The sequence below is a fragment of the Clinocottus analis genome, unplaced genomic scaffold (assembly GCF_023055335.1).
Source record: "Clinocottus analis isolate CAN_PGR_092001 unplaced genomic scaffold, fCliAna1.0.p SCAF_15, whole genome shotgun sequence".
Classification (NCBI taxonomy): Eukaryota; Metazoa; Chordata; class Actinopteri; order Perciformes; family Cottidae; genus Clinocottus; species Clinocottus analis.
The window spans coordinates 17809764-17879616 of NW_027175876.1; the positions used below are offsets into that span (position 1 = coordinate 17809764).

The 69853-nt window shown below is 44.1% G+C and overlaps 7 protein-coding genes and 1 non-coding gene across 8 annotated transcripts; 6 read left to right on the plus strand and 2 right to left on the minus strand.

Annotated features, from left to right (window-relative positions):
• The first annotated feature begins 913 nt into the window (after positions 1-913).
• On the plus strand, positions 914-3957 carry si:ch73-91k6.2 (alpha-1,6-mannosyl-glycoprotein 2-beta-N-acetylglucosaminyltransferase). Its single transcript, XM_068577248.1, has one exon. It carries the CDS (start codon positions 1099-1101, stop codon positions 2359-2361), a length of 1263 nt encoding a protein of 420 aa, XP_068433349.1. The 5' UTR covers positions 914-1098; the 3' UTR covers positions 2362-3957.
• Positions 3958-4572: 615 nt separating this feature from the next.
• On the plus strand, positions 4573-11802 carry brox (BRO1 domain and CAAX motif containing). Its single transcript, XM_068577637.1, has 13 exons — positions 4573-4671; positions 5180-5310; positions 5552-5658; positions 6276-6372; positions 6799-6894; positions 7015-7087; positions 7593-7698; positions 8004-8093; positions 8716-8801; positions 8948-9029; positions 9550-9700; positions 9917-10076; positions 10223-11802. The coding sequence occupies exons 2-13, from the start codon at positions 5210-5212 to the stop codon at positions 10304-10306; spliced, it is 1233 nt and encodes a 410-aa protein (XP_068433738.1). The 5' UTR covers positions 4573-4671; positions 5180-5209; the 3' UTR covers positions 10307-11802.
• A 744-nt stretch (positions 11803-12546) lies between these two features.
• Positions 12547-14275, plus strand: LOC137785874 (protein FAM177A1). Its single transcript, XM_068577423.1, has 5 exons — positions 12547-13075; positions 13317-13487; positions 13579-13633; positions 13742-13836; positions 14052-14275. Exons 1-5 carry the CDS (start codon positions 13055-13057, stop codon positions 14256-14258), a joined length of 549 nt encoding a protein of 182 aa, XP_068433524.1. The 5' UTR covers positions 12547-13054; the 3' UTR covers positions 14259-14275.
• Positions 14276-14728: 453 nt separating this feature from the next.
• trnas-gcu (transfer RNA serine (anticodon GCU)) lies at positions 14729-14810 on the minus strand. The gene has a single exon. It is a non-coding gene; the product is annotated as a tRNA-Ser (tRNA).
• A 1305-nt stretch (positions 14811-16115) lies between these two features.
• On the plus strand, positions 16116-20956 carry mep1a.1 (meprin A, alpha (PABA peptide hydrolase), tandem duplicate 1). Its single transcript, XM_068576625.1, has 14 exons — positions 16116-16169; positions 16252-16276; positions 16367-16411; positions 16511-16551; positions 16836-16911; positions 16985-17102; positions 17195-17370; positions 17912-18133; positions 18240-18386; positions 18513-18728; positions 19253-19717; positions 20472-20645; positions 20726-20809; positions 20888-20956. Exons 1-13 carry the CDS (start codon positions 16116-16118, stop codon positions 20773-20775), a joined length of 1809 nt encoding a protein of 602 aa, XP_068432726.1. The 3' UTR covers positions 20776-20809; positions 20888-20956.
• Positions 20957-24035: 3079 nt separating this feature from the next.
• Positions 24036-30892, plus strand: mep1a.2 (meprin A, alpha (PABA peptide hydrolase), tandem duplicate 2). The gene is made up of 14 exons (XM_068577563.1): positions 24036-24098; positions 24200-24224; positions 24313-24366; positions 24452-24489; positions 24566-24641; positions 24729-24846; positions 24967-25142; positions 25839-26060; positions 26363-26509; positions 27032-27247; positions 27321-27767; positions 28394-28567; positions 29887-30091; positions 30742-30892. The coding sequence occupies exons 1-14, from the start codon at positions 24036-24038 to the stop codon at positions 30890-30892; spliced, it is 2112 nt and encodes a 703-aa protein (XP_068433664.1).
• Positions 30893-32144: 1252 nt separating this feature from the next.
• Positions 32145-41553, minus strand: adgrf3b (adhesion G protein-coupled receptor F3b). Its single transcript, XM_068577564.1, has 11 exons — positions 41433-41553; positions 40316-40468; positions 38025-38252; positions 37181-37423; positions 36481-36620; positions 35825-35950; positions 35273-35287; positions 33803-35110; positions 33222-33263; positions 32697-32777; positions 32145-32162 (listed from the first exon to the last, which is right to left on the minus strand). Exons 1-11 carry the CDS (start codon positions 41551-41553, stop codon positions 32145-32147), a joined length of 2475 nt encoding a protein of 824 aa, XP_068433665.1.
• Positions 41554-65456: 23903 nt separating this feature from the next.
• On the plus strand, positions 65457-66452 carry LOC137785988 (trace amine-associated receptor 1-like). The gene has a single exon (XM_068577565.1). It carries the CDS (start codon positions 65457-65459, stop codon positions 66450-66452), a length of 996 nt encoding a protein of 331 aa, XP_068433666.1.
• Positions 66453-69853: the final 3401 nt, after the last annotated feature.

The following is a 69853-nucleotide window of genomic DNA, read 5'->3' on the forward strand; positions in this document are numbered from 1 at the left end:
TTGAAAGTGATATCACCTGACAGCCTGTCTTCCTCTAGAAGTAGAACAGGATCAGTGAGTCCTTTGTGCCGCATGCACGGCCTCTCAGGTCGGTGTTCTGCACCTGTGAGCTGCTGTACAGTACAGATCCAGCTCCTGCTGCCTCCTCTGTCAGGCGTAGAAGAACAAAACGGTTTTACAGTGTTGTCGCATCGTCTCAGCCGGTATGCGCCTCACACATCTCTGTGGTGTGTTGTGTGGGTGAGACAGATTCAACCAGTCAAACCCAAACAGGTAACCTAGAAGGGGTTCTTTAAAACATTTAAACACGTATCTTTTCATACATTTAATTACCGTTTCATGTTAAATTACAATGTGTTTTCATAGCAGCAGTGCAGAGGGGTCCAGGGAGACTATGGGCCTCTACACACACTCTACTACTTCCAGTGTGAGATGTAAAAGAACAAGAGAAGCGTTGTTCCTGTGTTATTTCATTTTAACTTGAGATTAAACATTGTGTTGTATTTCCTCTACTGTTCATCCATTCAAACGGAGCCGGGTTCACTTGTCCTTCTCGTATTACGCGACCGGAGGCGGGACAGTGATTGGTCGAGCCGGCGCTGCGTCCCGCCCCCCCGGTCGGCTGCTCGTACACGTCAGCAGTCAATAAGTTGTAACCGAGATGTGTCGCCGTCCCGTCATCTTCTTCCTGGTACGGAGCGCGTTGACACTTCACGGCTCGTCCGGGTGAGTCAAGTGTCGCGAGCTGCCGGCGACATTGTTGCCTTTTCTTCCCGCCGCCTTCGCGCGTATCTTGTGTTGAGTGCGCACTCCGGTCGCTTTGTTCACTCTTTCTTTTCTCTCTCTCCAACAGGTGGTAAAAACAAGCGGTCCCAGCGGCTGGTTTGGCAAATGGCACGGGGTTCAGGTGGGGAGGAGAAGCCGCCGCCGAGCACCGTGTTGACTGAGGACACGCGTCGCGCGACTGCGACAGGAGTTTGGGTCTTCGGCGCGCGAGGAACACTGTGTTGCGAAACCAGTTCACGATGAGGGCGCGTGCGACGAGGTGAATGAAAGCCGTTTCTGTCGTCTTCCAAAAGTCCGTTTCTCCGCGAGAAAATGAGGTTCCGGCTGCTCAAACGGAACCTGCTCGCGCTGCTCGGTGTTTCCGTTGTCGTCGTGACTCTCCTGTTCACCACGCGCGTGTTGTTGGTTCCCAACAATGACGCGAGCGGACCCAATAAGGACGTCGCTGTGATTGATCGGATCGCTCACTGCGGCGACGCGGCGAAGTTCGACTTCAGTTCGCTCCCGGAGTTGACGAAGTCCGTTTTCAACGCCAATTACAAGCAGTGCGTCCACAACGCGGACGCGTTCCCGGGGGAGCCCCGACTGGTGCTGGTTGTGCAGGTCCACAACAGACCCGCATACCTGCGGCTGCTCATCAGGTCGCTGGAGAAAGCCGCAGAGGTCCACAGCGTCCTCCTTATCTTCAGCCACGACTACTTTTCAGAGGAAATAAACGCCATTGTGCAAGAGATAACTTTCTGCAAAGTGCTGCAGATTTATTTCCCCTTCAGCACCCAGCTGTATCCTGGCACGTTTCCTGGGAAGGACCCGCGGGACTGTCCCCGGGACGCATCCAAGGCCCACGCTTTGAAAACAGGATGCCTCAACGCAGAGCACCCGGACTCCTACGGCCACTACAGGGAGGCCTTCATCACGCAGACCAAACACCACTGGTGGTGGAAGCTGCACTTTGTGTGGGAGCGAGTGCAGGTGATGCAGGGCTACAGCGGCTTCGTGGTCTTCCTGGAGGAGGACAACTACATCTTGCCGGACTTCTTCCATTACTATAAATCAATGATAGAGTTCAGGAAGAGCAGCTGCCCAGATTGCGACATGCTGGCCTTGGGCAACCACAACGGCCTGGCTGATTTCACCTCGCTGTCCAATAAGGTGTCGACCACCGGGTGGATGTCCACGAAACACAACATTGGCATGGCCGTCTCCCGGGAGATGTACTACAAGCTGATGGGCTGCAACATCGAGTACTGCACCTACGACGACTACAACTGGGACTGGACCCTGCAGCACCTCTCGGGAACCTGCATATCGAAGCCCATCAAAGTGCTGGCGGCGAAGGGCACCAGGGTCCTCCACACGGGGGACTGCGGCCTCCACCAGAAGGAAAACTGCAGGCCGGAGTGGGCCTCGCAGAAGGCGGAGGAGGGCCTCGTCGCGGCCAAGGCCGGCCTTTTCCCTCCATCTCTCGTGCTCAGCGGCGCGGAGGCGGCGGAGCACAAGGCGCACATGAAGAACGGAGGATGGGGGGACGTCCGAGACCACAGTCTATGCAATAACTACGCCAAACGTCTTTGAGCTATGGCTTTTCACAAGGTTTCCGTGGAGGTGCCACCCCTATGTAACACTGCATTGGGTGTGCTAATATTCACTTTTTTATTTTAAAGTCTTTTTTTTTTTTAATCACCAAAGCTGCACAGTTGCCAAAGACTGCCTTGTTATTTGTGTTGTGTCAATAATGCAAGCTGTCACGCTGTTGAATGTCATGTCACCTGCTCTGTTTATCTCTGGGTGTCCTACGAGCCAAAATATCAGCTCAGTTATTGCACAGTGATGGGAAAGAAGAGTCAACTACTTCAGAATGTACGCAAACTGGGAACGTTGCACACACAATGTTGTTTGTTTACTAGAATATCAATGTGTTGGTGTGTGGATGATTTGCATTGATTTTATGAACTGAATTTTACGTGTGCTTTTTATGGTACTTTATGGTGTGGTATTTTAAATGCAACAACTAAAGGACACATGCACACAGTGCACTGTACAGACTGCAGAGGTTAACACATGCATGACAATCTTCTACTGAAGGGGGGGACTTGTAGTGCATGCCGTCTCTCTGGGGTTGACCGTTGACTTTTCTTATTTCCTGCACATAATGGGATCGTGTTACTGAATGTAGCCTGCAGTGTAACCAGGGGGCTTTCCTTTTGAGGCGAGATCAGCTGACACCACTTACTTATCCAGTCTGCTCCTCTCCACCTGTATCCACCCCTGAGCTGCCACGAAGAGAGCTGGCTTCATATTGACTTCTTCTTTTGATTGGGACTCTATTTGCTTTCTGATAAGTGAACAGTGACCCTTTGGAGTCTCGTTCGAGGTCTTCCGCGCCGCAAAAATCGAGGGTCATCTGTGATTCTGCAATTCTGTATTTGCACCTTCTTTCTTGTGAATTGATGTTTGGGGATTTAAATTTTTTTTCGTTCAATCTAAAGTTGCTGAAACTGAAGAAAAAAAATCCCACTATGGATAAAGTTGCCTCTTTACAGTGTAAAACTGGGAAATGGACACAAGCATATTGATGCCATTTTTGCCTTAAATCTGACCAAAAGTGCCTTTTTACTTTGTGCCTCCACCTGGTTTAAGATAGATTGTTATAGTGCATAACATATGCATTTATCAGTGCTGTGGACTTAAAGTTCAACAAAAAACTGAACTTTTGGTTGTTTGTTAGCGTCTTCATTGTGAGAAAATGAAATGTGAATGGTAATTTCACAAAAATCTTCATAGTCTAATTTAAATAAATTATTGCATCACGTTGGAAAAGTTCATATAAGTGGTTTAATCTGATATCTGTGCACCCCGGTGTGCTTTATGGAGGTTCCTGGTCAAGAAATATGAAGTGAATGTGACAATAAAATACATAAATCTATTATGTTGAAAAGCACAAATACTTCTTGAATAACGCGGCAAAGATTGGCCCGCTACACCGAGACAAGCTTTGTACGGATGACTTCCTCCAACGGTGTGTGTGTGTGTGTGTGTGTTTTATGATTCTGTAGTTTGTTGAAAATGAGACCAACTTCTTTCTTTTCTTTCTAGCATGTTTCCTTTTTTTCTGATAATCACTTGAAATATCTGTTTGTCGTTCACGTTATGTTTGCCAAATGGGGGGAAAAATAAAAGGAGGAAATTTCATTGTCTCATCGTGGTTAAAAAAAAGTGACAGTTCCCATATTCACATATAATATTGTAGATATTCACTTGTATGAAACTGTAATTTCCAATGGAAGTTTCCTGTGAACTACAACAATAGACACGGTTTTATTTGATTGAAAGTTGGACTGTGTTCAGAGGGAACATTCACACTTCATTCCATTAGCCATCGTGAGGATTTAGACCGTCACTCTGGAGGTTAACTGAGAACACAACAATGAACAAATCTGTCTTCTGACAAGCATATACTCTGGATCTCTGTTGGTGTCTTATTATTATCCCTTTCATTTTAGCAGTTCAAGCAAGGAAAACACTCTAAAAGTCAACATCTAGATATGAACACAACAAAACAAACCTCATAACTCTGGAGAGCATTGCCTATAATTAATGGGCGACACAATTAGTTATTACCAAGGGAATAATGAGGAAATTACAGGACCCGTCAATAGAGCATCATCGAGATAACTTGTTCAGTGAGTGAGCTGTAGAAAGCAGCTGAACAAAAGAGACGCTGACCGGAGGTCTGTGGAGTTTTCCGGACACGCGTCACGTGACTGCACCGAGTGCTTTCATTGGCCAGATCGTTCAGTGTTTATTTCCGGAAGTAAGTTGTTGTCAGTGTCAGACTTTCCATAAGGACTTTACCACCACAACTATACAGCACCGGACCGACAGGTGAACACTCAAACCTATACTGTATTGAAACGAATTACATCATGTTTTGTTTATTATCGTGGAGTCTAACAAGTCAGTTGTCAAGTCGATTAAAATCCTCTTGTTTACGTTTCCACAATGGTGTAGCCACTGTTAGCCGTTAGCCGTTGCTCTCGGGAGCTTACGTAATAGACGTTTGTTTGCCACAGACAGACAAATAATTGGCAAAACACTATTTTTAGCCACTAAAAGCCACACCAGAGGCTAAGTACCATTTATTCCAGCTCGGTACCTCCGGGTAGCGCCTTGTGAGAGCGCTAATGCGGCCGCTAGCGAGTTGTAGCGATACCATAACGTTAGCCATCGCACTAGCTAGCTGGTGAGCTAGCTGATGCTGCCTACTTAATCAATACTGCACGCTAATTTAGGAACTTTCTGGGAGGTTAGCCGCTGCGTCCTGCTCCACACAACGTGTTACTCCCAGAAGTGCAGCACATTTATTAACCGCTTGTCATCCTGTGTGTTTCAGCCTCCTTAAGGTGTGTCCTCGTGCATCACAATGGCACACTGGTTTCACAGAAACCCACTGAAGGCAACGGCGCCCGTGTCCTTTAATTTCTACGGAGTGGCAGGGAGCCCCGCTGCCAATAAGATATGCAAGTATGTCTCCGTTCCATTCAATAAGTCCAGAGCTGTGTCTGTGACCATGACGGAAATGCCATCGCATATTTATTATGTCCCTCTCCACCGATAATGTAATGTCCTATGCCGTGCCACTGTTCCGGCCGTTTGATAGTCACCTGCGTGGCCGCTGCCTTGTTGGACATAATTGCTCTGAATGCAGTAATGATCAGGATATTTTTAGAGCTTCAATTGATGGCTACTGGTTTGACACTTTCAGTGACCTGAGGACAAACAGGGCGAGACTGCTGGAGATGTTCACTGATGTCACCTGCAATCCAGAGATCATGAAAAATGCCACGGACGCATACTTCTCCCTCCTCCAAGGTGTGTTTACACTCATGTACAAGTCCTGTGTGGGAGTTCCCCCCTTAAATTTTTTTTTTCTGTCAATACAAACGTTCTGTTATTTCAACACTGTGTAAGTCAACAGAACTTTGCTTTAATTCTGAGAGAGAGCCTAAAGTTACATCTGGAATCTTGGGAGCCTCAATTGCAAAAGTGTTTCAAATTACATGCAATATATCTGTTTTATAATTATACTCATAACTTTATTCATACACATTTTAAAAACTGAGTTTACAAAGTGCTTAGAGAGAGAAAGCAATCAGTTAAACAACAGAAAGCTCAACAAGGAGTTAAACCTTGATAAAACAGTCCCGTAACATAAATACTATACATACAATAATAATTACCTTAGGAAAAATACATACACACACACACACACACACGCACACACACACACACACACACACGCACAAACATGCACACACGCACACGCATATATACATACATACATACATACATACAAACAAACAAACAAACAAACAAACAATACAATACAGCAGTGACCGTTGCAGACCTTTTTCTGGATTTTTCTTTTAATATTGCTTCATACCAACTGCTTCTCTTTCCCCTCCCGATGCTGGTTCATGATACAATAGGCTTCATCTCGTCCTTGGATGGAACTACTCAGGAGAACAAGATGAGGTTCATCCAGAACTTCAAGTGGACTGACACCTTACAAGGGAACACACCAAGGTAAAAACCTGACTGAACACGTGAGTCTCGTTGAAGCATTTCATACAGCGTTCACAGTTGAACGGCGTTGGTAAGTGAATAGGCCGCAGTTATAGGGAGTGGCAAAGTAAACGGTTTACATGAGGCCTTAACCACTTCTTTGAATGATTCATCATTCATATTTAAATTAGAGTGCTGCAAGGATTAAGGACTCCTGAATGAGGAATTCTGGGCCGAACCGACCAGTTAAAACGTGAAAACACTTCACTGGGTCTAAGACTGTGTGAACGTCCTCACAGCAATGAGCACGACACATCATCCAGCTCTGGTCCAGCTCATTCCATTGTAACCAAAAAGGCTCATAAGACGTACGCACGTGTTAATGTTTAATCTTGACTTGTGTGTTTGGCCTGTGTAACCCTCCGTCTCTCCATGTTCTCCTCCAAGTGCCCAGCAGGATGCCGTCTTTGAACTGGTCTCCATGGCCTTCAACGTAGCCCTTTGGTACACCAAGTTTGCCTCGAGACTAGCAGGGAAAGAAAAGTACGTGCTCTTTGTTGTGTGTATTGTTGTTATCAAATCAGTTGTATATGGATGAATGTTTGATTTTTGCGTTGTTACGATGCTTAATATTTGTCACTGTCATGTTTTCCTGTTCAATAGCGTGACAGAGGCCGAAGCGAAAGATGTTCACCGGAGCCTGAAAGTTGCAGCTGGTATATTCAAAACCCTCAAGGTGAGGCACACGTCTACAGACGAGTCCCCCAACAAACCCCACTGCCATCTGGCTTTTGGCGTATCTTACAGCTCTCTGATCAGCAGTGATGGAAACACGACACCCAGATGGACACGCTCTTTTACTGTGATGGGCGATGAATTTAATATATATCATAATTTCTTAACGTAAAATACATAAAGCCACCAGACTCCATTGACAGTAACAGTCATTGTAAAACACATCTTTCCACTGTTCCTCCATCTCTGGTTTGGTGGAAACAAACCCTTAATCACAGAGTTAGACGTGAAAAAAAAAAGAAAGCTACCAGACCCCCACGGACAGAAACGCCTCGCTGATCACTGCAGAACACACTGCGCTCAAACTGAAGCCAACGAGTCTGATACAGCTGCACCTCCTGTACTTCCACTGAATCACACAAGCTCAAACAGATGCATGCACATTCAAAAATGCATAAATGAAAGAATCATTTTAGGCGACGTGTTCTGTGGGATGTTTGCTTCAGGAGGTCCACATCCCTCGTCTCATCACCCCGGCCGAGAAGGGTCGAGACCTGGAGCCCCGAGCGATGGACGCGTACATCATCCAGTGCCAAGCGGAGGCGCAGGAAGGTAAAGCCGCTCTGCGTAACCGCATGAGGGGGAGTGGGAACACAGAGCTCGCTGCAACACTGTGACGGTGGCAGTGTTAGTGTACTGTATACTCACACACCAGCATCTGAATTCAAGACCAAACATCTCCACAGGGAGTGATCCATTTGCTCTAAAACATTGTTCCAGAACCTGAAACAGTGAGGGAGAAGCCTGTGTCTTGTTTCACTTTCCACCTGGAGTCAGGAGTAATGGAACGATCTTTCAATGACGCTACATACTCCACAGTGATTCCTAATCATTTCCCTTTTGTGGTTTTCTTTCAGTGACGATCGCCAGAGCGATTGAGCTGAAGCACAACGCCACGCTGATCGCGGCGCTGGCCTTTGAGACGGCGAACTTCTATCAAAAAGCTGGTCAGTATTCTGTCACTTGATCAGCCAGCAGTTATTCCTCGTACTCAACGTGTCAGTTCAACACTGACAGGGTTCACACTTTATAACATACCAGCGGTGTGAGGGGCTGGTCACATGTCACATGTCACAAAGGAGCCGCCGGCTGCGCCGCCATTCACCTTTTGATCAAAGGTGCTCGGGGCGTAGCGTCGGCCGCTGCTAAGCAACCCAAACATGCAATGGTGTTGAAGTTGCTGTGATTTAGCAGGAAGCCTAACTGACTGTTCAGCTCCCTAAACCCTCTCATAGAGGATTAAAAAAACCTTTTCAACACATGTTTTGAATGGAAAAGGTGAACCGACAGCATCCTGTTAGAGGAAACCGATGAGGCTGAACCTGCATTCTGTCTCATGGCCATCAGATGCAAACTCCTCTTGACAAGCAGAAGTCTGGTTGTATAGAAGTCTATGAGGAAACGACTCTCCCTCCACTCGATTCATTACCTCAGTAAACATTGCAAACATAATATTTACCAAAGAGATGTGTCCTATTTTTTCACTGTAAAGAAAGTGTACGAGTAAACCCTTCATCTGAGTCCCAGAGACCATTCTACAGATGTTAAAGGTCTCATCTCTGTCCGCAGACCACACGTTGAACACCTTGGAGCCAGAGTGCAGTAGCAAGTGGAGGAAGTACTTTCAGCTGAAGCAGCACTTTTACATGGCTTATGTAAGCATATCCTGACGCAGTTCACTCCTACCTTTTGTTAAAGGAACCGAGCTCATCACACATTGCCTTGGATGAAAAACACTCTTCACAGTAGACCGAAGAAAAGCGTCTCCCGATTGTGCTTCTCACTGGTACCTGTGTTGCAGGCGTACTGCTACCATGGACAGACGCTACTGGCGACTGACAAGTGCGGCGAGGCTATCCGATCTCTCCAGGAGGCAGAAAAGTGTACGTATACGTCGTTGCCTTGCATTGAGCATTTGTTCTGTCTCGATCATCAAGTATTGATGTGTTTGTTCGTGTGTTCAGCGTGTCCGTTCATGACGGGGTGATCTGGTAATTCTGCACAAAGCACATGGTTTTATGTGTTTCATTGTTCATTTATCCATGGAAAGAATGTTTTCTTTTGCTTGATTTTTACTCTCACTGTGTCAGATAAAGTTCATGTGACATATTTATAGTATTGAGTTTCTCTTTGTGAAGTCTGTTCGAGTTGAAAGGACGCTCGAGTGTTACTGTCACTGCTTACAGCAGATCTTACTGTATTATTTACATACAGGTGTTTCCTGTGTGTTGTGTTGCCTGTGTGTTGTGTTGCCCGTGTGTTGTGTTTCCCGTGTGTTGTGTTTCCCGTGTGTTGTGTTGCCTGTGTGTTGTGTTTCCCGTGTGTTGTGTTTCCCGTGTGTTGTGTTTCCCGTGTGTTGAACCTCTTCCCTTGCCTCTGTGTTTACGCGCTGTGTGTCTGCAGGCTACGCTCATGCCGAGGTGCTGTGTAAAGAGTACCGTCAGACCAAAGGGCCCGGCACCACGGCCAAACCATCGGAGCAGCTGTTCTTCCTCAAGCTGGGCGGCGTCATCAAGAACACACTGGAGAAGTGCCAGAGAGAAAATGGCTTCATGTGAGTGATTCAGGGCGACGCAACTGATTCACTTCTACAAGTCTTGTTTTAGTGGAAGCATTTTAGAGCCTTTATTAGCATTTTAGTTGCATATACATATTGTGTGCCTCTCAGTAGTTGCATGTTCGGGGGCCTAACAGATCCAGCTGCAACTTTAAAGCCTCAAAACTACACAAAATCAAGTCCTCTAATTGTAACTTTGGACTCGTTCCTCAGATACTTCCACAAGATCCCGGCTGAGGCGCCGCAGCTGGAGCTGAAGGCGAGTTACGGCCTGGCGGAGCCCATCTCCTTCGACCTGCCGGCGCTCAGCGAGCAGTGCACCGCTGAGGTCTACGCCACCTTTGACCTGACCAAGGGAGCCAAAAGCGACAAGGTGTGTGTTTATATGTTTATAAAGATATTTGTTGTAGCCAAAATGGGGTTTATTCTTTGAGGGAAGCTTTGTGTGTGTGTCTGTGTCTGTGTCTGTATGTGTAAGGCTGTGTTGCTTCACATGTGTGTTGTGTCTCTTAACTCCAGGCCAAGCCCAAGGAGGAGGAGGTGAAGCCGGTGAAGGAGCCGGATCTGAAGCCTCAGAAGGACACGGGCTGCGTCCTCTCCTAAACCCTCCACGGCCACGCCCTCATGCTTCAGTACCATCTATTGTAACGATGGCATCCATACTCCTTTCCACGTAAACACTCTCATTGGAAAAATGTACATATGATTATGATTTCTTTGTTTCATCCGTGGTGTTTTAGGTTTCCTCTGAACCGTCGGGGCCAGTGCTCCTCTCATGAAGTCTTTTAGTGTCACTTGTCAGCTTGAACGCTAACTTCAAGTGAAGGTCTCTACTTGAGGAGGTTTAAAGGACACTTCTGTAGAAGCCTTCCCGGTGAGCTCGTCTTATTAAAGGTGCCTTTGGCTCCTCACTGGGGCCTCTGACAGGAGACGTGTCTGGTTTTCAGCCGGAGCGCTCTGGCCGGGTTATAAGACGACTCTGATGATAAAACCTGGCCTGTTAAACATGCTGGAAGGAAGAAGGCCTCAGGACATGGATCCAAACAACAACAACAACACAATCAGTTCCCACGCTGTGGTCTGGTGTGATATTAAAACACACTCATGATAATCAACAGGGTTGAAATGTAAATTGGTGGACGGGCGAAAAAGAACAAAAAGCCGAAGCGGAGCGCCGTGTCGTCGCTGTCATACGCTGTTTGTTTTAGCTGTTTACAATCCGTACTTTATTTAGATCACATGACGTTCTGTAGTTCTTTTTACATAGCTGGGTTCTTTTTATATTGTATCTTCTACTATCCATACAGGAACACTTTGTATTACTGGATCAATCATTCTTTAACTTCGGGATTCTTTGATTTATCCCCGATAACAGTAGTTTAATTTATTTCTATTATGTGACATTTTCATTGAACACTCGCGAAAGCATATACAATCCTGCGTGGCTCATGTTTTTGGTGTTGATTTTAATATTTTTTTAATATATACATATATATTCCAGCTGGTACACATACAGTGACATGCTTACTCTTTTTGTGAAGTGTTCAGAGGCTGAGGGCATGACGGCGTCACTCGGGCCTTCCTGTCTAAAGGGAACTCGTGTCCTCTCCCCCGTGACTATCGCTCGCTGAAAAACGTTGTAAAAACTGTAACATACTGTTCACATGAACATGTCTGTGCCCCGACAGGTAGAGTAACTCTTATTGGTCGTGAGAAAGTCCAAAACACAGCGCTGTCCCACTCAGCTTCTTCATGGCACATTGTAACACCGTCGCACTTTATTCTTCAGCTGTGCAGGAGGTTCATGGGAAACAGTTCCTCGCGGCTGGAACGGCAGGTTTAGGTTGGTAGAGATGAGAGCGACGCTCGTCCTTTTTGTTCTGCTCTAGCTGTGTGTTTGCGGGCGTGTCGGGTCACCGTGAGCGTGCACACGCGCCGACAGCTCATGATTCCTCCTCAGCGCTGTCTGTCATGTAAAATGTATTTCTAACGGTATTAAATCATCCGTACGAGTCCGTTCTTCCACGTCTTGTGTTCATGTGTGTCACGCTATCGTTTTCTTGCTCACGCATATAATGAAGGAACCAAATCTGCAAACATTCTCAATGGTGGTTGTGTGATTATTTTATTAAAATGATGTATTGTCCGACGGGAATTAATATTAAGCAAAAGATAAATAATATACAAGGATGGAATTTTGAGGGTATACTAACAATATCTCATAAATACATTCATATTATACTATCATAATAATATTTCACATATTTACACTAATTACTCATCCAGGGTCAGGATCGTGTACCTGCAGTAGAAGTTCTTGAGCTGCATTCTCTCTCCTGACCACCAGGGGGCGACTCCTCTGGTTGTTTTGAAGTCTATGCTTCATGTGTTAAAGCTGCATTCTCTCTCCTGACCACCAGGGGGTGACTCCTCTGGTTGTTTTGAAGTCTATGCTTCATGTGTTAAAGCTGCATTCTCTATCCTGACCACCAGGGGGCGACTCCTCTGGTTGTATAGAAGTCTATGCTTCATGTGTTAAAGCTGCATTCTCTCTCCTGACCACCAGGGGGCGACTCCTCTGGTTGTATAGAAGTCTATATAAGTGACTCTACTTCTCTCTTGATGTATTCCCTCAGTAAACATTGTAAACATGAGTTTATGTCTCAATCTCTAGTTTCTAGTCTTCTTCTATACAGCATGATGTTCATTTAGTACATTATGCTCTGTTAGAGTCAAACAGACCATAAAGCAGGGGGCACTATGGGGGGCGGGGCTACAAGGTGATTGACAGGTCTCTGGCACAGCAGCATCCTTGTTTACCGCCCCAGATAAAAGTTACTTAAGTTACTTTCAAACTTTTCTCACTTCAGAAGTATAATACATTTTTAATCAATATCTCACAGCACCAAATTCACCAAGCAGGACACAACTAAAAATAGTTATTTCCTGGATTTTAATAGTTTTACCAGCAGATATTTTTAGATATGAATGAATGTGATGTTTTATCTGACATGTGGCCTCCTGGAGGGACAAATAGAAGCAGTTTAAATGCTAAACTGAGAGAATAAGCCTTTACGTACACGCAGCAAAACAAGCTCAGCCCCTCAAGCCGAGAACACCCTGCTCGCGTCACAGCGGCTCTGTGGCTGCGCTCCTGTCCGTGTGATCAGCTGTGCGCTGCTGGATTTGGGCGTCTCAGGTACCTTTCAGGCGTGATCCGGTATCCTGTAGTCGTACTCTCCCGTAAAGCAGGCTCGACGTGGACGGACGCGCGGCACAGCTGTGGAAAAGCTGTGTGACAAGCAGTGCCGGCGTGTTGCCTCTGGAGCGGCAAAGAAGGGCTTAAGAAGAATGAACGACAGCCACCAGGAAGTAAGTGTTGTAATAATGAGGCAAGACAAACAGACATGGCGCTGTGTCCAGTAACGGGGAAGGTGGAAGTCAACTTTTGACAGTTTGTGGGTCTCTGTGGTGAATCTTCTCTCTGGGAGCCTTCTGCATAGTTAGAAACATTAAAATAATAATAAAGCCTAAACAATGCTGGACACGGCATCATGTGACACAAGATGCCAATACAAACAAAGGCGTCTCTAAAGACTTCTCCATCTGTCAGCTGTCACCAGACACACAGGAAACCGAGTTTGGGAGTCCTGCCCTGTCCACACAGAGGAGGATCATCCACTTCTCCAGCGGTGAAACTCTGGAGGATGAGGAGGAGGATGAGGAGGAGGAGGAGGAGGAGGAGTCATCAAACAGGCCTCCCTTCAGTGAACCTGCACAGAGGGTGGGACATGTTTAGAAGATAAATTCCACGTTGCATCTCGTACACGCGTCATGGCATCTGTTTGTTTTGCTGTCCGTCTCTTGTTTCTCAGACCAGGTTGTCGTTCAGGAATGTGGCCCTGTTGGTGGGGAGGATTTCCCTGCTGAGTACGCAACGTGACAATCAAATACACTCAAGTATACTAAGTCAAGCATAGGCCCTAATTATAGTCATGGACAACGTCTCACTTATTATGTCCCTGTCTCCAAACCCAGCCTGCGACTTCCTAGGAGAGAGGCTAGCCGGGGCTCTAGGACTGAATGCGGCCAAATACCAGTACGCCATAGATCTATACCATCGCGACCACCAGGTAAAGCGCAATATACGAGCAACAAAACACGCAGACCATCACCAAACCCTTAATGTCATGTCTCCTAAAATAACTAGTAGATCAAGGAGGAGCCTATTATGAAAGGATGTTGGTAATGCTACGATTCATAACGGTGAAGATATTGAGGTATTTGGTGGTATGTATTTTCCGCATTACACTTAGCAGACCATTGTTTCCTTGCATCGCGCTCATAGACAACCAGCAGCCAGGCCAAGGACAGCCGGGTGGAGGAGCAGGCCTCGATCCAGCGCTGCCCCGGACCGGCTGGGGGTCATTACGGGGCGACAGGAGCAGCAGGGCGTCCTGCTGACTCCCAGACCGGCTGTGGTGAGACACACATGGACAGAAGGGAAGGACGTCACAACGAAGCCTATCAAGCAGAAGAGGATTCATTTCAATAAAACTGAAAAAGCAAAGATATGAGGGCTGTGATTTCAAGTTGTTTATAGTGCACGCAGCAACGCGACCTTAAAGGATGGTGCTTTAATACTTATACTGCAACACTTTTTACTTTTACACTTTATACACATTTTTTACTATTGATTTTATTCCATTTGTATATTTCTATTTTTGTGTTTTACTGTCTAATCTTTAAATTGTGTTTTTATTACTGTTCTACTGTTTACTTATATTACTTGATCTGTGAATAAGGGCTACTGTGATGCTGTAGTTTACCCACAGAGGGACTAATAAAGGACTATCTAATCTAATTTAATCTAATACTGAAGGGGGGAAATATTATATGCTCAGAGGAAACAAAAACATCAAAAACAATACAAATATTGCACTGAGTTCTCAGTGCGCTGTGGCTTCATCAACAATTATAAGTGTAAAAGTGTTTTTGCTAAAGTTAAGAGAAAGCAAAAGTTACCGACGAGGATGGGATTCGAACCCACGCGTGCAGAGCACAATGGATTAGCAGTCCATCGCCTTAACCACTCGGCCACCTCGTCCACGTAGCACACGACCGGACCAAAGCAGGAAAGAAACATGCACAATGGCCATGTTGCTTTCTCACCTTCGTTTTCACGACTTTTCACGCGTCGATCACAAGAAGCGGATCTTATGTGTGTTGGTCTGCGGCTGCGGCATGAATGTCCCATGCTAACAGTTGAGCTAACTTGCTAGTGAGTCATGCTAATGAGCCGACTTAAAGCTACGACACACATTTGAACGTTAAAAGTTGTGAATACTATGATGGTTACAGAGCTAAATGTGACGTCAGCGTCAGCTCACTTAAGTGTTCTGCAAGGCTGCCAGCACACGTGACGTCACAGATTGATCGTTTAAGAGTGAACGCGACATTGCATCGCTGCCGCGTAGTGAACGTGACGTCAGTAGTTACATATGTAGCGTTGTGACAGCGGACTCTGAATGTTGCTCCTTGTGCACTTTGCAACATGACATCCGGATCATCCAAAGAGAAAAAAAGACCAACAGACACTCAAATGTCCTCTGCACATTGTTTTCGACCCGGGAGAGTTTATCTTGTCTTTAGAGCGCTGCATGTTGTAAAACCACAACAAACTCATAGTAAAACATCCTTTATTACAGTTTAATATGACTCCAATACCAATAAAAAGCAACTGCTAGTCTTCACTTAGAGACTATTTTATCTGCTATTTCGTTTAAAGTCCAGACTCCATCTGTTACGCAACAACACAGTACATTGGCTATGTGTCGCCATCTAGTGGTTGGATTCGCTCATTGTAAAACCAGCTGACTGACCCCTTGCCTTCACTTCACACCATCTCTACAGAACCAGCAGGCTACTTCTGCTGACCTCTGCTGACCTCTACTGACCTCTGCTGACCTCTGCTGACCTGAACTCTAGCTGTCAACTCTGTGAGAGTCTCCAATCTAACAGCTTACATTTACATATTGAGGAAGTTGGGAGAACTTGGTTCTACTTGGCACATTGGTAGAACTCGCCAGCATCTCAAGGAGAGGTCAAACAAAACCTTTGGTGCCGTGCCACATAAACATAATGACACTTCTAAATGTAATAACACAATCTGATCATGAGCCGGATAACAGACAGGTGGTGTAAAAAAAAGAACGATTCCATTGCAGCCTTTTGCACATGTAAATAAACTCTTCATGAATCAGCTCGCCAATCAGTAACACTGGAGAGCCAAAGTCCCTCAGTTACTCTTTGTATCCGGCGTGAACTTCATTCAGGGGCTAAAGGTTAATAGCTAAAGGTTGTTAACGTGCACGTTTAAAGCAAAGTGACGCCGCTGGCTTGCCACAGCGCGATGGAGCGAGCCCTGCTGTGGTGTGGCCTGGTGGCCCTCGCATCTTCATACACTGTAAGTATTGATCCCTTCTGGATGAGCCACGGGCGATTACGACCTTAAACTGTCTGACGGCTCACTGAGGTTTTTTCCCCAGGTACCTGCTTCCCCTGGAGTACACGGTAAGTCACGACTCAAACAACTTCTTCAAAGGAGCAACAGGTGTAGTTGACGGCCGAGAGGAGAACCTGAGCGCCGTGCTTGTGTTGCAGAGGTGTACGAGAACGGAGAGGACGAGAACCCCCTCCTGAACCTGGGTGAGTGCAGCGCTTGTCCTGTGTTGATGCAGTGTGTGTGTGTGTGTGTGTGTGTGTGTGTTCCTGTTTTAAATATATGGTGTTGTTCCTGTGCTGCAGGATCAGACGCCAACCTTCTTGAAGGGGACATTTTAATTCCAGTAAGTTCAGCTTTAACCTATTTTCTTTTTATTGAGAAAAGATTATTGCCAATTTGCCCTTGAGCAATGTATTTTTTTGGCAGCTCTGCTTCCGATATTGCGTGCAATCACATGTCAGGCGGACGGGACTGTTGGTGCTCTTGAGTAATTTTATTGTGATATCTAATCCAGATAACGAGATGGGCTGTATTGTGTGTGTTTATGAGCCTCGATGATGTTTACGTAACGATTATATTTTTTGGTTTATATAATTTGTTTGTTTAAACACCTCTCTCGTGCCACAGGAAGGAAGAAATGCCATGATTGACAAAAGATACAGATGGAAATTTCCAATTCCCTACATCCTGGGTGATGATTTGGGTGAGTTTCTGTTCTCCAGTCTCTCTTTTAACCATCGGAGATGAAAGCGTGTTCGGTCCTCTTCTGTTCTCAGACCTCAACGCCAAGGGCTGCGTCCACCAGGCTTTTGAAATGTACCGGCTGAAGTCTTGCATCGACTTCAAGCCTTACGAGGGAGAGAAGACGTTCATCAAGTTTGAAAAGAGAGGCGGGTGTGTTGACATTAACCCGATTCCTCTGTGCCCGTGTCAACCGGTTTTCATGGTGGGTTTGTGTTTGAGGTAACTGTTCCCATTGCGCTCAGGTGTTTCTCCAGCGTTGGTGACCAGCAGACCGGCCAGATCCTGTCTCTGGGGCCCGGCTGCGACCACAAGGCGGTGATCGAACACGAGCTGCTGCACGCTCTGGGGTTTTACCACGAGCAGTCCCGCACAGACCGCGACGACTACGTCGACATCTGGCTGGATCAGGTGATGCCGGGTAGGTCTGGGACCAACAGCACGCGGCGACCTTCAACTCTTCTTAACCTTCCTCCCGTGTTAGGGTCAGCACCCATTTTAGGTTTTAAAGGCATAAAAGAACCACATAATATGTGTTCATTGCATCAAGGCGTTTTGACTTGTCAGGAACCTCCAGTTCAACAAAATACAAAAAAATGATCTGGTTGAAATTGTGACATTTGTGTTGTTATAAAAATTAGGTTATAAAGCAATAATTAGAGCCACAACTGAACTCATAAGTGAACTCAAAGAGCATCCGCTCCAGCATCCTCCAGCATGTGACCATTTAAAAAGAAGGAAATTGAGGTTTACTGACAAAGAAAAGACCCAGAAGCCCCACCAAAAATATTAAAACCAACATTTTCATGGATCAGGAAGCCTAACAAGGTGACCAAGAGAAACAAGTTGGATGATAGAAAATAGTTGTTAGTGTATTTTACAGCTGATTTAAGACACGTGTCGCCACCGACCCGCTGACACAGGAGATGGCACTAGAAAGCTAACACAACTTGTCCCCGCAGGACTCGCACACAACTTCAATAAGTACAACGACGACTACGTCACCGACCAAAACACGGCGTACGACTACGAGTCCGTCATGCACTACAGGCCCTTCTCCTTCAATAAGAACGAGTCCATCCCCACCATCACCACCAAAATCCCAGAGTTCTACAACATCATTGGCCAGTACCTGGACTTCAGCGAGATGGACACACTCCGGCTCAACCGGATGTACAACTGCTGTACGTGTGTGCTGCTGGCTCACTTTCCTACTTTGATATGTTCACGCGTTTTTCTTCAAAGTGGAAAAAGGGCCAACACTTTTTGAATGACTCTCTTCCTCCTCAGCTGGTCCCCTCACGCTGCTGGACCAGTGTGCCTTTGAGTCCGGCAGCATCTGCGGGATGATCCAGGCCTCTTCCGATGATGCCGACTGGATCCATACCAAGAGCAGTGTGGGCGCAGAGGACCACACCCTCCTGGGGAGATGCAGAGGTCAGAGAGGACCTTTGTCTCCCGATTAAAAAGCCCAATGACTGATTTTTGGCGGGTGAGACAACATGAATAGAAGAACTGAAGATGTTTGATGCAAGATGCTCGTTTTGTTCCTCCCGACTCTAGATGCTGGGTACTTCATGCACTTCAGCACCATGGAGGGGAAGCCTCTGCAGTCCGCGCTGCTGGAATCCCGAACCCTCTACCCGAAGAGGAAACAACAGTGTCTGCAGTTCTTCTACAAGATGACGGGCAGCTCCAAGGACAGGCTGGTGATCTGGGTCAAGATGGACGACGGCACAGGCGCCGTCCGTAGAATGAAGAAAATACACACCTTTTATGGTAAAATAGGAAGCGGGCATGTTTACAGAAGACCTATTTATCAGCAGACGCCTCACGCCACCTCAGTACACAGCTTTGCATCGAGGGAAATATTTATTTGAACTTTTGTTTGGCTGCCCGCTCGTTTTAAAATGATATTCAAATCAAGTTATTTTAGGACATGCGCTTATTTGCTTTCTTGCCAGGAGCTAGATGAGAAGAACGATACCACGGTCATGCCAGCAAGTTAAATGTCGAGTCGCAGCCGGCATGTGATCGTCTTAGCTTAGCTTAGCATGCAAATTGGTAACAGGCTCTGTCCAAGGTTGGATTGGTAAGGTTGCCAGGCTACTCCAGGAAATCAAAGCAGAGTATGTTGTTCTCATACATAACTCCCCACTAAATTTTGTTTTTCCCACTCACACTTTAGTAAACACTATTAACGTGAAGGCTAACGGCTAATGTTATGCAAAACCTCACTATTTCCCGACGCAAACGATAGTTCCACTCATAGTGATGTCGGCCATCTTGTTCCTCTCCCTCAGCGGACTCTGACGACACATGGAAGCTCGCCCACGTCCCGATGGAGGTCGGGGTAAAATTCCGCTATTCCTTCCAAGCCGAGCGGGGCGACCCCGCCGCTTCCTCCGGAGGCATCTACGTGGACGACGTCAGCCTGACCGAGACGCGCTGCCCCGGCGCCGTGTGGAAGATCCAGAACTTCTCCAGGATCATGGAAGCGGCCAGCGGCAACACCGTCATCGACAGCCCTCCCTTCTACAGCCCCGAAGGCTACGGCTACGGCGTCCGGGTCATGCCGTTGTCCAGTTACACCGATTACACCGGGAACTACGTGGGGCTGTACTTCCACCTGGTCAGCGGGGAGAACGACGCGGTGATGCAGTGGCCAGCCGTCAACAGACAGGCCACCTTGGTGGTGATGGACCAAGACCCCGACATGAAGCAGAGGATGTCCTCCGCCCGCAGCCTCACCACCGACACGATGACGAGTAAGCGCTCCAGGGTCCTCACAGAAGTTTGAAATATAATTCATGAATCCATTCAAACAACCACATTGATTTAAAAACTACTGAACATCTCCAGGATGCTTTAGTGCTTCATACAACGTGTTCTTGCTGTGTTCAGACAGAAAGGGAAGACAGTGTTTGTTTCTGGGCACATTGGAACATTGGAGAGTTCAAAGTCTGTGTTCCTTCATCCCAAAACAGCTGATGTAGCGTAGAGATGTTAGCCGTAAGCTAAGTGTGTGTGGCTGTAATCGGTTCCTCCTGTTATTTCAGTCTCAAGCCTTTATAGTTATGAAGCACACTCTGAAAGACACAGACAAGCACAAATTGTCTCTTAAGGTAAAAAATATGTGTTTTTAATTTTGCACAGACACGTCTTTGCCCTTAAATCATGATTTTGTGTCTAGTGGCGTCCATTGGAGTCTTTCCATTGAGTTCATACACATTCACACTTTAAAAATCCTCCCCTCGCATTCTGTCTGAAGCCCCATTGCAGGTCTGCAGCTGTGAATGCTGAGGTCGTGCTCCCAGTGGCAATGCTAAATGTCATCGTAAGAGTGGACATGAATGTGTCTGGAAGATGAGAGACGTTTACTCAAAACCCCTGAAAGCTAAAGTCAGGGAAGTCTTTCCTCAAGACGATCCATCCAGCGGCTGCGATACGACAACGAGGAGTGTCCGGGTGTTCTTGGTGGGATCCCTCCTCACATGGCGGCTCTGTCTTTGTGTCCTCTAGCGTCAGACGGGCAGCTGTTTTGGGACAATCCATCCAAGGTGGGGACGTTCGACCCCTCCTGTCAATGCTTCAGGGGCGAATCTTGGGGCTGGAGGAACTTCATCAAGCACTTTGACCTCAAGCGGCGCAATTACCTCAAGAACGACGACCTCTTCATCTTCGTGGACTTCGAGGGTGAGTGGCCTTCTTGTTCGGCGCCGTTCGGTGTTGCAAGCCCGGATGCCGGCTGACGGCGACTCCTTCCTCGTCCACAGACATAGCATCACTGATCAAAACAGAAGTGCCCAGTAAACCAGTGAATTAAGGTCCTCAGGATCTCACAGCATGGAGAGCTGGAGGTGAGGCTTCAGACACGTTGCTATTTGCAGTACGACATCACACTTGTATGTTGATATGTTTTCTCTTCTCATTTAAAGTCATCAGACGCAACATCTGCAGCTGGGACGACCTGTGAAGAGAAAGAAAGACTGAATGGAAGATTACGGATATGAGAGTCGATTGTAACGCTCTACGTTAAGTTAGATTCAGTCCATAATCAATACATCAAATATGTTTGTTGTTCTTTTGCATTGAACGGTTGTCTCAATAAAATATATTAAATCAAGCCTGTGGTCTGTTTGCTTTAGAGAAACATGTCCTTTATTCTTTAAATTGATAAACTAGTCTTCATATTTGCTTTTTTTTTTTTTTTACGTATCCTAAAAATATGATGCAATAAGTTATTGAAATAAGGTTTAATTCAGCTCTGTCCTGTGAAACTTTATTCCTAAATATGGTGGAAGGAGAGTAGCGGCAACAGTCCGGCCGCGTTTGTATTAATATAGAAGATATTGATCTATCCTACTTTTATTAGATTCATACAAGCTCCTACAAGCTTTCAGAGAAGTGTCATTAATTTTTTTCTGTTGGGATAGAACTTTCCCACAATGCTTTGCTGTGTTTCAGTAATTTAAATGAAGTTAATCAGCGTTGTGGTTGTGGAGATCCTGTATGAAGTCCATGAAGTCCTTCATACAATCTGAACACTTCAAAATGTTGTTGAGACATTATAAAATACAACTTTCTTTATTTGATTTGACCGTCAGTTGTTGACGACATACAGATGTTAATACAGGACGGGCCACTTCTATGTGTATGGCATTAAATAATAGCTGACACTAGAGATTATGAAATGTTCACGACCTTTGAATGAGGACTGACTCTCTGACTGACTCTGATTGATCTGTAATTGATGAATGGTATGATGTGGAATGTATATATTATATATATATATATATATATATATATATATATATATATATATATATATATATATATATATATATATATATATTATTAGATTTATTATTATTATAATATACCATGTCTTGGAAAAAGTAAAAAAAAAAAAAAAAAAGTAAAATCCCAGGATGTCCAAAAAATGTTTTATGTCAAAATAATATTGCAGAAAAAAAAAAGTTAGTAGTGTTTAAAAAAAAACAACCTGTTGAATGATCATAAATCATCCAAAATGAAAACATATTTCTCAACATGAACATTATGCCTGTCAGTCTCATCATTACTGGTTATTATTCTACAAGGTGAGGCCTTCTCTTGGCATGACCTCTGATCATCTGGCAGAACATATTAAAGCACCAGAAGCAAAGGTATCAGAAGGACCTTTGCTTCTGATTAAGGGTCAAAGGTCAAGTTGGAGCACCTCAAAGGAGCTGCAATAATAAATCACTCAATGCCTCCTTTAATATTAACACAATCTGCTGCATGGACGTGATAGGTAACAGCACAGTTATCATAAGATAGAGGAACGTAATAAAGAACGCTATGAAGGTCTAGTGGTGTTAGAACTGTGGGACAACGCTGAATGCACACCCTGAAGGCACCATCCCGTACATCTCATGAGTCAGTGAAGGCACCATCCCGTACATCTCACCAGTCAGTGAAGGCTCCATCCCGTACATCTCATGAGTCAGTGAAGGCACCATCCCATACATCTCACCAGTCAGTGAAGGCACCATCCCGTACATCTCATGAGTCAGTGAAGGCACCATCCCGTACATCTCACCAGTCAGTGAAGGCTCCATCCCGTACATCTCATGAGTCAGTGAAGGCACCATCCCATACATCTCACCAGTCAGTGAAGGCACCATCCCGTACATCTCACCAGTCAGTGAAGGCACCATACCATACATCTCACCAGTCAGTGAAGGCACCATCCCATACATCTCACCAGTCAGTGAAGGCACCATCCCGTACATCTCACCAGTCAGTGAAGGCACCATCCCATACATCTCACCAGTCAGTGAAGGCACCATCCCATACATCTCACCAGTCAGTGAAGGCACCATCCCGTACATCTCATGAGTCAGTGAAGGCACCATCCCATACATCTCACCAGTCAGTGAAGGCACCATCCCGTACATCTCACCAGTCAGTGAAGGCACCATCCCGTACATCTCATGAGTCAGTGAAGGCACCATACCATACATCTCACCAGTCAGTGAAGGCACCATCCCATACATCTCACCAGTCAGTGAAGGCACCATACCATACATCTCACCAGTCAGTGAAGGCACCATCCCATACATCTCACCAGTCAGTGAAGGCACCATCCATACATCTCATGAGTCAGTGAAGGCACCATACCATACATCTCACCAGTCAGTGAAGGCACCATCCCGTACATCTCACCAGTCAGTGAAGGCACCATCCCATACATCTCATGAGTCAGTGAAGGCACCATACCATACATCTCACCAGTCAGTGAAGGCACCATCCCATACATCTCACCAGTCAGTGAAGGCACCATACCATACATCTCACCAGTCAGTGAAGGCACCATACCATACATCTCACCAGTCAGTGAAGGCACCATCCATACATCTCATCAGTCAGTGAAGGCACCATCCATACATCTCATCAGTCAGTGAAGGCACCATCCCATACATCTCACCAGTCAGTGAAGGCACCATACCATACATCTCACCAGTCAGTGAAGGCACCATACCATACATCTCACCAGTCAGTGAAGGCACCATCCATACATCTCATCAGTCAGTGAAGGCACCATACCATACATCTCACCAGTCAGTGAAGGCACCATCCCGTACATCTCACGAGTCAGTGAAGGCACCATCCCATACATCTCACCAGTCAGTGAAGGCACCATCCCGTACATCTCATGAGTCAGTGAGGAGCAGATGAACACATGAAGGAGCAGATGAACACATGAAGGAGCTGGGACATGAGAGCATAAGCTAATAGACACATTATAATGCATGTAGGCTTTGGACACTCGGGCCTCTGGTGGGGTTTGCTCTCCCGGATGCTTTGTGGCCTACATGGATTATCCTCAAGGTCAAACCCACTAACAACATAACTGTTTTATTAGACTCAAAGTTCATAATATGTTACTGTAGATTCTGAAGTCTCACATGAGGTACTGTGCAGCAGCGAGTTCCTGTTACTCATTGAACGCTGTAATCCTGATCAAAGTTCTCCTGCAGACTGTCTTTATAGGCATGTTCATGCAGCTTCACAGAAGCAGCTTGGTGTCTGCACAGCAACATGGGCCCCGGCCACCGCTTGAGCAGCGTCGCGGCGCTGATTGGAGTCTTCCTGGTTTTGACGGTAGGGGCGTTTGAAATTCAATCATATTGAGAGAAGAAATTGCAAAAAACATAAATAAATGGAGGGGTTTAAATTGTGATGCATCTCTTTTTGTCCTCCAGGTGCAAGCTCTTCCTACACGTCCCGGTTTGTTCCACTTAACTTCACTCCATCAAGAACAAGCGTGGTTTTACTCTTTTTTTACTCTTTTTCTAACAATACATTTATCTTCCAGCTGATTATGCAGATGCTGGGGAACTGAGAGACGACATACTCGAGATCAATAGAGGTATACCTTCTTTAACGGCCTGTCTCCTTTCCATACACATGTTTGTGAGCTTTGTTGGCTCATATCTGAACCTGTGTTTCTTAAGGGTTAAACCACCTGTTTGAGGGAGACATCGCTATTGATGTAAGTATCTTTGAGGTGAGAAGATGTTTGTCAAGAACTCAACGCAGACTCTGAACGCTGTCACCGTGTCCTGCAGCCCAGCCGGAACGCCATCTTGGATCAAACACGGAGATGGACCTTTCCCATTCCTTACGTCTTGACGGATTCTTTAGGTACACTGAGCACAGCAGAGTACATCCTCCCAACACATACTTTAATGTAAATATACACGTGTTGATATGGGATTCCCTTTATTCTAGAACTGAATGCCAAAGGTGTGATCCTCCAGGCGTTTGAGGAATACCGCTTGAGATCCTGTGTGGACTTCAAGCCCTACGAGGGCGAGAGCAGCTACATCTCCTTCACCAAGCTGTCTGGGTGAGCGCCGCCGGCTCGGCTGTGGAACGAAGCAGTCAAGTCATCGAAAGTGTTACAACGCTGCGACCAAACACCCTGACGGCACCTCGGGTTCATCGCTTTGCCGTTTTACCGATGCAGGTGCTGGTCGTATGTTGGGGACGACAGAACGGGCCAGAACGTGTCCATCGGGGCCGGGTGTGACACCAAGGCCATCGTGCAGCACGAGCTGCTCCACGCTCTGGGCTTCTACCACGAACAGTCGCGCTCAGACCGAGACGACTACGTCAAAATCTGGTGGGACCAGATTGAAGATGGTGGGTCGAATGGAAATCAGGCCAAATCATTACCGAAGTGTGTCAAGGCAGAAACAACACGCAAAGACACAAATATGATGAAATGAGGTGAAAACCAAAGAGAACTTCCATGGACTGTGTATAAACAGTACAACCAGACACTTCACAGGCAGTTTAATGATAACTCTGCAGTTGTCTCGTAATAACATCCTCTTTGTCTGAGCCCGAGACAATGAGGCCAATCCCAACCAGACCGATCTGGAGATGCTAAATGCTACAGTCAGCGTTCTGGTTTCAAGAACAACGCTAATATGCTAACTTTTAACAGGCATAATGTTTTTCTAGTTGAGTGTGTTAGCATGCTAACATCAGCTAATTAGCACTAAATGCAGGGTTATGCAGGTATTATTCTGTAAGCAAGTATTTTTGCTATGCTATGCTTTGAAATAACTAAACTCTATATGTTGAATCTGAAAATACAAACTAAAATGTACAGAAATATGACAGAGGCCATGGCCCCAACGTCTTCAACGGGAATGTAATCTAATCAAAGCAGGTTGCAGGCTGTGTTTTTTATTCTGAAAAAAATTAATACAAGACAGTGAATCCCAACAAATAACCCTAGTTTTAAAAGGACAGGAGGATCCACAGCTTCTACATATGCATGTTGATAAATCACTCCACAGTCTACGTGCTGATGTTCCTGTCTCCTCACAGGGATGGAGCACAATTTCAACAAGTACGAGGATGACTTCATCACTGATCTGAACACGCCGTATGATTATGAGTCCATCATGCACTACAGGCCGCTGTCCTTCAACAAGAACGACAGCATCCCCACCATCACCACCGCCATACCGTATTTCAACCAGGTCATCGGCCAGCGGCTGGACTTCAGCGCCGTAGACGTCACCAGGCTCAACCGCATGTACGACTGTGGTGAGTGTCTCTGTCCCGTCGGCCTCAAGGCTGCAGAAGACATCCTGCAGGGAGAGTGGTGAAGTGATGTGAAAGTGAATAACTTATTAAAACTATTGTCACACTAGATCTGAAATGAATTGACATTCTCATCCTATAGCGAGTACAGTCGATGTTGAGCTTGTTCAGCAAAAAAGTCAATACTTATGGCTTTCTGCAATAAAATAAGAGCCAGAGATGTTTTTTTATATCCCTCTAGTACTTTGGAAATCCTCTATATCCCCCCAGCCATTGTGTTGTTGTTGCTAACTGTCCTGTTCCAGCCAACACACACACTCTCCTGGACCAGTGCTCCTTTGAGCTGATCAACATCTGTGGAATGATCCAGAACGAGGACGACGACGCGGATTGGGTCCAGACGCTGGGCAATTCTTCTGATATGGACCACACCGTGGCCGGGCGCTGCAGAGGTACTTCACCTGTGTTTCAGATCACACACAAAGGAACCTCGACAAAGTATTCACCCCGGTGGTGCTCTTCCTATCGTGTTGCGTTACAACCTGAAATTTCTTTTTTTTAATGTTTATTTTATGTAGAGGACACACAAAATGGTTGGAATTGGCGATGTGGTCAAAAGAACGTGTAAAATGGGTTTGTGCATATGTGTTTAACCCACGAAGCCCCTGAATAAATTCTCAAAATGGAACAAATCTGGCACCACAACTCACCTGCCAGGAGCGGTCCAATCCTGCTGGACCAGGCAAGAAGGCCATGAACCAGAGGGGCAGCGAAGAGACCAAAGAGAACCCAGAAAGAGCTGAAAGCCTCACAGTATCTGTGCATAGGAACACTATTACACGCCACAGCTGGGCTTTATAGAAGAGTGGCAAGAAAATAAATAAAAATACACATCCAGAGTCTCAGGCGACCTCCAGCCGTCATCACAGCAATGCAGTTGACGCATGACAGACTGATGGTTGTTGCCTTTCCAGATTCTGGCTACTTCATGAGGTTTGACACGTCCTCCGGCGCAGCAGGAAGAAGCGCTTTGCTGGAGTCGCGTATCCTTTACCCCAAGAGAGACGAGCAATGCCTGCAGTTCTTCTACAAGATGACCGGAGCAGCCGGGGACAAGCTGGTGGTTTGGATCAGGACGGACGACGGGACCGGGACCGTGCGGCGCGTCAGGAAGATCCACACCGTCACAGGTATTCTGTTTGCATCTTTCCTACGCCGGCACAGAGAGACAACACATTAGTCAGCTGCTTTTTTGTCTTTCAGGAAGTGGATCCGCTGGCTGGAAAATAGTGCACGTGTCTCTCAAGGAGACGGAGAAGTTCCGCTATTTCTTTCAAGGTGTCAGAGGATCGGCCGGCTCCTCGGGAGCCATCCTAATCGATGACATCGCCCTCACTGAGACCGCTTGCCCCGACGCTGTCTGGCAAATCCACAACTTCACCGGCGCTCTCGACAGCACTGCTGTTGGCGGCTCGTTAAAAAGCGACTGCTTCTACAACTCGGAGGGCCACTCGTTCGGTATCAGCGTTTACCCGAATGGGAGGGAGATCGACTACCCCGACTACGTTGCCATGACCTTGCACCTCTGCAGCGGGGAAAACGATGCGGTGATGCAGTGGCCGGCCGAAAACCGGCAGGCAACCATCGTTGCCATGGACCAGGACCCCGATGTGAAACTCAGAATGTCTTCGACAAGAAGCTTCACCACGGGTAAGGTCACTGGCACTCAGGAGGAACAGAGTTCTCGTCTACTTTGCTAATATTTTGGCTTTTGCTTGCTCAGATTGTGAGATTCTCGCTTCACCCCAAACACAGCGTCAGAACAAGAGATCATCTTGCTCGATGGTCATTGTGATCTCAACCACGCACCTGCAAAGGGTTTTGCATCCTGCACGGTTGTGACGCTCCCGCGGTGACAGAAACACTTTGCAAGGAAAAGTACTCAGAACCAGCTGTGATAGTTCCTGCTGCAGTAGATTTGTCGGCAGGACCACATTTTGCAGTGATCACCCAAACCCTCAAGGTGAAAACAATGTCAGCGTCGCTGTTGCAGCAGAAAGTCCAGCCGTCGCATGAGGAATGAACGGCAGGAGTGGAATCTTCTGCCAGCGTTCCTCTTTTGCCTTGTTTGCAGCAACAGTGTTGCTTTTTGCGGTGATAATTATTTAATATTCATAGCCAGCGTCACATGACGGACTCAAAACCTCGGTCAACAAATAGAGCGGATAACTCAAAGAAGTTGCATCGTCTCCCACTCTCACATTACATTGCAACCACAAGTGTGTACTTGAGAAAAGGATAATGTTTTTGCTTTTCTTTAATATTTCCCTCCTCAGACAATAATCCTCGTTGGAACAGACCAACAGCCACTTCAGGTGCCGTGTGGGACGAGGACTGCAAGTGTTACCGCGGTCAAGACTTTGGCTGGAGCACTTTTATTTCTCACAAGCACCTGCAGAGCAGGAGCTTCCTCAAAGACAATGACCTCATCATCACTGCTGACTTCAATGGTGAGAATACAAACATATCAGCTCCTCTACCTAAGTAGTACCTCTAACACATGCAATACTCATCATCATCACCATCATCACCATCATCAGACAAATAGTTAAAACAATAACTCATTTTCAGGAACATTTACATCGTGTCTAATTCATAGAATTCATTTCTGCGTACTTCAAATGTCTCACTTTACTATAATAATAAATACTTTGATTTTAGATAGCACTTAGTTGCTTCACATAGAAATCATTCACTCAGTGATGAGAGGAGCTGCCACATCAGGACAATCTAACTTTCACACACCGTAGTCGCAGCTATGGGAGGAATGTTGGGGCCAAGTGCCTTGCTCAAGGACACATCAACAAGGACGAGTGAAGCCGGGGCTCGAACCACCGATCCTCAGATTGAGAGACGACTCCTGCTCACCACTGTGCCACGGTCGCCCCAAACTCACACTCACACATATTTCTACTTTGCCAACCTTCCTCTTATCTTTGAGGTCATTTTGATCCAATTCAATGTTGAAGTCTCTGAATATATTATTGAAATATTTTCCTAATTTAATGGGGACAACTGGGTCAGACCCCAAACTGTGTAAGACATGTAAGAAATATCATCCTTTTGCACACATTGGTTGTTTTGGATGATAGTGAGGTCACTCCAACATGCAGCATTATGGTCTTCAAAAAGCTTTGGTTTCTATCCTAACAACCATAACTGTAGTAGAGCGAGAACCTCTGACACTCCACACGACATGGGGAGCGAACACATGGTTCAAACATCAAAGTTTGCACAGCAGCCTTCCTAACCACTGTTCTTGGTGCTCTGTGTGCTTTCTCTCTGCTCGCTCTCAACTGAAAATGACTTCTCAAAGAAGGTTTTTGTTGTTCCGTCTGTTTGACCTTGAGAGTGACATTGAGGAGAGTGTGTCCCTGATGGAGAGGCTCCTCCTCTGCTGACCCTCCCGTTGTCTCAACCTTCCAAAAATGCAAAGTTATAATTGTCCATCACTTGAAGAACAGGGTCGACTTCGTGCTGCCGGTGTCATCAAAATGGTTCCAAGCCCACCAGAGACGCTGTCAGCCATGTCCGAGACATGCAGCCCTTAAGCTCTTCATAACACCATCAGTGTTTATTTTATAGGGATGTGTATGTTGTCAACAACACAAGCATAAAATACCTGAAACTTAAACTTGGAAAAACATTTAAATTATCATAATTTCTGGAGTTTTAAATGGCTGGGGTCAGACCCCATGGGTCAAAGATGTCAGTAAAGTCGAAGCTCACACTTTATGAGACCTTTTCATGAACTTGTCGTTTTTGTTAGATTTGACCCACCTGATCAAGACCGAGGTGCCCGTCAGACCGGCCGCGCCGAGCGATGACATCATGGATGAAGACCCAATCAGTGAGGTGCAGATGAGACCCGAGGTTTCAAAACACAGAGAAGTGCGTGCTGCCAACCCCTGCCGGCCCAGCCCGTGCTTCAATGGAGGCGTGTGTGTGGAGCGTGAAGGGAAGGCCTCGTGCAGGTGTGTGTGTGTGTGTGTGTTTGCAGAAGTTAATATACACATGTGCTGCTTGTCATAATTAATGTCTACTTTGTTTTTATTGTGGAAATTTAGGATTTCTGGAGAATTTAGTATATTTTGGGCAATCCTCACAAAGAATTATGGATTTAAATGAAATGCCGATGAGGCTAAAGCTAAAGCTAAAGCTAAAGCTAAAGCGAGCATCAGGATGGGAAACAATACATGAAATGATAGTTTCTTTAGATTCCCTCAAGAAATAGTTTGACATTTTGAAAAAAAACATATTTTCAGACAGTATGATGAGAAGATGTTTAATCTGTGTGTTAAGGGAGCTTAGCTTAGCTTAGCATAAAGACTGGATTAATAGGGGAAAGGCTAGACTGGCTCTGTCTGAAGTTTGAAAATCTACCAACCTGTTAATATGTAAAATATACACAAACAGATATGTAAAGTGGTTTTATTGGTTAGGAGCTTTAACTATTTATAGATGTAGAAGCAGTGGTTTTTTTCCAGCACTGACATCATTTGGTTTCATCATCAAGGTCTCTCAAAAAAACACAAATTGGTATTTTTACATTTATGATTTAGTTGAAAGCAATTACTCGTCCCTCAGGAAATCTTGTTTTGTAATAATTCGACGTGTTGTTCAGGTGTGTGTCCACCCAGACCAGCTACTACGCCGGTAGGATGTGTGAGGAAGTGAACATGGACAGAGGCATCATGGGAGCTCTGATCGGCGGCGCCGCCGGGACCGTGATCCTGACACTGGCCGTGTTCACCGTCATCAGGAGAACTCAGTGAGACTCTGCACAAAGCTGCAGAGAGAAGTTTAGCATCGGTTCAGTCTTCTCTTTGTGGATATCTGTAGAAATCAAGCCCCAACGAGGAGTTGTACGATACAAATAATCATATGCTGAATTTATTCTGTTATAAAAGAGTGTATAATGTATAGTAATGTATAGTGTATAATTCCCCAATCATGCATAATATAATAAATAATACAATACATTTATTGTTTGTCTTTATTTGATAAATATGTTTCCACAGCACTTTTAAAAACAGGGTTTACAAAGTGCTCCCACAGATATGGAAGCATAAACATGACCCAACAAAAAACACCATATGATAAAAGAATTAAACACAACCAAACCAAACAAATCGTAGAAAATTAACAAATATATAAAATCTACAAACAAAACCGTGGGAACAAGAGAACGGCATCACAGATCATAACAAACGTAAAAGGACGACGTCACTTAAAAGCCTTTCGATAAAAATGTGTTTGAAGAAGTGATTTAAAAGAAGTTATTGATTCTGCCAGCCTCATCTCCTCTGGTCGGTCCAAAGTCAGGAGGGTCCTCATGGCACGAGGTCAGGAGGACCAGGAGGGCCAGGAGGACCAAGAGAGCCAGGAGAGCCAGGAGGGTCAGCAGGGCCAAGAGGGACAAGAGGGTCAGGAGGCTCAGGAGGGCCAAGAGGGTCAGGAGGGCCTGGAGGGTCAGCAGGGCCAAGAGAGCCAGGAGGCTCAGGAGGGTCAAGAGGGACAAGATGGTCAAGAGGGACAAGAGGGCCAAGAGGACCAAGAGGGTCAGGACCGCCAGGAGGGTCAGGAGGGCCAAGAGGACCAAGAGGGCCAAGAGGGTCAGGAGTGCCAGGAGGGTTCGGAGAGCCAGGAGGGCCAAGAGGGTCTGGAGGGTCAGGAGAGTTGGAAGGGCCAGGAGGGTTAGGAGGGCCAAGAGGGCTAGGAGGCCCAGGAAGGCCAGGATGGTTCGGAGGACCAGGAGGGCCGGAAGGGGTCGGAGAGCCAAGAGGGTCAAGAGGACCAAGAGGGCCAGGAGGGTGAAGGGAGCCAGGAGGGTCCGGAGGGCCCCACCAGAGGATCTAAGGCTGTGAGTCTTCTCATATGCCGTTAGCATTTCAACAATGTACTCCGGGGCCAGACCCAGGCTGGCTTTAAAGTGATTAATAAAATCTTAAAATCAATTCTAAAACCAACTGGGAGCCAGAGGAGAGGCCAGAACTGGAGAAATGTGACGTCGTCAGTTGAAACCAGTCAGAAGTCTAACAGCTGCTGGACACAGAGTATACAAGTTATAGTTTAGTCATTTAAAGACTTTCCTTTAAAACCAAAATATCAAACTTATTACAAACACTTCTATGTTCTAAATACAGTCAGTTTAACCTGGTTGAATACAGAACATCCAATAATGTGGTTTGAGTCTTAAAGCTGTACAGTGACAGTTTATTGTGTTTCACTTCTTTGACTTTTATAATGGAAAATAATCTTTATCTGCTTTATCTTAAAACAATGACTTGCACGTGCGAGATTTACATATTAATCTCTGGAATAAATGTGTTTGTGTGACATCTTTGTCAGCCTCAGCTGAAGATGATGACTGCCAGAGAAACTAATTAAGTGCAACTAATAATCATAATGCCAATTATATAACATACATAAATATGAGCTAAACTGATGAATTCAACGTTTAGCTCCAGCTTGTTAAATTAAGCGTGAGATAAAAATGTAATACGCTATTTGCGATAAACAACATTTATTTATACCATCTATGATATGTTATCTTATTATTAACTGTCTAGGACCTACAATCAAACATAAAGTGGACTGAGAGTCGTTGGCTTCGAGCGGAGCTGCGAACATGTGAGCTGCTGTTTCCATCTCCATGATCTGAAATAAAGAGATGACCAAGTGTTTAGACACGTTTAGACGAGTGATTCCACACAACTTTACTTTACGTTGTTCCTTTGTTGTTTTTGTTCGTTGTCATTGTTACTGACCTTTGTCTTTATTTGTCTTTTGTGTTTGTTGTCGAAGTCAAATTCTTCATGCTCTCACTCTTTCCTGTACCTTTGGGCTGAGGGTAAAATAAAACAGTTGTGATGCATGTTCCATCATGTATGCTGCTATTCTGGACAGACCTTAACTTACCATTATGATCTTTATCATTTCCTCTCGAACCTGTTAATAGTAACACAAAAAAAGGGCCGATGGTAAAAGTAAGCAACATAGTAATTGGCAACATCTTCTTCTCATTGTACAAGTACAAAGGAAGAGGACATTTTCAATAAATCAATTAACATGTTGACACTAATGCGCATGGATTAAACCTACCTTCGGCTCTGCAAAACACCCTATTATCAAAAGGAAAAGGCCCTGCAAGAGAGGACATGAAGAGCAACAGGTTTAATTCATTTTAGAAATTCAGATTCTACATTTTACTCATTCTACACTGCGCGTCTTGCTTTTGGCCAACGATGCCATAAACGTTGTCTTTTGTCTTTAGCACTGGAGCACTTATGGCACATGTGCCCATATTCAGACAGAGACCTGCATCTCAGGCATTGCAGCTCAAACGGACCACAGGTCAGAGCGAAGGACTGTGGTGTGACAAGAGGAGGTGGACTCTTTGTGTACATGCATGATGCTTTGTGCTCACATAGTCGATGTTATTAAATTCAAACAACTTTTTGTTTCACAACACATGCAGAACTGTGCCTCAAGACCTTTGAGGTGTAAATTTAGCGCCAAAGAAATCCCTGGTTTCTCCTCATATGAATGATCACAAATGAGGATGAAGTATACAGATTAAATGCAGGTAACATTTGGGGAAAAGCAGAGCACCGGTATCAGGTTGGCACTTGGTATGTGTGAGCCGATGTATTTGTTTGGTGTGTGGATTGCTTTCAAATTACCTGGAAGGAATTGAGGATGGTGAAACTGTAGTTGGCAGCAGTGAACATGGGATTGTTCTTGTTCAAAAGGAGCAGGGCAAAGCCAATAATCCATGTTATTCCAAAGATAGGCGTTAGAAAGACCACCAATTTAATGACCCCTTTGGCTGTCTCCTTGTCATCTGCCTTGCTGCCTTCAGGGGTCGAGGACTTCACAACGGTGATAATGACGACCATCATGGAGAAGAGATTTGTCAAAATCACAGTTCCAATAGGGAGCAGGAAAGAATGTATAGAACCCACCAAGAGTCTTTCATATACCAGCCAGCATGTGTCCTTATCAAAGTACGGCTTGTAGGTGTACCTGTAATACGTATAGCTGGACCCCACTATTAAGATTGGGCAAACATAGCCTACGATGCTGGAGAGGAACATAAAGACTTTTTTCCTCAGCGGGCTGAAGACGAAGATGAGCTGGTGGACGAGCATGACACTCAAGCACATCATCCAGCCGAACATCGCCAAGAAAAACAGGTGTTTGCACACTGTCATAGTTAGGCACAAGGTTTCGCTGATTCCCTTTGGAGAGGCCAGGAAACAGATGTCACCGAGCAAGAGGAACGTGGCGATGTTCACGAGGGCGGTGTGACGGAAATGTGCAAGGTTGGACTTGACCACGGCCGACCACACTAGCAACTCAACGGTGAGGAAGATTAACAAGGAGCAGATGGACACACCCAGGCCCACATAGGTGATGATGTCTAGGGATTCATTGGATATATCTTCTTTGGCCATGAGGACAGAGAATGAAGTCAGGTGATCGCATTTGCAGAATGTTTGGTTATCATTTTTAGGTTTGACAACTTCGCACCCCTCATCTGACCAGTCCTGCATCGTGGTGTTCCAGAAGACGCAGTGAGGTTTAGTGAAGTTCAGCTTTTCCAGGGGGAACTGTATTCGGATTTGCAAATCCTTATCGTCATTGTCCTGGATTGTGGCCGACAATAATAGGCTGGTAGACTCTGTTTCGAGGAAGTTGTTTCTTAATTTATCCATTAGGTTTTTCATGGCAATGGTTTTCAGTATCCCGGTGGTCAGGTTCATATTCACGTCGATGCCAAACAAAGACACATTACAATCACGACTAGAGCAGAATTTGAGCTTGATATTTTGATTGTTCAAAATATCTTTTGTGCTACTGTTGACCTGGACATTCTCCACCAGACCCTCCATAGACTGAAGGTAGTTTGCTGACATGTCGTGAAGGACAGATTGGTTGACCACAACCCAGGACTTGTTCAATATGTTGCTTCCTGTGGTAATAAGATCCTGGAACAAAAGAATGAAAAGATAATCACTGCTAAGGCACATGCTATCGTTCCGATCCTGTGCTGATCCGCTGATAATATAATGTACTTGTATCGGCTAAAAAGAGCAGATCCTATTCCAATCCTTTCTTTACTGTGATGTGTTTCATCCAACACAGGCTACCGTGTGAGCGTTGCACTGCAAATGGAATACAAAGGACAGCGTGAATGTGAGAAAAATATTTGGGCCAAAATGCCCCGATTTGGCCAGCGCTGATGATAATTATCATTAGTAAAGAGCGATGTCATTCGGTTATCACGCTGCCGCTTCATGTTTCAGGGGCTGCAACCTCCAAACTAAACTTCCATCATTCAAAGTATTTTTAAATAAGGACAATCAGTGATCGTATCGAGTCACTTGTGGAAATAAAGTGTGTCAGACTAAGTAGGCAACAGGTGTGGATGCAATGTGCCAGATACATATTTAACTAACATTTTAGCAGGTATCAGATTGGACTCTGTATCCTCAGATACCCAAAATTCACTGACTCATATTGGGCATACTCGGGCAAATTAGGCAAATTAGCATTTGTGTCTGTGCATTCACTTTGTATGTAATCTACTGGTGTGAACGCAGCACTAGGAGTTGTGTCAGTATTAATAAACAGGGGCTTACAGGAAGGATGCTTTCTTTCAAGGCAATATATTGCGATGCACTGGCCATCACATCAAGTACAGTGATGGAGACGTTAATGTCGGCCATATATTCATAGGGATCTGACGCGATGGTAGAACTGTTCTTAAGTCCTGCAAATATATGCAAGGCCATCTCATGGGTAGTGTTTAGTCCCTTCCGGAAGTCCTAGAAACAAGAACACAAAAAAACAACAGTTTAATCGTTTCAATACAAAATATAGAAACACACAATATTCAAAAATTAGCTAGTTGCAAACAATAATTTATATATTCCAAAACGATGGACCTCCTTTGCAGTAGCCTAATTCCTGGAGTAGTCACAGTAACTTGAGTTACTTAATTATAGCATTCAATCTTAATTTACAGTATGAGCAATGCATGGATTAGCATGCTAGCTGTCCAGTATGGTACCTCATAGTAAAGATGTGTATTCTTTAAGTTCAAACAAACAAGGTTGGTACTTGTAGCAGTATCAATTATAATGTTTTTTAAAACGCCAAACATTTTTACACATTTGAGACAACGTGATTGGTCCTCTTGTGTACTTTCACCGGTAGTTGGTCTGCAGGTTGAACGTCAGAGGTTTTGAAGAACTTTGGAGAAATTACTTTTCTCTGGTCAAATTTTAGGACCATGAATGTTTGACATTAAAATACATGTAAATGTTATAAAACTTCATAATTTTGCCACACTTACTTCTGCCTGAATGACAACTTTGTTCAGCTGCTGGTTGATGCAGTAGTAGAACACCGGCTGCCAGGCGGTGCCATCACACGTGCGTGACTTATAGCCAACCAAGCCCTCCGCACATGTGATATTAACCACTGTGTCTTTATCTGGGGTATTCGGCCAAAACGCTCCATTTATATCATATTCTTCCTCGCAAAATACTTCACCCCCTTGAACAAAAATACAGGAAATGATTAGTTGATGCAACATTGCTAACAAATGTAATTATATATATAAAGTGATACAGCACTCTGAAATGAAGGAATATAGTATATGATGCCTAAATAAGACTAAATACAATTACAATAATTTACAATTTAATTGAAAATAAAAAGTTACCATAAATTACTGGGATATCCACTGTTTCACTTTTGTTTTGGTTCTTGACGTTTTGAAAAGTGACAAAAACCCTGTGCGGGTCCGGGATTTTCTTGCAAGCAACATTAATGCTGAAAGTGTAGACCCGGTTGTTTCCATCAGCTGTAAAAAAAAAAAAAAAAAAGAGTAGTTATCGGGGTTATGTGTGGAAATGTGTGCATTTTGCAGAATTGTTGTGAATACAAATTTGTGTTGATGTTATCAAGTGAAAGAAAAATGTCACGCTGCAGCTAATGAACACATGCAAAGCGGACAGGAAGACTCATAAAATACTGCAGGACTGACTCACTGGTTGGGGGGGGATCATTGATCTGTGTGGTCATGTAGTCCAACCACACGTCGAAGGTCTCGTCGGAGTCTAAGATGGTGGCCGTGACCTCCACAGGCACAATGTCTGCGCTCGTACTTCCAAAACAATCCACAGCGAGAGGGTTGATCTTCAAGGTGATGTCATCAGGCAGGATTATCACCTTCAATTCTATCTTGGCTGTGTGCCTGATCGACCCGCTGGCAAATCCACACTCGTATGTGCCTGCGGGGCACATGTCGGAAAAATGCACGGATCAGCATCAGCACGGGCTGAATGTGACAGACTCAGGTCACCAGATTTGTCTTGGAATTAAACAATTTCATGAAAGCAAGAGCAGAGGTCCCTGTGACTGATGTATTATTATGCAGGGCACTGTCAGCACTGATCCATAACACATATGACAACTAGAATGTAAGACATAGCTAACAAAGGATGACCCCCCCTACAGAAAGGAGAGGGGTGGAGCTAGCGTTAGCTGTCTCTAGCAGCGTTAGCGGTCTCTCTTTCATGGTTCGAGTTGATGAACCAAAACACACATTCATGAGTCGACCTGTTCTGCAATGGGAAGCAGGACACGGTGTAACAACGTGCAGATTCATGGAGCTCTCAATTCACACATGGGGCTAATAAGCAACGGCTAACATAGAAATAGTCCACCGATCCCTATAACCAGTGCAGTAACTGTCAGCAAAGAATGTGCACCCCTGGAAATAATGAAGGGTGCTCTATCATTAAATACAACAACTGCTTTATGGGTCTTGCGATTTGTACCAAATAACAAGTCAAAACGGTGAAAGCTCGGATATCTTAGCTTTGTACTCGCCTGACCAGATGCCTGTCACTTTCTCCAGTCTAAGTTCGATACAAGACTTGTGTTCCACTGAGTCACACATGTTCACTTTCGCCACGCTGCCTGTGTCGATCTCAAAGCGACCACGATCCGTGGTCAAGTTCCAGCCAGCCCTGTCTGTCGCCTCGTCCATTGTGCAATTCATCACCGGCACCGACTTGTAGCACACTGGAAACTCTGGAGCCTCTATGGTGACGACTCCTGTGTGAAGAACGGCACAGAAATACACAGCAATTCAATAATTATGTAGGAGGTTTAGCCTTTCAGTGACAACCCATTGGTTTGTGAGTCCCTACAGACATCTTGTCCTCTGGTTCAGTGTCCATGATGGGTAATGATTTAATGTTAGGTGCTAGTTTATCTTAAAAGCTGTTAAAAGTAAGGATGGAGCTTGCGAAGCAAACAAGTTAACCGCCTGAGAAGAAAATACGCCTGATAAGTGAACAAAACCCGTGAGGAACTACACAAGAGAACGGGGAAGTGAAATTCAAGGTAAAGAGGGTTTAAATTCACAGGTCCTGGGACACGATGTCATGAGTTCAGACTGCAACGCTCTCAGAGGCAAATTTTGTATTTGTGATTTTGGGCTATACAAATGAAACTAAATTGAATTGGTAATTGGGCTGGTTTCACCATGCAGACCATGCGAATCCCAGCTTCTTAAAAACACCTGAAACCTAAAAGGGTTCCAGTTGCAAGAGACAAATAACTCGCAGACCGGACGACCAGAGGCTCAGCAAACCTTCTGTTGCTGCTGATGCTCAGGTCAGCTGACGCCTGATCACAGCCTCGCATCACATTTACCTTCACTTAAAAATGACTGGATTGACAGTTGCATTGAACTTTAGTTCCTCAATGAATTCACGGAGGCGCGCAGCTGTGCTGAACATTGCTAATGAAGACATGTCGTCCATCGCTTTGATTTTGAAATTATACAAATGTATTGTTGAACCCAATGTATCTACAGATGGTAGAGAGATTGACATTGTGTTCATGATGCTGGTATGATGTCGATAAACTGCAAAAAGATCATTTTCATTGTCTATTTTTTGTGTGAACTGGGCTAAAGCGGCTGAGAAAGTCAACATGGTCTAAATGATTGACAACTCTTTTATACTGACCTTCAGTGTCGACCAGGATCCCAACTCCAAGACTGGTTTGCAGATTGTTGATGATTTCTTGAAGTTTAGAAGTGGGACATATGACATTGACAGCTACCACAAAGTCAACTACGTCGTCGCTCAGCCTTAAATGAAAGATTATCGGTTAGTGAGAAAATATCCTTGTATGAGGATGAAAGGTGTGTTTCCATCATGCTTTATTCACACAAATCTCCCTGCTGAGATAACAGCTACAAAGAAAGCAAATGTACCAATGTCAATGTCACATAAACTGAATATGAAAAAGTACACTTGTTAAGTACACCAAGTACACTTGTTAAGTACACTCAGTACACTTGTTAAGTACACTCAGTACACTTGTTAAGTACACTCAGTACACTTGTTAGACTAAGTCAACGTTGACTTTTGGTTTCATCCAGGACATGAACCCTGGTCTCTTGGGTAAAAGTCCTACAGCGAAGGCTCACTGACCAAGTTGCTATGTTTGATGACTTGGGAGTGAAGACATGCTGAGACGAACACATCTTCTTGGCCTGAACTGGGTCTCTAAACCAGAGTATTCCTCCACAAGTTGTACTGCCCCACACAGCTCCAGCAATCTGATGGTCTGAGTCGAGACTCGGTGAAGGTGCTGTTGCACCATGCATTTCAGTCAAACATCTTCTTTCAGGTAGAAAGAGAAAGGACGCTACAATACCTCTGACCGGTAATATTCAGGAACACGAAGCCATTCAGTTCCTCAAAGTTAGTTGTAAGCTTTGGGAAAAAGAGAGCGTTGATGTATTAATACATTGACTCATGTATGACAGTATGCGAGGGAATGTATATGTAGATATTTGTGATCAGAGAAAGAGATGCACCGTGGTGGTTTGGGGGGAATCCCAAGTGATTCCATTCAATTGAACCGATCCATTGATGAAAACTGTTGATTACAAACATTTTCAGTTCAGATATCATCGTTTCTTATTTTTTAACCAGCACAAAGTATATAAATGTAACACCAGTAAAGAGTAGTATGCAGGAACAGTTTCAGGTTACAGAGACCATTGTTCCATTTACAATGGACAGCAGTCACTAACAAAACACAAGACAGGAAAGACTTAACGGCGTAAAAGGAGGAACATTTAGCATCGGGACTGTTACCATCGACTTTGGCGATGCACAGCGGCGTGATGTCGGACACGTTTTGGAGACAGGTAGTTTCCCGGCAGCAGTTGTAATTGTAGCACACCGGGTTGCTCCAGATGTAGCCGGGACTGCAGGAGCAGTTTGTCTCATCTCCAATCAGCAGGCAGTCTGGATTGAGGAGCAGAATCGTCATTTAAGTCCCGGAGAACTTGTTTTTTTAAGTATTTCTCTACAAAAAACAATTGTAAGCGAGAGAGACTGTGAAAATACTCAAAGGCTTCAACCTGCTGTATCAGGACAATGTGCTTTGATTACAATTGAAGGACAGTTTCAGCCCATTCTCACTGCTAACTCGTTAAAGATGGCGGCCCTACGTGTACAGCTATGATGGTTAAGGCGGGAGCAAAGTAGGAAGTCAGGTTGTATCGCGTAGGGAGAAGGTCTTGGTGGAGGGAAGCTCTGCGCAGGCTTTCACGCAGAAGTACGCTGGCTTTTTGTGACGGTAAATATAATTGTTAGCTCTATATTGAGAAATAAACTACAGGAAAAAGGGACAGTTGTTGAGAGATATGCCAGAGGAGTGATGTAGAGATGTCATGTAAGGCTTTGGTAGAGGCAGCAACCTGTCAATCACCTTGTAGCCCCGCCCCTAGAGCATCCCCTGCTTTATGGTCTGTTTGACTGTAAATGAATATAATTTACTAAATAAACATCGTGCTGTATTGAAGAAGACTTGAGACATAAACTCACGTTTACAATGTTTACTGAGGGAATAAATCAAGTGAGTGATCATTTTCTAGACTTCTTTACAACCAGACTTCTTTTTGCAACCGGAGGAGTCGCCCCCTGATGGTCAGTAGAGAGAATGCAGGTTTTAAGGGGCTTCACTCGGAAGTGACAATATGTTGGCCAAACATAACTTTACAACAATGAGATGCATGCTGATCAATACCAATAATGATTTATGCAACATGCTGAGTTTCATGGTTTTCTTAGTAGGAGATTAAATACTAATTGTTGTAATTGTAACTAATTGTAAGTGTTGCAAGCTGCCGACCTGAATCCATCTCCTCATCACTGTATTACTGAAGAGCTGAATGTAAACATAAGCAAGGTAAGACCAAAGAGATACCTGATAACAGCTCAATGTCTGAGATGGGCACTGATGTGGAGCCGGACACTTGGAGGTCAGTTGTATTAAACAGTGACAGGATGGCATCGGCCTCCAGAGTAATATTACTTTGCACCGACATTTCCGCAAAGTAGACATCATCTTCAACTGCAACATAAGATATTGTATGTGTTATCTTTCTGTATTTTGAGCCACTGGGTTGATTTAAAAAGGGATTTAATCCACACAAGAGCAGGTTGACACTGGACTGTGAACCACTATGAACTAAGCACACAATCTATTTTTAGAACTGGACCTCAACGTTGTCCAGAGCGTAAAAGTGTTCAGATTGTTATGAGAAGTTATGAGAACATTATGGAAAGAACCCGGAATAAAAACCCTTTTTAAAGACACCGTCAAAGTCATCTGAATATTTAACCATGACACTGAACATATTAGAATAAAGCGACACGTCAATAATTCATAACGAGACATTTTCCCTCATGTTCTAATTATAGAATCTTTTCATAAATTGAAATGAATGAGTTAACAAGAGAAGCACTTATAATAACCATGTAGTCATATTAATAACCATGTAGTCATATTAATAATAATGTAGTCATATTAATAACAATGTAGTCATATTAATAACCATGTAGTCATATTAATAACCATGTCGTCATATTAATAATAATGTAGTCAGGTGACTCACGTGCTGCAAGGACCTGCAATGACAAGAGCAGGCGACCAACAGGATCAGCTGTTATGTTGTAATTCACTCTTATGTCAGATTAAAATAAATGCATTGAATCTTTTTAGTGATGAATTTACATGGATCAAGATCAAAGACGTTTTTGTCGGTTCGTGCAACTACGTTCTGTGTATTTAAATAGTACAATAGAATAGAAAGAGTTTAACACATTAGATATTTAAACAATGTGCTCATAGTTCTGTTGAAACTCTACCTGGACGTAGATGCTCACAGCTCCGACCAGAAACACAAACACTCTGGAATACATTGTTAATCTGGTGTAGAAAAAACAGAAATGAAATGAACATCAGCAGCAATTGTGGAACAAATGGACACCGCACAGACGCACACGTATGTGTTTATCACCACAACTTTTCTAACAAAGTGATAAAAACATGTTTTCCTACCGTCTTTGTTGTGGAAACTGTTAATAGTTATTGTGAGGAATAATTCACATTGATATGTGACAGTTCACATAAAGTATTATTAAAAGCTGATCTGTGCAACTTTGTTGTTCAGGAAGTTTGTGTGAAACAAGTCGCCGTTCGGATTATTCTGTACCTTGAAGTAGCTCTCGGTTTCAAAAGGTTGGTGACCCCTGACCTCAACAATCTTCTCAACTCATGAAACATATTCAGGACTTATTACGTCGCACAATGTTCTCACAGTCTGCAGTCAAATGATCAGAATCTACGAGTACTTTATCGCTATGATGACGTTGGATCAGGACGTTCACGTCCTCGGCATGAGTCCTCATCATGTTGCTGATCCATGAGCGTTTGTTTTCGGCCAAATTGATGTTTTCCTACAGCGTTTGTAGCTATTCCTACAGCGAAAGCTCTTTGTATATCTATCTATATGTCGAGAAAATCCATTTGTATGTAACCCACTCAGTCACGACCGAGGAAACACAAAGACTTCCACCTCTTGGACTGAGAAAGTTGTCTTAACGGAAGCAGAGAGCAGCCATTAAGTCTCTGCTGTGCTAAGCAAATGTTACAAACAAATGAACCCGCCTCTGCGCCGAAGCCAATAATATTATTTGAATATTGCTAATTCCAAGGTTTGTCTACACAGGACAGAAAAGACGATGCCATACAATGACTCTGACAACCAGAGGAGTCGCCCCCTGCTGGTCAGGCAAGTGTGACGACGTTTAACAGGAAGTCCGCCAGTGAACACTTTCAATGATGTTTATTCTGTCATGATACGTGTAAATACACGTGTAAACAAACAAACAAACAGCTTAAAGCATCGCACCAGATCCTCAGCTGTTCCTGGTTCATTCAGTTAAATGAATCTTTCATATCTTTCATAATCTGAAGACTTTTACAACACTGCCTGCTGTTTTCCCTCCAGCATATGGAAGCAGATATTTTTGCCTGCCCAACCTGTTTGCATGACTTTGTATTTCCCCCCAGCAGGAGCTGTGATAACCGTGCTCAGTGGGTTCAGAGCCCGCGCTGCGGTGCAGGTCATGACCACCTCATTTTCTTGTTGTGTTTGGAGATGGTTTCCTTGTCGCATCATGACACGGTGGTTGTGTAACACTGGACCACACGCTGGCTGATGAACAGGTGAACCTGTCCAGTCTATTGCGGTTCAAGAGGACAGTTTCACAACCCGCTCCACCATTTCAAAGGTTTCAATGATCACGTTTTGTTGAAATTGTTGTACAAAGGTCTAAATTCAATCCTAGGTTTATAGTTGCATGTGTGTGTTGTACCTGCAATACGTTTTCCTCCTTATTTAAATACATCAGGGGCAGAATAATGCAAACGTACTCAGAACATCACACCACGACCCAAAGCAATGCAATAAAAATATGTTCATAAGGCTCGATAACAATAGACTTTATGAGGTTTGTATTAAAGTGTCCAGATGTTTCTATTAGTGAGCACTGAGAGAAAACAGCAAGCTGACACCAAAGCTGAGCAAACACACCTCCATGCACACGTCGACTAAACAACAACGAGTGTACAACGTGTTGGTAAGAGGTTAATACCCCCAACACAGCCTCAAATTCACTTATTTTGAATGTTTATTGTATCAAACTGACAGAAAAACAGGACCACCTGCATGTCTGTACCTTTGTAACTGTAATAAAACACCTTCATCGTAGTGATAGAGTGGAAACTGAGCACGGTGGCCGAGGTCGCCGCTCAAGAAGCTCAGGTGGAATCAATCCTTCACAAATGCTCTTCATCAATATTGCTCATGACGTTTATTTTGGGTCTTCTGGTACAAAACAAAGAGACAAGCTTTGCGGTCAAAAGGTTTGTGGTCAAAAGCTGCTGCTGTGAACTATGTTGAAACAGTCACAGCTCGCCGTGTAACCGCTGACGTTTCCACTCTCTCTGTTCCTTTTGAAGCTTACAGTCTTTGTTGAGATTTTTAATCTTTTTTTTTAATTTGTATGTTGTTTTTTTTTAACAAAAACTAGACCTTCAAACATTCTGATCTCAGGATGACCTCATCACCTCAATGTCTGCAGAAGGAAGCAGTGACTCTGCTTTTATTTATTCTGGGCTTCAGCAGGGAGAGAAACACGTTTATATTTCCCCCAAACAAAGTCAGAGATCATCACACGTTCACTTATTCACGTACACAGAGAAACCATGCGGTCCACCTTCACGGCATCAACCACGCAGGTGTAAAAACGTGTATTGCCGCTCGGTTCTTTGCAGATTTCTTGATATTCTGGCTGGACCCTTGCTTATCATTTATTGCAAATATAGCATGTGCATTTTTAAAGTGAAAGCCTTTTCATTTTGACCTTGAGGGTTTCTATTGCAACAGTTTAGACTTGACTATAAAACATAATGAAAAAGCTCCTACCTCGGCTTTGCACCCAGCGTCATAGAGACATCCGACGGTACTCCATGGCTCTCAGGTACGCATGCGAATTAGAGTCAAAGGAAGTGAGCACATGGGTCAGAAAGACTGGGATAGTTGTGTGTTGGGAAGGAGGGGGCGGCTATGGGACTCACATAGGTCATGACTTTGAGCTGGAAAGCCATTTGCATTGATGGCAGTCTCCATGTCAACTGGACGGGCCAGGATACGCACACACCCTGGCAGCTTTCCATGGACATTTGTCTACCAAATCACGGGATCTGACAGAGGCCGCCTGTGTCGTGAAACCAGGAGAGTTTGTGCCCTCTTTGAAACCTAAATATATCTCTGATTGTCACGAGGCTGGCTGTGTCTTGACTCCTTTGACTTAAGCTTTGGTTCAAATCAAGCAAAGAAGTAGCGTCATTAAAGCAGTAGAAGACAGAATACAACATATTGAGCATATTAAATACATAATTACGGAGCCAGTAGAGGGAAAGTTGTGAAAGTGAGAAGATTAAAGTCACATTAAAGTTTTTAATTAAAATAAAAAGAAAACAATTGGACATTCTTTAAGATTCAAGTGGAAAATTTGCAGGAAAATGTCATGAAAAAAGGAATATTGTTCTTAAGTCTAAGGACCACGTTGTGTCTTCGCTCGGTGAAGTTGAATCCTGCCGTCAGGCCGCAGTGGAGGATCTATGAGACATCGCCATGACAAGAAAACAACAAACCGGTTTGAGTTGGTTCTCATACACGTTTGAGTTTTGAGCTTTAATTTGGTAAATTCCAACATGTTTTCATATTAAAATGCATTAATAATATAAACCAAATGATAGAGGACCGGCCTAGCATAGCAAAGCTGCATCAAATGTTACTCGCGCCTGAAAGGGGGCGTGGCTTATCTCTGTGGCTTCTCCTTGGTAAAGGTTACTGTTTTCTCCATCCAGCATGGAAAAAACCACTAGATCTGCATCACACGTGTTGTGTAGATTCTACATATGTGAACATAAACTCCTTGGTGTCTGGGTTCAGAATATTATCCCTAGTTCAACAACAGCGTCTGAGTCACGGCCGCCACCAGCGCTCCTTCAGGGGCCCAGCAGCAGTCTGGTAGCAACGGCAGGACGGCGGCGATGACGGCGGAGCTTCTCAATGCTGATTGGCTGACGCCACGCGACAAACGCGCTTTCACGCCGCCGAAAATTCACTTTTTTGCATCCATTGACCTCACATGTGATCTACTCGGGCGTCAAATTTACAGCGTTTTTGGTGTCAACGCAGCAGCAACGTGCTCTGTGGTTTAGTGCTGGTTGATGGTGTATTCTTTGAACCACTACAGTTTCTGGGCTAAAGAGCCACTCAGGCTGTGACCCGATGTCACTTCAGGGCTTGAAACACCATCACAGTCATTTCATCACCAAGATGCGTTACATGAGGAGCAGCCTTCTAACATCTGTCAACTTTAACTTTCTTCAACACTCAGCTGTGCAGGTGCTTCTTACCTGACAAGGTAACAACTTCAGTCATGGTTGCACATTTATGAAACCACACCGCCGAAGTGCATGCTGGGTAAAGGTTGCCCACTTATCATGATCCCCTGGAGCACAGGAGACTCTCAGCTGCAGTTTAACAGGACGACCCAGCATGCAGTTCTGTGTGATTTTATAAATGTGAAACCTTCACTGAAGTTCTCATCGCTGACATAAGAAGCTCCGCCCACAACCCACACTGTGTTGAAAGTGTTCAATCCAAGTTGCTGTGTCTAAAGTGTGTTGAGCAACTATGGCAGTTGCTTTGAATAACAGCGCTTACTCAGTTACACCTCTTGTATTGAGAGCATTGTTATCAGGATTAATTGTCACTGTGATAATGGACTGTGTTCAGCCTGAGCTTTGACCACCTGTTTCAGAGGTCAGAGGTCACATCAACCTGGTATCAGAGAACCCTGAACAAAGCATTCATGAAACTAATAATACTACATGTATGTTCTAGACCTTGTAACTTCAAAAATAAAATCCACAAAGAAATGCATGTTGAAGACATTTTGACCGGCAGCATGCGAGCTGAAGGACGTTGTTGCTGCCGCAGAAGATTGAACCAAAACATTTCTTTTTATTGTCTTTTCACTGCAGCTCATAACTCTTTACTGTGTTTGTACCATGACACCAAACAGAGCCAGCATCGTCTGTCTGCACTCCACTTTTGATATAATCCATTATTTACATTCTAAAACTAACAGGTTTTACATAGAGGCAAACATGATGTCATGATCATGTCGCTCTGCGGCCTGCAGGTCGGCCTGCAGCTGCTCGACTGGCCAGAAAGCTTTGAAGGATACATAAACCTACTAGATGCTATGTACTTGCACCGACTTGATCTGTGTGACCGTTTCTTCAGAGCTTATGAACAAGTTAATGTTGAAGATAATGGTTTTTCATATATTGAACACAGAGACGACGCTTCACAGTCAATCTTTCATTAATGTTTTATAGAAATTGTGGATTTAGAAAAGTACATTTCAAAAAGTGTGTCGGTTTGAGTTCGATGAGAATCATTCAAAAACAATGTCGCGCTGAAACAAATGGTTTATTGTTGCTGCTCTGTTGTATAATAACATATATTATGCTATTTTATTATGCATGGTTTTTATACAACTTTAATACTCCCAGAGGTCTAGTCTCTGGTGTGAAGGACTTAGCGGCGTCTTGTGATGTTTCCAACTGCTTCAGCTGGAACTACACAGGCCAACGCAAAGAGCCACTGTCATACACCTGCATGTTAAACATGACGCTAACTTATCTTAGCATAGATAATGTAGACAACTATCCTGGTTCTGTCCAAAGGTAATTCAGGCTGCTTTTCTCTCAAGGAAAAAGACAAATCACGTAATATGCACGCACATTGTAGAGGTAGTTATTACCAGCTGCTGCTTACAGTGTCTCTTCAGCTCATGTGGAGACCCAGACCAGGTGTGGAGGTCATACCGGTTCACCTCAGTCCCCACTTTGTGGCCATGTCAGTGCAGCAGTATCATTCTGCAGCTGCAGTAACGTGGTATAATTCTGCATTGTAAACCAAGAAGCAGTGTTGACACAGAGGTCCATATCAGCCTATGCAAATCACTTAACAGCCGTGTGAGAACAAACAACACTAACAATATAACCACAGATATAACCACAGATATAACCACAAGCTGACCAGCACAGCTACAGACAACAAGTCTGTGTTTGAGAGTCGAACATGAACTATGATGTCGCTGCCATGCTTTCACCTCGTGTTACTTGGTGTCAGGTTGAAATGAAACTCTGAAAAGTTCCAAAGAAACCGAGATACAGATCTCATCCTCCAACCCAGCGGTAACTCTGGATGTAAGGTTCAAGGCGTGGTCTCGACAGCTTTTTAAAGAATGAGTTGTATGGTTGATGCAAAAGAACAAAAGAATGTGCCAGAATAACAATGAAGCACAAACTGACCTTCAAGCTCAGAGGAGTTTTTTGAAAGGATTTAATTTGAATTATCTAAAGCATTTCTTTTTATCAGATATGCATCATTTTTAGAATAAAGTTGACAACATAAACACACACATACATACACCTGGTATTTTTCTGAGGTGTATTATGTGTTTGTTATGGGATGCGTGCAATACTGTACTTGTCGTTTGGCTGGGGATGTATTGTGTGTTCATGTAACTCAAGATATTTGTGACGCACCGCACAGAGTCCAAGACAAACTTAGTGGGACAATAAAGTTCATTATATTGTATAGTATTGTACATATGAGGACAGGTCAACACACGTATCTCATAAGGAGCAGGAACATTCATAAGGAGCATGAACATTCATAAGGAGCAGGAACATTCATAAGGAGCAGGAACATTCATAAGGAGCATGAACATTCATAAGGAGCAGGAACATTCATAAGGAGCAGGAACATTCATAAGGAGCAGGAACATTCATAAGGAGCAGGAACATTCATAAGGAGCAGGAACATTCATAAGGAGCAGGAACATTCATAAGGAGCAGGAACATTCATAAGGAGCAGGAACATTCATAAGGAGCAAGAACATTCATAAGGAGCAGGAACATTCATAAGGAGCAGGAACATTCATAAGGAGCATGAACATTCATAAGGAGCAGGAACTCGTCTGCCGGCCTGGACGCAGTGACGATGATGAGTCTGCAGGAAGTGTATATATATATATATATATAGATATATACGTAGACTTCATAACTTCTGTTTCACATCAATCATGAGATAGAGAGATAGATAGTTAATTAATCCCCAGTGAGGAATTGTATTTGTCAGAAAAGACAACAGACTCACAAAGACAACAACAGACTCACAAAGATAACAACAGACTCACACAGACAACAACAGACTCACACAGACAACAACAGACTCACACAGACAACAACAGACTCACACAGACAACAACAGACTCACACAGACAACAACAGACTCACACAGACAACAACAGACTCACACAGACAACAACAGACTCACACAGACAACAACAGACTCACACAGACAAGCCGTATGAAACAAGACAACCAGACTCGTGACCGACACAGAAAGATGCTGAATTTAAATCTAGAAACCACAAATCCTGATGATGATGATTTATTAATAAAATCACAGGTACAACTGTGTAAATATAACAGTAATGTGTCGTTTCTGTGTGACATGGAATAGATCCCTTCAGCGGTCTGACATGGAGCTCATGTGAAAGGTTCATGTACAATTAGCTTGAAAACTGTGGACAACACAACGTAGTGAAATGATGAAGCAATAAAATATAATGGCCAAGCAACCTGCTCCTAAAATGTCCCACAACATTACACAACACTTTAAAACTAGCCAAGTGCTAACTAACATGACAAGAACACGGCTTCAGCCAAACTGCAGAAAGTCTTTATCTGTTCTTCATGTGATGTTCTGGACACACTCAAACTAAACTTTGGTCCATTTTTAAAAATCAAACTGTTGTAGAGCAAATGCGTCCTTTACTTCTGAAACACGTGTTAGGAATATGTCGAGACTTAATTAAGCTAAGTGAGGCCTTTGGTCACATCCAGATCTCACAGAATTATTAAAACTCAACAGGCAAAATACACACTGCATAACTATTAGTGTTGTAATGGTTGTGTAGTTGAATGGACACGAGCAGCGCTGGGTTGTGTGCCGCAGTGTTCTTTTCATGCAGTGTGACAGAACAAATGGAAAGTGGCTAACTTCCAGTTGCTAAAGATGCTAATATATCAGCAGACCTTGAACAAACAGGTTCAATGATCTGTGTCAGACAGCATCGCCTCGTTTAACTGATTTGATTGGCAAAGCAATCGAACCCAAAAGACCTTTTGCATCTTCTTTCATCACAATGTACTGAATATTTTTCAATGTCTGTATTCTAATTAAGCACCTGAGTGGAGACAGATCAAGACAGAAGACAACGAAGAGCAGCATGTGTGTGCATTCAGTATACATTCAGTAGCTAGCATAGCATAGACATGCTAACACTAGATAATGATCTGCTGATGAACTCTGCTTCAGTATACATTCAGTAGCTAGCATAGCATAGACATGCTAACACTAGATAATGATCTGCTGATGAACTCTGCTTCAGTATACATTCAGTAGCTAGCATAGCATAGACATGCTAACACTAGATAATGATCTGCTGATGAACTCTGCTTCAGTATACATTCAGCAGCTAGCATAGCATAGACATGCTAACACTAGATAATGATCTGCTGATGAACTCTGCTTCAGTATACATTCAGTAGCTAGCATAGCATAGACATGCTAACACTAGATAATGATCTGCTGATGAACTCTGCTTCAGTATACATTCAGCAGCTAGCATAGCATAGACATGCTAACACTAGATAATGATCTGCTGATGAACTCTGCTTCAGTATACATTCAGCAGCTAGCATAGCATAGACATGCTAACACTAGATAATGATCTGCTGATGAACTCTGCTTCAGTATACATTCAGTAGCTAGCATAGCATAGACATGCTAACACTAGATAATGATCTGCTGATGAACTCTGCTTATGCTCCCTGGGTTTTACAAAGGAACATAAAACACACTATTGCGTAATGTTCAACCAGGACTAGTTCAAATCCACTGAACGGTCACATGAGAGGATGGAGCTCGTTACGCCGCCTCCTGCTGTCTGATGGCTGCAGATCAGGTTCACCTGAGCGACATCAGGAGACCAGTGAGGGGATGAAGAGACACCCGGATGCAGTGCTCTCTCTCTTCTCTTCCTCTCTGAGGAACCTGGGGGTGCTCGCTGAAAAAGCTGTCAATAAACCATCATTTCATTGTCGGTTTAATGCCGCACCGCCTTGCTGTTTTCCCTTCTGCATGTGTGTCTGTGCACCCGACACACCAGGCAGGCCGGAACAAAGCTAACTACTCAGGTCAGCATGCTAACACGCTCACACTGGTGACTGGTGTTAATGCTGCATTCATGCAACGCCGGTTAAGTGGGAAAAACAATGAGCTCTTGTTATTATTCCAAGATACACACACGCCCACGTACAGACGCACAGACGGTCCGTTAGCTCTTTCTAGCGGTTTGTTTAGGAGTAAACTCACAGACTAAGAAATGAGTTTAATTAGTTTGGATCGGTAATGAGTTCAGTTGGATGTAACTGGCAGTGATGGAGGCTCTGCACCCTTTTTTCTACTGCATTGTTTCCACAGTGGTTCTGTCTCTAAAGTGGGAGATATCAGATCCCCGATGCAGGATTTAAACTCAAAGGATAATATCAATATTTTATTTTTGTTGGTTGCCAGTATTTTCAGTCTACTCTAAACAATAACAGCAGCATTCAACGTCAACGTTTAGCAGAGTCAGAGTCTTGGTTTAGAGAGCACGCTACCATTTAGCAATTAGCCCGTTAGCAAGTAAAAGACAAAGGAACATTTTGGCGCAACATGTAAAACCAGAGGAACACGGCTTCACATCCACAGCTACTGATGCATAGAGATGTCAAAGCATTGGAAGTGTCTGACAGGTGGAGGTACGAGGTCCGGCTCAATTATGACAGAATGCACATAAAGACTCACAAAAGCACACAAAACATCTCACAAATATATTTAATTTACAAATGCAAACAGAAGGATTCACAAATACATGCCAATGATTTATATACATGTAATATATATATATATATAGAGAGAGAGAGAGAGAGAGAGAGAGAGAGAGAGAGAGAGAGAGAGAGAGAGAGAGAGGACTTTGATGTTATGACGTTTGTGAGACTTCCACAACAAGTATAAAGCAGAACTTGTGGTTATTTCAGTGGTGTCCTTGAGCAAGGCACGAGGGTGAACAGACGTCTGGGTGTTCAATGCCGTGTCCGGGGTCCAGCAGCATCAAGCAGCGCGAGGCTGCACTGGGCCTTAAGGACGAGTGAGACATGGAGAAAAGCTGATGATATTATAATAATAGACGAATAAAGTTTGCTGTTAGATCCTCAAAACCAAATTACATCATGTTCAACCGCGACGGAGAAATCAGAACTTTTTGGTCCTGCAGATCCTGCTTACTCCTGTTAACCAATGTGGGACTCTGTCAAAGTGCCTCAGTGTTTCTAACCGATGCTTCTAGAGCGGAGTCCGGGTCCGAATGCTCTGCTCGTGCTCAGCTGGCATGTGGACTTCAGTACTTCCTTTACAGTCGGTCCAAAAGCTTTAGAGGAAGGAAGAGCTGCCGCTTGAGGAATGAAAGTATCGAGAGCTCATCACAGGGAGCGAAATAACAGAAATAATTATTGGGGCTAAATGAAATGATTGGCCGCTGCTTTCCTACTTTCTCTCTGGACTTAAGGACAGTCGGCGCTCGAGCTGATGGTGACCTTCATCAGGAAAGAGATGACATTGCTGGAATGTTTTTTTCCAGCTGGATATTTATTAAAATCCAGTGCAAGATTAACAACCATGGATTGAAGTGTATGAATGAATTCTACATAGAGGTCGAGCACACACATAGTTTCTCAGTTAATAAATGAGTCGTGCATAGAGGACTCAATATTTGTACGTTTGTGAGTCATGAAACAAAAGCACACATGTTGGGCCACAAAGAGACTCTTATTCATGCAACAGCTTCAAAGAGAAGTCCAGATTTACATTTCTGCTGTCGGTAATCTGGATTACTGTGCAGTGAAAGAACCACATGTAAATACACCTTAAGACTGCGCGCCTACATCTTCACTCAGATGTTGTGTGTATCGTATGTACTGATGTTGTGATCATCTTTTAACCGTACGCGTCATATCTATATCTACTAAGCCATGAGGGTTCTCTCCGCCTCCGGGCAGCACCCTCTTCTGGTCTTTCAAATAACGTCCTCTGCAGAACGACAGCTCTGTCCGGCAGTCAAACATTACGTTCATAATCAAGTAGTGAAGTCAGAAGTCGGGTGATGTTATAGCAGTTTTTTTTAATGGGGATGCAAGTATTCAGAACATACTGAGCCACTTTCAGGAAATGTGCTGACAATGAGATACGCATGTGTGAAATGTGGAGAAGATATAACTGAGTGTAAAAGTCCCTCCAACACACCTGAAGATAAGTTTCACCAGAAGACTCCTGAGAGCATTACGTCTTGTTGGAGTCCAATGCTTAAACAAGAAGTTACAATTTTGCAAAAGAAAAGTACGCTGGTCTGAATAGGAAAGATTAGTATATAACTTAAAGTAAAATGTATTTTTTTACGTATTTGTTTGATAAGACAGAGCATGTTAATGAACATCAGAATAAAACACTGATGTAATGAGTAAACTAATAAGACGGACAGCACCGTAACAGAAACACATGAGCCCCCCCCCCCCACAGAATAAACCCTAAGAGGCCCCCTTCCTCCTCCTCCTCTTCCTCCTTTACTTTGCTCAGTTTGCTGCAGTTGAGTCGCTCTTCTGCAGCTTGATCCTCTTCATTAGTGATGTGTCCTTTCGTGTCGAGGCTTGGAAGCGTCTCCAGTAATCCAAGTAGATTTTGGAGCATCGACATCGAGGCTCGTGTCCGTGACGTTTGTGGTGACGTTGGAAGCCTCGCCGGCCGGACCGCGTGTCTGACTCAGAAAACAGTTTGTTGGTTTGCCGTAATTCGAAATATCAGACACAGTGAAACTCAATGCACTTCCTCCTTCCTTCTGGAAGCAGCTTCATCTGTGAAAGGTGTTTCATAAAGCAGCTGAACTTGTCTCAAAAGCCCAGCAATGTGGGAAAGTTCATATTTTTCAGAAAAAATAACATTAAATTTAGCTGAAGCTTTCATTAAAAGCAACTTAGATGTAAGCTTCATTCATTGTAACTCTGGGTTCAGGGTCTCGCTCGAGGACACATCATCATGGACTTGTGGATCTCGGGCTCAAACCACCGACCCTCTCACTAAAGGCTGGGTGTCTAACCACTGAGCCACAGTCACATGACAAACCGCTGCTCAATTAGTCGCCACTTCCCCATTTGACCCGGCCGTTATATCATAAAGACAGACACAATCTGTTCATTTATTACATTCAAGGCTTCACACATGGTGTCGTTATGATGACGCCGTCTGTTTTACATGTTTTGTCCACTTGGTGGCGCAGTAGAGCAAATGAAGCATCCTGAAGCTTCAGCCCATGAGCGAACCAGGTGGATGGAGTCAAAGCTTCAGGAAGCTTCATCTCACGCCAGGACTCTTCATCAGATGCTGTGTGTTTGTTCTGAAGAGTCCTTCAACATCACATGTTTTGGTGTTTGCTAACTTCTTTTAAATTAATACAACAATGAGGGCGGGGCTCTGTGGATCACGAGTATCACCTGCAGGGCAAGCGGCCCGACAGCGACGTGACAGGATGTGATGCACATTTTAGTTCAAGAAATATTTGAACATTTTATTTTATTTCAGTTGACCAATATCACCTCAAACTCCAAGATAAGAGAAATTCACTTTGAAAGATTTTTCACTGAAAAAAAAGAATAAAATCAAAACTTTTTGGTCTTAAAGGGGAATATGTGGAGGTTTCCTTATTGCATAGGAATATATTCCAATGTTTACTTCATTTTACTGACAGCACATCCGTGTTGCCTCACGTTGCCCTCGTGGTTAGCCATCTGTTTAATGCATTCATTAAAAAGCAGCGCAGAAAGCCCATGAAAAGCCTTATAAGCTGTTTAAATAATATTTTACAATAATAAATATGTTAACGACCAAATGATTAAATAACTGTTTTTATTCTAAAACGTTACTCTATTGAATCAAGTGTAGTTTTAGCTCTGTAAAATCTATGAAAAATCATCTTTTACTGTCAGAAATGGCCTTATTTACTCAAAACTCTGTAAAATATATGTTGACGGTGTTTGAGATTCGTCCTGGAAATGGCTGATTGCAGATGTGAGGGTTGAGGACATCTTTGCACACATAAAAATGACTGCATGAGTTGAATATTGAGGCTTTGTGTGAACCCGACAGCTCAGTTGAGGTAAAAGGTGACAATGTACTGAAGGACTGAATACGGTGGTGAGTATAACATTAAAACAACATGCATTGTTTTAACGTTTGAGGTCTGTTTTAAAGCGTTTAATAGTTCCCGACTCGTGAAAGAGGGAAACCAGTCTGATCCCTTAAAGCTCCGGTGTCTCTTTCACCAGCTCACACGCATTAGACATCTCCTTTTGATAATTCAATTACAAATGTAATGTGTTTTACTTCCATTCACTGGCCTCCGCTGAAGCAGTTTGGAGCATCATTTATTTACCTATAAGGAAGTAGAACAGCTTCTACATGGGCTCTAAAGGTGGGGGTCCACTTCTTCATTAGAGAACCGTCTCTGTCACTAAAAACAACCTGGGAGTTATGTCAATATGTCAGGTTTTCTGTGAGTATTTAATTACATGACATCATGATGCAGGTGGAGGCATGCCATGTTTTCTAGAAGATACAATTTGCACGAAGGAAAACTTAATGCTTTAAATTCAGTGAATGAACCGAATGTATTCCCTAGGACATAATTCATATTCTTGTTTGTTTCTTGTTTCTCATTAAACTGGACTCTGTGGTGCATGACGTCGTTATTCATGTCGTCAGGGGGCCGCAGATTTGTTTTGCTCAATTAGTTTTGTTATTGCTAAAAGCTGTAAGGCCCCAGGTTGAAAAGGTGCGATGATGCTGACAGGAAGACAGAGTGAGTGTGTGTGTGTGTGTGTGTGTGTGTGTGTGGCCCAGGAAACAGCAACCACAACATACATTCACACCTCTAATTGAAGGCTGTTGCATCACTTCAGCTGGAGGCATAATTATCAAAACCCACAGTGAGCGTTTGTTTTTATTAAACATCCTCATGTTCACATGATGACATTTCACAAAAGACAAAGCCAGTAACATTACAGAACAGCGGTGAACAAACACAGAAAATGTAAATGAAACATTCCATATTCTTTTGCCAAACATTTATCTTTTCCACAGATGTAACTTTCTTTGCATTGTTCTAAGTGATTGCACATTGTAATAGTTTTTGTCTCATGTTCAGGGTTCACTGTGAAGCCGATGGTTTAAGGTTCCTTAGTTTGGATCAGCCTCATATCATCCCACTCTTTATCTTCTATTTCTACACCAAAACCCATCTCCCGTCCCATTTTGAACTAAATATATGAACGTGTGGAAGTGGCAATGCACAAATCAGGTAGAGAGATGGTAATGAGAATAAATAAGTAGATCCTGATGGAGACGATTAGAAAGTAGAAGCATCAGCAGGTAAACAAGGAGAGAGATATTGCTTTAGATTTTACATAATTAATCCTGTAGCCGAAGAATAAAGAGAACATATAAATAGCGTTATAACTCAGTGAAGAGACCTACATGGTTGCTCTATACACTGTAGACACAGCAATGGGAAGCAATCAGGGGTTAAGTGTCTTGCTCAAGGACACAATGACATGGGCTGGTGAAGCCGGGGATCGAACCGCCGACCCTCTGAGCCACAGTCACCCTTACATAAGTAAAGTAATAAGTCATTAGCATACGATGCTATTTTGTGCTGCTTCGCCCATGTTTGAACAGCATCAGGATCCGTAGGGACCAGAGGCTCTACTGCTAATGCTACGAGTAAAAGTGACAGCAGCAGCCTTCTGCAGAGCTTCCTGAAGTGAAAAGACTGAAGTGAAAATTAAAGAGGCGTTTAAAACATTATAAAGCATCTTGGTCCATTTAAGGAAAGTTATCAACGAGTCCAAAATTAGCAAGAACATGGACTAAGTACGGCTATTCTATCCTATCAAAAGCTTTACCTGCATCTCACGATGCAACCAATGTCTGGTCTTACTTCAACACCATAATGTAGAATATTTAATAGTAGCCTCTTCATGTTATTGCACATGGATTACACTTAAATAATTAATTCTCAAACAATCGACAACATAATTTTAAGGAGGGTAAACACAGACTTTGACATAATACCAGCTTCCTTTTACTTTTCAAGCCTTTCAGCTTCTCTTTCATTCATTCCAGTTGCGATGATAGGTGACTAATTAGCACGGTGACACTGTAATTAAGTTGGTGACAACGGGTTTGAGTGCAGCTCGGCCAATCACAATCACAGAAACAAACCATCTGTTCCATTAATTACAGTTTATACCTGGTGTTAAAGGGACCTTATAAACTAGGCCAATTCATACCCCTCAGGCCAAATTATACCCCCATGAGATCAGTAGTGTTGAGTGATATACACAAGAATCACTTAATTTTTCAACATGTTATTGGGGGTTCAGCTTTGTCAGGTAAGTTAAGTGATGAAGCTGACTGTATGCTGCCCTCAGTGTGTGAGCCGTGATACACACACTCCTTCCTGACATCACAACTCTGAAGACGTTGTCCACAGGTTTAATGACGTAAGAGAGTAAAACTAAAAACACACAAAATAATGATGCATGATGAATACAAATAAATTGCTTTCTTTTCATGCTTACACATACACACAATGTACATATACTGATTCTTCAATGAAATAAAGTGCTTTGTTTTTAACCGCTACTTTCTATGTATTTACTGCTGATTAACCTGCGTATGTTCACGTACACGACTGTATTTTAACATATTTACTAATTTATTCAGTCACATTAACTTTAACAACAGTCACAGCGGAGTAGTCATTAACTATACTAAACCCTAACCACTAACCCTAACCCTAACTATACTACCGATGGACTTTGTGCATAAAACTTTCACAATAATAATCTAATAATAAAACTGTCACTGTGCTGCAATGTCATGTCTGCACTGTGCAGGGTCAGTATGGCGGTTTTGTTGATAGATTTTGACAACGTGCATTGTTGTTGACTCGACGGGGTTGGCCTCTCCCCTTGCTGGCCCTCGCCGGGCGCATTTCCTGGTCTTAACACACGGACCAAGGAGTCTAATGTGCACGCCAGTCAGAGGGTCTGAAACCTCGTTGCACAATGAAAATGAGGCCGGCACGCACTTCGCACCCGTGTGCTCGTGGTGGAGCGGGTGGTGGTGGACTGTATGAACGCGCCGTGTATTCAGTGTGTCGGTCTGTGACAGAAACTGCGTTGACACTTTTTCCTCCAGTCCGTCCGTGACTATGCGGCACTCACTGAAGGCCTAGATCTAAAACCACGGCCACTTCAGGGATCATAAAGGGATGTTTGTTGAAATTGATTGACTGGCTCTCCCCAAAGAAAATCCACCAGCCACCACTGCCAACGATGCTATCAAAAGGCATAAGATGCAGGCAGACTCAACTGGATTGGAAAACTACCGAAAACACATCTCACATCTCTCTTAGAGCATTAAGAAAAAAAAACTCTCTTTCTGGCTCGTATCTCTGACAGACTTCTTCTTCCACATAGAACTCACACTTTCCATCATCATGTTTTTTTAATAATCTAGAGGGAACTATTCAGCCCCGTGTGGCCATTCCTTATCCTTGTCATTGCCCTCTCCTCTTTTCTACTCCGTACACGCCATCCTCCCCACCAATGGTTTATTTCTAAACAGTTATCTTCCTTTGCTCCCCATCTTAGGCATATAGCAGCATATCTAGGGTCTGGAGAAGAGCTAACCTGAGCTAGCCCTAACCAAAAACACTGTCAAAGAGGAAAGTCCTAAGTCTACTCTTAACTAAGCTGACCGTGTCTGCCCCTCTGACTGAAAGTGGAAGCTTATTCCACAGAAGAAGAGCTTGATAACTGAAAGCTCGAGCCCCCAACCTACTTTTTAAGACTCTGGGAACCACAAGTAACCCTGCATTCAATGAACGTAACTCTCTATTGGGGTAATATGGCACTATAGGCTCCTTAAGATATTGTTGTGGTTAAAAAGGTTGTCCCTTGCAGGCAGAAAAGTCCCATGCGCTCTTACTGAGACAAGTCCTGTGGTTTGAATCTGACTTGAGACCCCACAAAATACTCAATCAGATGGCACTTAGTGATTCAACGACGCACAGACCTAGACCAGAGACTGGATGAAGGTTTTCTTTACTCGACGTCAACTTTATTCATAACACCAACAGGTTTACAAATAAAACTGGGTTGGCTCCGGATTCCCCTGACGGCGAGCTGGACACTCAACCCGTCAGAGCCAAAAAACTTGTAAACGCCAAACCATTTGGTAATATACATGATTTGATGAGCAAGCAAAGGTCCCGCCTTTCTTCTCATATTACATAGTTCTCGTCATTTGTTATTGACCAAGTCCCCAATCAGTTCTTAGACAATAGTGTCTGCGTGCGATGTTATGCTGGCCTGTGGCCCATACTCCGGTTTCCCGCTTGAAACCTCCCTTTCGGCCAGTACTTGGATGCGCCCCAGGTCACAGTGACTGCTTTGAAACACCTGAACGCTTCACCAGACGAAGTGTGCAGGTCGTGATATGGCTCCATCCTGTTATTCTGACTGGACTTGACAGCAACATGTTCTTCCTTATGGAACGTTCTAAAGGGTCGTGGGCTTCACAAACTCTGAGAAAGGCCTGGCTTCTGCCAAAAATATGTACTGTGCCCATAGGAACATTAGGAACCTGTGTGTGTGCTTATCTGTTGTAGCTGTTGCTGGCACTACTCATTGGATTTGATATTAACTCATGTGGATAAAATGTTCACTTATATGTGTGTATATAGCTGTGACAACATGATTCTCTAAAACATTTTCCTTCAACAATATAATGGTGCATTACCAGTTCAGGCTTTGTGTGTAAGGATAGGATTTTAAATATGATTCTTAATCTTACAGGAAGCCAGTGGAGAGCAGCTAATACAGGAGTAATATGATCTCTCTTTCTAGTCCTCGTTAGTACACGAGCTGCAGCATTTTGTATCAACACTAGTAATCTAGTCTTGAAGTAACAAATGAGTGGATCAATGTTTCTGCATCATTTTGAGATGTTTTTATGTTACCGTAGGTTAAAAAATGCAGTCCTTTTACGTGTGATCCAAAGGACCCTGTCCTGGTCAAAAATAACTCCAAGATTGGATCTAAGGTGGATGCCAGAGCGATGCCGTCCAGAGAAACTATATCATTAGATAATTGATTTATCAGCCTCCTATCACCGGAAGAATATATCAAGGGTTAGAGGACTTATGTCTCAGCAGGATTTGGAGAAACTTGTCCATGCATTTATCTTCAGTAGACTGGACTACTGTCACGGTGTGTTCACAGGTCTCTGTAAGAAGTCAATCAGAAAGCTGCAGCTGATACAGAACACTTCAGCCTGAGTCCTCACTAATGCTCTGGTCACATCGACCGCGCGCCTCGAGATTTCATGTTGAGTCAATGCACAGCCGCGTTGAAGCTGCGTAGACGCGTATTTCCCAGCGGGCAGCGCGTCAGACGCGAAGAAGCAGCACGAAAAGCTCGTTGGTCGTGGAGCGCATTCGGGTCGACACGCGACTAGAAATTTCCCCAACTTCAGCAGCAAAAATGCGTTATGGTTCATACCGAATGCGTCCAAAAAATTCTTGGCGCGCATTTTTTTCGACGTACGTCGAGAAAATGTGTGTTCACACCAAAAGCAGCAAGACTAATCTATGGGTTCATAATATTATCTGTAGTCCCACAACAGCCTGAATGAAGCCGCTATCAGCTGCTTCTGGAGGACCAGCAGGAGTTTGGTTCAGCACCGGCAGGGCGGCGACGAGCGGACTATCTCAACGCTGATTGGCTGACGCAACTATGACTCACACGTTTTTGCCGCAGTTGGGAAATTTCAACTCGCGCGTCGACCCGAGTTAACTTCGCGACCTGCGGGCTGTTCGTGCTGCTTCTACGCATCTGACGCGCTGCCCGCTAGAAAATACGCGTCCATACGCTTTGAAGCGGCTGTGCATTGACTTTACATGAAATCTCGACGTGCGTCGAAATCTCGACGCGTTCGGCGTGAGTCACAGTTGCGTCAGCCAATCAGCAATGAGATGAATCAAACTGCTGCCGTCACCCGGAAGGAGCTGATAGCGGCTTCATTCAGGCTGTTGTGGGACTGCGGATAATATTATGAACCCAGACACCATGGAGTTTAATGTACCGAGATTTTTGTGACTTCCACAACGAGTATAAAGCAGATCTAGTGATTATTTCATTTATAGTCTATAACGGAAAAGATCGCTCTTTTCAAGGAAAGAAGTGGCTGAGATAAGCCACGCCCCCTTTGTGGCGCCGCGATTAGTTTTGCTGCTTTTGGTGTGAACACACTATTCGACGTGTGTCAAAAAATGACGACGCGCGTCGAATTTTGACGCGCTTGGTGTGAACGGTCCTGGTGTTGGACCAGGAAAGTAGATCACATCGCTCCAGTTCTGAGGTCTTTGCACTGGCTTCCTGTCCAAAGAATTGACTTTAAAATACTGCTGCTGGTTTATAAAGCACTGAATATTTTAGGGCCTAAGTATGTTTGTGATCTGCTGCTACCTCATGAGCCACCCCGTTCTCTTTGCTGTGACTGAAAGATCGTCGTGACCGCTGATACAAGCGGCTGAGATGAGTTTCCTCAGTAGGGTGGCCGGGCTCAGCCTTAGAGATAGGGTAAGGAGATGAGGTTCCTCTGTAGGGCTCAGCCTTAGAGATAGGGTAAGGAGATGAGTTTCCTCTGTAGGGCTCAGCCTTAGAGATAGGGTAAGGAGATGAGTTTCCTCTGTAGGGCCTGACCCCGGACAAGCAGCTGAAAATAGATGGATGGATGTGTTTAATAAAGATAAAATACCCTATTGTTCTATTTACTTATCTATAAAACCCTTTTGTTTGTAAAAATAAAAATAATTAAAAATCTGCCCAATTTTTCAATACCCACCCACAACACTTTATTTTTCAACTTAAGGTAACAAAGACTACTGCAATCGGCCAGTTTACCATTTAATCTGCTAACAATTTAAATGTCTGATTAAGAAAAAAAGTTTAAAAAAAAACGTGAAACATGTTTTGGCAAATATATATATATTTTTTAAAGCATAAAAGTCATTGGTCAACTATGTTCTTTCATTGTATCTTTGACGTTTCATGCAAACAGGAGGCAGTCCCATTCCTGATTGGTCAACAACAATGATGAGGATTAGATAGATGTTCATAAGTATGAAGGTTCTGCACATCAGCACTATTGTGTGGACAATCGTGAGGGGAACGACAGGTATGATGTAGAACTCTTCAGAATTGTTGTTGTGATCACTGATGAATATATTGATGTGTGTGTGTGTGTGTGTGTATGTATATATATATATAAATATATATATATATATATATATATATATATATATATATATATATATATATATAATGTAAACAAAGTGTACATATGATGTATACATTATATTATGTATTGTATGTGTCAGGCTTGACTTAAACATTAATTTCCTAACTTTGCAAAACAAAATATCACGAATAAATGAAGAGAAGTAAATGCACTAAATTGTTTGAAAAGATTTTTTCAGATACCAGATCAGTCTATTGCCTAGATACAATTGGTACATATCAAATCAATAGTTTTTAATAATATGTATTGTCTTTAATTGTAGGAACACTAAACCATGGAACCAGAAGTCACTTTCAACTGGACCAACGCTGTGACTGCCATACATCCCTGCTATGAAATAGATAATTTCCAGTACATACTGACAAAGAACCCTTCCATTATTTGTGTCTTATTATATATTTTCCTCATGTTATTGTGTGTTGTAACAATAAGTGGAAACCTTCTGGTTATAATCTCTGTCTCTTACTTCCAACAGCTCCACACTCCTACTAACTACCTCATTCTCTCTCTGGCTGTAGCTGACCTGCTGGTTGGGGTCATTGTCTTTCCTTTCAGCATGGCTTTCTCACTGAGCTCGTGTGTTTATCATGAGGGTGTATTCTGCAAAGTACGAAACAAGAACATAAAGCCCGATGCCCTGTCTCGTCAGTTCTAGCCTGAAGGTTGCTCTGCTCACCCTCCTGGCATCCTCCCCTTGGAGTGAGTTATTGGTGCAGTGTTCTGGTAGGTGGAGGACAAGGTAAAGTGCCCCCATAAAACACCCAGCTCCCAATGCTTGTCCCGATAACCACCTATTTGTCCAAGACAGTCTCCGCCCCCAGGTCCTCAAGTGGGGTCATTCCTCCCATCTGGCGTGCCATCCGGGAATCAGACGCACCCTGGCACTCGTTAGTGCTTGCCAAGTCTGCGCTCAGCACAAGAGCCCCAAACAAGCTCCCTCTGGTCTTCTTCACCCTGTGCCAATTCCTCATCACCCCTGGTCGCACATCGCACTGGATTTCGTAACCGGCCTACCCAAGTCCAACGGTAACACAGTCATTCTCACGGTCATTGGTCGATTCTCCAAGTCTGCCTGCCTCATTCCACTAACCAAATTGCCTACCGCCAAAAAAACTGCCCAAATTATGTTAGAGGAGGTGTTCCGCCTGCACGGTCTGCCCACGGATGTGGTCTCCGACCGGGGTCCTCAGTTCACCTCGCACTTTTGGACTGAGTTTTGCAGGTTACTGGGGGCCACGGTCAGCTTGTCATCAGGATTCCATCCGCAATCGCATGGACAGGCGGAACGTATGAACCAATAGATGGAGACCGCGTTATGATGCCTCTCATCCTGTAACCCGCAAACCTGGTCCACACAACTCCTGTGGGTTGAGTATGCCCACAACACCCTTCCAAGTTCAGCCACAGGGCTCTCCCCTTTCCAGTGTGCCCGTGGATACCAGCCTACCTTCAGTCTAGGCGTTGTCCAGCGGTGCCGACGCACTTGGAGGCAGGCCCGCTCCATGCTATTGGGCACCTCCGAGCGCTACCAATGGTCAGCCAACAAACGTCGTCCCCCCGCGCCTAAGTACGCTCCAGGACAACGGGTCTGGCTGTCGACTCGGGACTTTCGCCTCTGAGTTGAGTCCAAGAAGTTGGCTCCCCGTTATGTGGGTCCGTTCCCTGTTTCACAGGTCATTAACCCTGCAGCCATCCGGCTGCGTCTACCACCGGCTATGCGAGTCCATCCCGCCTTCCACGTCTCCAGGGTTAAACTTGTCCGAGAAAGCCCGCTTCAGCCCTCCGTCAGACCCCCGCAGCCCCACCCGGCTCATCGACGTGGGCCCCGTCTACACAGTCCGTCACCTGCTCAAATCTCGGCCACGGGGTAGGGGACTACAATACCTCGTTGATTGGGAGGGGTATGGTCCGGAGGAGCGCCAATGGGTCCCTATTGTTCTATTTACTTATAACAACCTTAACCTGTAAAAAAAAGAAGAAAAAAAAATCTGCCCTATTTTTCACCACAACACTTTATTTTTCAACTTAAAGTAATACAAACTACTGCAATCGGCCAGTTTAGCATTTAATATAACTATTTAAATGTCTGGTTTAGAAAAATAGTAAACAAAAAACAAGTTTCACATGTTTTTGCAAAAAGAAAAAAAAAATCAAAGTAGACACATCATTGGTCAACTATGTTCTTTCATTGTATCTTTGACGTTTCATGCAAACAGGAAGCGGTCCCATTCCTGATTGGTCAACAACAATGATGAGGATTAGATAGATGTTCATAAGTATGAAGGTTCTGCACATCAGCACTATTGTGTGGACAATCGTGAGGGGAACAACAGGTATGATGTAGAACTCTTCAGAATTGTTGTTGTGATGACTGATTAATATATATATATATATATATATATATATATATATATATATATATATATATATATATATATATATATATATATGCATATATTCTATACATAGTGTACATATATGATGTATACATTATGTGCTGTATGTTTCAGGCTTGACTTAAACATTAATTTCCTAACTTTGCAAAACAAAATATCACGAATAAATGAAGAGAAGTAAATGTACTAAATTGTTTGAAAAGATTTTTTCAGATACCAGATCAGTCTATTGCCCAGATACAATTGGTACATATCAAATCAATAGTTTTTAATAATATGTATTGTCTTTAATTGTAGGAACACTAAACCATGGAACCAGAAGTCACTTTCAACTGGACCAACGCTGTGACTGCCATACATCCCTGCTATGAAATAGATAATTCCCAGTACATACTGACAAAGAACCCTTCCATTATTTGTGTTTTATTATATATTTTCCTCATGTTATTGTGTGTTGTAACAATAAGTGGAAACCTTCTGGTTATAATCTCTGTCTCTTACTTCCAACAGCTCCACACTCCTACTAACTACCTCATTCTCTCTCTGGCTGTAGCTGACCTGCTGGTTGGGGTCATTGTCTTTCCTTTCAACATGGTTTATTCACTGAGCTCATGCTTTTATCATGAGGGTTTATTCTGCAAAGTACGAAACAGTTTTGATGTATCGCTAAGTTTAGCTTCTATTCTGAACCTGTTTTGTATTTCTATTGACAGATATTATGCAGTATGTCAACCTCTGACTTATAGAACTAAAATAAGCTATCGTGTTATTGTGATCATGATCCTGTTGAGCTGGGGGGCCTCTGGTATGAACGGAGTTAGCTTCATAATTACTAGTTTAAAAAATGCAAATTGTGTGGGACAGTGCATAATTGATAATCACGTAGAAAACAATATTGGACCTATATTGACATTTTATCTCCCAGTGTTAATAATGCTCTGTGTGTATGTTAAGATTTTCCTTGTGGCACAGAGACAGGCACGCAGCATTCAGAACACAACCTGTCAGACAACTAAGTCTGGGGCCAGTAAGACGGAGAGAAAGGCCACCAAAACTCTGGCTATTGTTTTAGGAGTTTTTATAATATGCTGGACTCCTTTCTTTCTTTGTTTCACCTACATGTCTTTTACCAATAGGCCAGCACCAGTTCCTGTGATTGAAAAACTTAACTGGCTGACACTGTCAAATTCAATGCTCAATCCATTTATTTATGCCTTCTTTTACAGCTGGTTCAGATCAGCCTTTAGAATGATCATTTCTGGTAAACTATTTAAAGGTGATTTCACACACTCAAAGCTGTCTTGACTTCCATTCCATTATCCAAACTGCTTGTCCTGTTTAGGGCCGCGGGGCGCTGGAGCCGATCCCAGCTGTCAAGGGGCGAAGGCAGAGTTCACCTGGACAAGTCTCCAATCCATCACAGGGCAGACAGAGACAGACAACTATTAAAGCTCACACTCACACCTACGGGTAATTCACCTACGAGTCCAATTAATCTATGCCGCAACCCATGCTGACATGGGGAGAACATGCAGACTGACACAGAAGGCCGTGCGGTGGTGTTGTGGATAGCACTGACGCCCCACAGCACTGCCCCACAGCAAGAGGGGCAAGGGTTTGGAGAGGGGAGGTTGGATACTGGTCTTGCACGTCCTTCTGTCTTGACTTAAATTACTGATATAGCTTACGATGTGATTGTAATGGTTTGAGTTTTTCTTGTTTCCTGTTTTTTCTGCTGTGTCTAATCACCTGCAGCTAACCCTTGTGTTTAAACCCTGTTTGTCTTCTGCCCTTGTCGGATTGTACTGTGTGTAGACTGTGTGTTTGTCCTGTTAGATGTCCTGTCAGATTCCAGTTATTAAATCCCTGTTTTGATGCTCATTTGTTTCCTGTTCCTTCTTCTGCCTTTTTATAACCCGGTCTGTTTGAAAGCCTGTCCTTGTTTTTTGGACAATAAATTTACTTTAAACAGTTGTCGGGATTTTGAGTCCTCACTTTGTACTTGATAAAGATAATTATCTTAACACGTTGTCACATTGCTGTATTATTAATTTCATTTACAATTATAATATTATTAATATTATAAATGCAAACATATTACAACTGTTATTTAGTAGTGGGTTGTTTTAAATAAATGGTCCAAGAAATAATGAGAAACAATAGTAACTAACACTTACTAGTAATGCTTTCCACTACAAATCTTCTTAAACCGGGGTTGCAGGCTTGATACACCCGCTCTCAATTCATGCTCAATCTTGAGTTTACCCGTATTTTGTTTTGAGAGACGCAAAAGCAGAAAAGCCGACCTCACAGAGGTACGATGTGGCGTGTCTTGACTGTCATGCATTTGTAGCACCCCTATGGGCTAATGTAACCGGCTGATGTATTGGCTTGTTGCAACAACAACAAAATATTTAATTAAACTAAACATTAGTACAAGCCAATCCAGGACAGGCGACACAAATAAATATCCAAGTCAAGGCAGGTCACTTCCTGTATCATTGATACGGCAGGGTGAAAGTGAACGAACGTGACGACTAGTTCCTGTTCAAATCTAATTAAATCAAAAGTAACCAAGAAAGAGTTATAGAAAATAACCTCATAAAGGTTAACACCACTATTGCAACAGTACAACACGATAGGATAATTAAATGTGGACTTCTAAATATTAGATCTTTATCTCCTAAAGCTGTATTAGTAAATTAATTAATATCAGACAATCATATTGATTTGTGTGGTGTCACTGAAACCTGGCTGAGGCATGATGAATATGTTAGTCTAAATCGGGGGTCGGCAACCTGTGGCTCTAGAGCCGCATCTTTAGCGCCGCCCTAGTGGCTCAATGGAGCTTTTTCAAAAATGTATGAAAAAGGCAAAAGATGGGGGTTAAATATATCTTTTGTTTTAATATGGTTTCTGTAGCAGGACAAACATTCTTAACGTTTTCCAATGCTGTAAAAATGTGAAGAAAAATATAAAATTTCAACACTTCTGTCAACGAAGATTTGCGTCATAGCCCGTGTTACCTCCGTGAATCGCCACCTTAACGTGGTGGAGGAGTTTGAGTGGCTCAGTGATCCTGGGAGCTATGTTGTCCGGGGCGTCAGCCCCTGGTAGGGTCTCCCAAGGCAAACAGGTCTCGGGGGAGAGCCCAGACTAAGAGCGGTTCAAAAAACCCTGATGGAAAGCAGCACTACGAGTTTAGTCACCTCGCCCGGACAAGGGAAACCGGGGCACCCTCCCGGAGCCAGACCCGGGAGGCGAGCTCGTCGGCGAGCGTCTGGTGGCCGGGCCTTCGCCCATGGGGCCCGGTCGGGCTCAGCCCGAAAGAACAACATGGTGCCGCAGCCACTCCGTGGACTCACCACCCGCGGAGAGGATCATCGGGGTCGGGTGCAATGCAGATCGGGCGGCAGGCCAGGCAGAAGACCTGGGCGAGCCGATCGCCGGCAGCATGGACTAGCTCTAGGGACGTGGAACGTCACCTCGCTTGCGGGGAAAGAGCCGGAGCTGGTGCAGGAGGTGGAGCGGTACCAGCTAGATATAGTTGGGCTCACCTCCACGCACCGCAAGGGCTCTGGAACCAAGCTCCTGGAGAAGGGTTGCACTTTGTCCTTTTCTGGAGTTGCCCAGGGTGAGAGGCGCCCGGGGGGGGGGGAGGATACTCACGAGCCCCCGGCTGAGCGCCGCTATGTTGGAGTTTTTTCCAGTGAGCGAGAGGGTCGCCTCTCTGCGCCTCCGGGTCGCGGGGAGTAAGGCTCTGACTGTTGTTTGTGCTTATGCACCGAACAGCAGCTCGGAGTATCCGGCCTTGTTGGAGTCGGTTGGAGGGGTCCTGGAGAGGGCGCCTCCTGCCGACTCTATAGTTCTCCTGGGAGACTTCAACAGTCACGTGGGTAATGACAGTGAAACTTGGCGGGGGGTGATTGGGAGGAACGGCTTGCCCGATCTGAACCCGAACGGTGTTCTGTTGTTGGACTTCTGTGCTAGCCACGGTTTGGCCATCACAAACACCATGTTCGAGCATAAGGTGGTTCATAAGTGTACGTGGTACCAGAACACCTTACGCCAAAGATCAATGATCGACTTTGTAATCGTATCATCTGATCTGCGGCCGTATGTCTTGGACACTCGGGTGAAGAGAGGAGCAGAGCTGTCAACTGATCACCACCTGGTGGTGAGTTGGATCAGATGGCCAGGGAGGCGGCTGGAAAGACCTGGCAAGCCCAAACGTGTTGTGAGGGTGAACTGGGAACGTCTGGCTGAGGATCCTGTCCGGAAGGTCTTCGACTCCCACCTCCTGATGAACTTTTCACGCATCCTGAGGGAGGTTGGGGACATGGAATCCGAGTGGACCTTGTTCAAAGCCTCTATTGTGGAAGCTGCCGCCAGGAGTTGGGGTCGGAAGGTCGTCGGTGCCTGTCACGGCGGTAACCCGAGAACCCGGTGGTGGACACCCGGGGTGAGGGAAGCCGTCAAGCTGAAGAAGGAGGCCTTTCGGGCCTGGTTGGACCAGGGATCTCCTGAAGCAGCTGATGGGTACCGGCAGGCCAAGAGGGCTGCATCTGCGGCGGTAGCGGATGCTAAAACTCGGTCATGGGAAGAGTTCGGGGAGGCCATGGAGAAGGACTTTCGGTTGGCCTCAAAGAGGTTCTGGCAAACCATCCGGCGGATCAGAAAGGGAAAGCAGGGCCTACCCCAGGCTG

What these genes read in the sequence shown, in the direction of transcription:
- si:ch73-91k6.2 (XM_068577248.1), top strand. Translation starts at nt 1,099, where the DNA reads ATGAGGTTCCGGCTGCTCAAACGGAACCTGCTCGCGCTGCTCGGTGTT.
- brox (XM_068577637.1), top strand. Translation starts at nt 5,210, where the DNA reads ATGGCACACTGGTTTCACAGAAACCCACTGAAGGCAACGGCGCCCGTG. An exon ending in AGCACTTTTACATGGCTTAT is followed by an intron (nt 8,802 to 8,947) that starts GTAAGCATATCC and finishes CCTGTGTTGCAG; the next exon opens with GCGTACTGCTACCATGGACA. An exon ending in CAGAGAGAAAATGGCTTCAT is followed by an intron (nt 9,701 to 9,916) that starts GTGAGTGATTCA and finishes CTCGTTCCTCAG; the next exon opens with ATACTTCCACAAGATCCCGG.
- LOC137785874 (XM_068577423.1), top strand. Translation starts at nt 13,055, where the DNA reads ATGAACGACAGCCACCAGGAA. An exon ending in TGAACGACAGCCACCAGGAA is followed by an intron (nt 13,076 to 13,316) that starts GTAAGTGTTGTA and finishes TCCATCTGTCAG; the next exon opens with CTGTCACCAGACACACAGGA. An exon ending in TATACCATCGCGACCACCAG is followed by an intron (nt 13,837 to 14,051) that starts GTAAAGCGCAAT and finishes TCGCGCTCATAG; the next exon opens with ACAACCAGCAGCCAGGCCAA.
- mep1a.1 (XM_068576625.1), top strand. Translation starts at nt 16,116, where the DNA reads ATGGAGCGAGCCCTGCTGTGGTGTGGCCTGGTGGCCCTCGCATCTTCA. An exon ending in CACCACCGACACGATGACGA is followed by an intron (nt 19,718 to 20,471) that starts GTAAGCGCTCCA and finishes TGTGTCCTCTAG; the next exon opens with CGTCAGACGGGCAGCTGTTT. An exon ending in CATCTTCGTGGACTTCGAGG is followed by an intron (nt 20,646 to 20,725) that starts GTGAGTGGCCTT and finishes CCTCGTCCACAG; the next exon opens with ACATAGCATCACTGATCAAA.
- mep1a.2 (XM_068577563.1), top strand. Translation starts at nt 24,036, where the DNA reads ATGGGCCCCGGCCACCGCTTGAGCAGCGTCGCGGCGCTGATTGGAGTC. An exon ending in TCCTTCACCAAGCTGTCTGG is followed by an intron (nt 24,847 to 24,966) that starts GTGAGCGCCGCC and finishes TTACCGATGCAG; the next exon opens with GTGCTGGTCGTATGTTGGGG. An exon ending in GAAGGGAAGGCCTCGTGCAG is followed by an intron (nt 30,092 to 30,741) that starts GTGTGTGTGTGT and finishes CGTGTTGTTCAG; the next exon opens with GTGTGTGTCCACCCAGACCA.
- adgrf3b (XM_068577564.1), bottom strand. Translation starts at nt 41,553, where the DNA reads ATGTCGGTGCAAAGTAATATTACTCTGGAGGCCGATGCCATCCTGTCA. An exon ending in AGTGACAGGCATCTGGTCAG is followed by an intron (nt 37,424 to 38,024) that starts GCGAGTACAAAG and finishes TGTGCCCCGCAG; the next exon opens with GCACATACGAGTGTGGATTT. An exon ending in GGTGTTTTGCAGAGCCGAAG is followed by an intron (nt 32,778 to 33,221) that starts GTAGGTTTAATC and finishes TCTTTATTTCAG; the next exon opens with ATCATGGAGATGGAAACAGC.
- LOC137785988 (XM_068577565.1), top strand. Translation starts at nt 65,457, where the DNA reads ATGGAACCAGAAGTCACTTTCAACTGGACCAACGCTGTGACTGCCATA.